Source organism: Pseudorca crassidens, chromosome 5 (genome assembly GCF_039906515.1).
Source record: "Pseudorca crassidens isolate mPseCra1 chromosome 5, mPseCra1.hap1, whole genome shotgun sequence".
NCBI classification, from domain to species: domain Eukaryota; kingdom Metazoa; phylum Chordata; class Mammalia; order Artiodactyla; family Delphinidae; genus Pseudorca; species Pseudorca crassidens.
Genome location: NC_090300.1, coordinates 75,103,760 through 75,165,007, shown reverse-complemented (window position 1 = coordinate 75,165,007; position 61,248 = coordinate 75,103,760). Strand labels below are relative to the sequence as shown.

The 61,248-nt window shown below is 46.9% G+C and overlaps 2 long non-coding RNA genes across 3 annotated transcripts; one reads left to right on the top strand and one right to left on the bottom strand.

Moving 5' to 3' along the window:
• Nucleotides 1-17,680: 17,680 nt before the first annotated feature.
• LOC137224487 (uncharacterized) lies at nt 17,681-25,756 on the top strand. The gene is made up of 3 exons (XR_010943362.1): nt 17,681-18,088; nt 20,219-20,444; nt 25,619-25,756. It is a non-coding gene; the product is annotated as an uncharacterized lncRNA (long non-coding RNA).
• Nucleotides 21,492-31,826, bottom strand: LOC137224486 (uncharacterized). Of its 2 annotated transcripts, none has more exons than XR_010943361.1 (3): nt 31,745-31,826; nt 31,002-31,160; nt 21,492-22,190 (listed from the first exon to the last, which is right to left on the bottom strand). It is a non-coding gene; the product is annotated as an uncharacterized lncRNA (long non-coding RNA). The 2 variants fall into 2 exon arrangements; XR_010943360.1 differs by lacking the exon at nt 21,492-22,190 and adding an exon at nt 24,172-24,288.
• Between the last annotated feature and the right edge of the window lie 29,422 nt (nt 31,827-61,248).

Below are 61,248 nucleotides of genomic sequence, written 5' to 3'. Positions count from 1 at the left end.
CAGGGAGCTGGCGATGAGCAGGTCACTAAATACATAGTTGAATGAATGCTACTTTGCTCCTTTATAAAACAAAATGCACTCTATTCAAGGAGCTCCAAGATTTTAGCAACAATCTTGAGATGATAATATTGGATGCTTTGCTCCCACCTCTGCATAGTGACAGCTCCAGAGCCAGAAGGTCTGGTGCTGACATCTTCTAAATTCTCCTTTCCTCACCCTAGCCAGCAACAGCAGACTTCATGCTGATCCGCAAGTACACTCCTGCCTCAGAGCTTTGTACCTGCTGTCCCCACCACCCGGAACAGTCTGTCCTGGCTACTCCCATGACTCACAACCTCACTTTATTCAAATGTCACCTTCCGGACATAGCCCCTCTCCCTCTCTTTCTTCTCTCTCTTTTACCTTGTTTTATTGCCCTTTCATAGCAGCACTTATCACTACCTGATAGTATACGGTTATTTATTGTCTAATTCAGGGGTCCCCAGCCCCGCAGTCTGTGGCGTGTTAGGAACCGGGCCGCACAGCAGAAGGTGAGCAGAGGGTGAGTGAACGAAGCTTCATCTGCCGCTCCCCACCGCTCCCCATCGCCCCCACCGCCCCCCACCGCTCCCCATCTCTCCCCACCGCTCCCTATCTCTCCCCACCGCTCCCCATCGCCCCCACCGCCCCCCACCTCTCCCCATCTCTCTCCACCGCTCCCCATCTCTCCCCACCGCTCCCCATCGCCCCCACCGCCCCCCACCGCTCCCCATCTCTCCCCACCGCCCCCCACCGCTCCCCACCGCCCCCATCTCTCCCCATCGCCCCCCACCCCCCCCACCGCTCCCCATTGCTCACATTACCAACTGAGCCACCCAGCCCTGCCATCTGTGGAAAAATTGTCTTCCACGAAACCGGTCCCTGGTGCCAAAAATGTTGGGGACCGCTGGGCAAATTATCTACTAATATGTAAGTTCCATTAGGGCAGAGATTTCTGTCTGCTTTTTTTACCTGGGGACCTCAAACAGTACTGGGCACTCCAAACATTTTGCTGAAAGAATGAAAATGTGAGCGTGGCTCAGAGTTTTCTTTTGCCCCAAGGATTCTGTATCACCTCGAGGCTTTGCTCTATAGCCATGGGCATGTGTGACCCTAACGGAGCTGTGTGAGGCTGACCTAATAAAAACACCTCCTCCCTAAGACCAGCTGTGCCCTACCTGGCCTGCTGGCCCAGGGCTACCCCCAGGTCACACCGCAGCAGCTGCCCCTCCCAGGGCTGACACACAGTACTCTCTGCCATCTCCACCCCCTGGTCCTTGCTTAACTTCCTGGAGGATGGATGCCTCACGGCCTTGCTTTGAATTCCACTTCTTTGACTTAGAGGGGCCAAAGGAGCAGAAACGACAAAGGCTGTTTAGAATTTAGTCTTCCCGATTGTTTGACCTGGTAAATAGATAAACAAAAAAGGGAAGAAGAAAAGAGAGAAAAAGAGAGGCTGGCCTGGGCCCTCCAGCTGCGGGTCCCCATGGGCCTGCCCGACAGGAGCCCAATTACTGTGGGGCCAGTGCACCTGTGAGGAGTTAATGAGAGGCGCGCAGGGGGGTGGGAGGCCCTCGAGGGCTCCGATTAGGACCCCACGGAGGCTTCCCGCCTCCGCCCCCTACAGGGGTAATGACCGATTAATCTCAGCAGGTTGCATCTGGGGACACACCATCTCTATCGCAGAACGGAGAGGAGTTCTCGGTGGGTTTCTCGCTCAGCTCAGTTTCCTTAGGATTTTTATTGATAGATGCTGAAGCTGTTTGTGGATTTAACACGAAAGGGCATAAATTAAAATATGGGGGTGGGTGGGAGTATTTCCAGTGGGCTGTATACCAAAGGAACTCAGCAGGAACCTGCTGGAGCAGCAGAGCACGGAGTGTAACCCTCTCACTTCTCAGAAGGGGAGGCTGAGACCCACGGAGGGCTTCAAGGGACACTCACAGGAAAGTGGCTTCTTGCAGCAGAAAGAAATCACTCGTAGGGCTGCGGGTGGGGAGGGGTTAGCGTGGGGTGGCTGCACAGTTGTGTGACGGTGAGAGGGCCCTGGAATGGGATTCCGGCTCCACTGCTTACTGACGATGGCCTTTGGCAAACTGCTCAGCTTCCTGTCCTCCTCATTCCTTATCTGTGAAATGGGCATGGGGGTAGTGCCTGCTCCCAGAGATGCTGTAAGGTCTAAATGAATCAATACACCCAATGCACCTAGGGAAATGTCTGGGCCATGGCAGCTTGAAGCAAGTGTTAGATTTCATGATTATTATGGTCTGTTTTCCAGTGGGACCCCTTCCAAGGTCCCACTCCTAGGTTAGGATCAGACTCAGACTGCGGGTGTGGGTGGATGGTGGTCTGATGTCATTTGGTTTAGGCCCAAAGAGTCTTTTCAAAGATTTTGCTGAAAGAATGAAAATGTGAGCGTGGCTCGGAGTTTTCTTTTGCCCCAAGGATTCTGTATCACCTCGAGGCTTTGCTCTATAGCCATGGGCATGTGTGACCCTAACGGAGCTGTGTGAGGCTGACCTAATAAAAACACCTCCCTAAGACCAGCTGTGCCCTACCTGGCCTGCTGGCCCAGGGCTACCCCCAGGTCACACCGCAGCAGCTGCCTCTCCCAGGGCTGACACAGAGTGCTCTCTGCCATCTCCACCCCCTGGTCCTTGCTTAACTTCCCGGAGGATGGATGCCTCATGGCCTTGCTTTGAATTCCACTTCTTTGACTTAGAGGGGCCAAGCCTCTCTTTTTCTTTCTTTTCTTCTCCCCATTTTTGTTTATCCTGAGCACTTGCTACACGCCAGTCTGTCCCTGGCATTTATACATACATAAATGAGAAAAAGGCCCGGCTCTCCTGAAAAGCCATCAGAAAGGGCCCCCGGCTGAGAGCTAGAAGGCAGGACCTCTAGAGGCGGGTCTCTCTCGAGCTAGCTGTGCCGCCGCAGTAAACTGCTTCATCTCCCTCAGTCTCTGTGGTTTCCGCCGTCAGATGGAGAGAGTAATCCCTACCCTGCCTCCCTCAGGGTGCTAGCAAGGATCAAATGACCTAAGTGCACGCAGAGGGTCTTTGACTGCAGGAAAATGCCTGTGCTAATGTGAGGTGACCGTGGGGCTGGAGTGGCCGCTCCCCCCAGGGACCCAATATGGGCTGCATGTTCATGGTGCTGAGAGTGGCAGCAGAGAAGATTCCCAGGGAGGTTGGCTAGAGACCTAAACAGCAGAGCCAGGAGTCAGTGGAACCTAAGCTGGAGTCACAGCTTTTCCACTTCCTAGCGGTTGACCTTGGAGGGCTACTTAACATCCGCCGTATCTCAGAACCGTGAGAGCTACCTCATCACATTACAACCTCATAGGACAGATGTAAGGAGAAAAGGAAAGAAGGCATGTGCAGTGCTCACAACCTTGTCTGGTAGGCAGTGACACCTAGAAGGGTTGGCTGTGTTTTGGTGAAGTCACTGCATTCTGGGGTCCTGCCCTTGACAGGCCGCCAGGAGGATCCTGTTCACAGAGCCTGTTGTATCGGCAACTGATGTGTAGATGAGATTTCCAGTTCACCCATTGACTGAGTGGAAGTGACCTCTCCTGGGGACTGGAAACACTCGTCCAGCTCATCATTTTTCTTGTAGGCAAGCTCTCCAAGGAAGCTGAGCAGAACCAGCATCTTGCCTGGTAAGCAGAGCCTCACGGCAAGAGAGGCCAGGGAGGTGATTGTATGTTTGAGGCATTGTGTCCAGATGGCCCGATGCCTCCATCTCCATGTGATACTGCTCCTGAGTCTGGGCAGAGCTATCTATAGCCAGAGCTTTTCTCCTGCCATACAAACAATGCCAAATTCCAGTACTCTGTCCTTCCTTTTCTATGCTGCTTCCTCCTGAGTTATCACTCATTTCTTTATAAAAGTTGAGGCCCTTGATATCTCTTGTTCCTAGCCTGCTTCTGGTCTATGACATCTTCTGGCTTTTGGGTTACCCCTTATCTACCCGCTGTTACCCCTTGTGCACTGACCCTGCTGGTTTAGCTGTGTACAGCCTGCACATAGATGGCTTGTCTCCTAGAGGGAACGTATTTTCATGGGGACACGTCATGGTCTTGGTATTTCTAACCTATGCAATGCTTAGCAGCTCTAAGCTCCTAGAGAACACGGCTGCCCGTGGGGAAGCTCTTCTTTAGAAACTAGCCCTTCATCTCTGCTTTTATAAGGGGGACTCTGAGGGCCGTGGAAGTTAATTACTTCCTTCACGAGGCAGGGATCAGTGTCTTACATTCACTGATGTCCCACGCCAGGACAGAGCCCAGCACAAAGAAGGTGCTCAATCATATCTCTCAAAGGAATACAATCCCCTTCTCAATAAGGTGTCTTGTTTATCTCAGAATCCATTTTTTGGTTGGCTGTAGAAGACAGCATGCCTTGGTTTCCTACCCGAGACATTCCTTTTACCCATTCTAGGCTCATCTCATCTGAGTTTTGTCTTTGGGGCTGGGATTTCATTCTCACTTACACCCTCACTGCCTCTTCCCACACAGCCCACTGATCTCAGGGCCTCCCGGGTGAAAGCACTGTTCTTTTTTTTTTTTAAACACATTTATTGGAGTATAGTTGCTTTACAATGGTGTGTTAGTTTCTGCTTCATAACAAAGTGAATCAGCTATACATATACATATATCCCCATATCCCCTCCCTCTTGCGTCTCTCTCCCACCCTCCCTATCCCACCCCTCTAGGTGGTCACAAAGCACCAAGCTGATCTCCCTGTGCTATGCGGCTGCTTCCCACTAGCTATCTATTTTATATTTGGTAGTGTATATATGTCCATGCCACTCTCCCACTTCGTCCCAGCTTACCTTTCCCCCTCCCCATGTCCTCAAGTCCATTCTCTACATCTGCATCTTTTTTTTTTTTTTTTTTTACATCTGCATCTTTATTCCTGTCCTACCCCTAGGTTTTTCAGAACCTTTTTTTTTGTAGATTCCATATATATGTGTTAGCATACGGTATTTGTTTATCTCTTTCTGACTTACTTCACGCTGTATGACAGACTCTAGGTCCGTCCGCCTCACTACAGATAATGCAATTTCGTTTCTTTTTATGGAAAGCACTGTTCTGATCCCACCAGTTCTCAGCTCACATCCTTAGATGGCTCCCATTGCTTTTGAAATCAAGGACAAATTTCTCACCTTGGTAGTCAGGGCCTTGAATCTGCCCCTGACCTTGTCCTCCAAACCCAAGCTCCATTTGCTACCCACAAGGGCTCTTGGTTGCATTTCAATTGCATTGCCCAATGTTTTCCAGAACTTCCCCTCGAAATTTTCTGTCCTCACCCTTTTCTTTGTGCTGTTCTCTCTCTTTGGGACAACCTCCCCCAACAAAACAATGTTCAAGAGAAGCCTGGAAAGCTGTAAGTGATTCATTCCTCTGCCTGCTGGAATCACTTAGACCTTTTAAGAACAATCTTGAGCTTTCAAGAACCATCTTGAACATCATTTTGTTTATAAAATCTCTAATTAGATGAAATCCCTTCCTCCTTTTATCCTCTAGATGTGCATCCGTACACCTCCTCTGTTTTTCTCAACTTTACAAGTGTTTCTGTAACTCCCTCATTCTTGCCCACATCTGTGCCTGAACGTTTTTTGAGGATGAGGACTTGGTCTCAATTCCATTTCCTCTCCAGGACTGTGCACGTGGTGCTGCCTTGGGATATAACTGAACTGAACAACTTATTGCACTGAGCAGTGATTCTGTAAACACAGGCGCTGCCTCTATACATTACAATTCTTGTTTCTAATTTCTTTCTGGGTCGCATGGACCTTATAAAAGGAATGATTTTCGTTGTCATCAACAAAAACCCATTTCAGCATCATGGGCTTAAGCTGTTGGAATTAAAAGCCAACACATCTCAGATCACTTTATGCCTGAAAACTCAAACTGCTATTGCTTGCAAGTGAGTGTCGCCATGGCCATGCCTTGCATGTTGATCATTCAAAAGGAAGTCACATGTGGTTTTGTTCAGCTCTAGGGAGGGCAAGCATGAATTCCTCAAATTTGTCCAACCAATCTCTATGTAGGGACGAAAGATAGAGTTTCATCCATTTGTTCAAACAGTTTGATTCGCTACCACACGTTTTATAGGACCTGAAGAGTTGTTGAAAGGAGTCCCTGTCTCATCACTACAGGTTGCATTCTTGAACTTGTAAAATAAACTAGTTAATTAGCATGCCTTTATATTCTCCCATGCCTTTAGGTATACCTATTTCCAGACGTTTTCAGGATGCTTGTGGGGAGGCTGTGATTAAAGGGTATTTTTTTGGTGTCGTAAGGACAGAGGCTGAGTCTCTTGACAATGACTTGAAAAAAAAGAATAAAATCTATTTTACATCAGTTGAATGTCTCTAATTGGGTCTTGAAGACCAAACAATTCCCTTCAAGACAGCTGGGGCTTTGGGTAGCCCCAAACCAATTAACTCAAATTATATAATTTTCCTCCCACTCCTACCCCCAAAGCTTGACTTGCTTATTGAGTAAAGAGGAGGATTAGTGCAAGCACTAAGGAGTCCATTCTCTGACGGCCTAGCACAATATGCTGAACTGAGTTCTGGGCCAGCCCGGAGCACCCTGTCTGGGAAGAAAGGAGAAAGGGGAGCTAAAGTCAAGCCGTCCCCTTGGTATGAGCCTCTCTTTCTTGGGATACAATGCAATTCAGCATAAATGTATTACTGGATTACCAGGCAGCAGACAGCATCCTAGCCTTAAATGGAAACAAGCAATCTTTACCCCTCCTAAACCTCTGAAAATGTGCAGGAACTAATTAAGGCAACAAAACTCATGAGGTGCTCAGAGTACACCAGAGAAATGTGAATGGTTATGGGGGAATTTGAATAGGGGTGTGTGTGTGTGTGTGTGTGTGTGTGTGTGTGTGTTTCATGTGAGCACACACATGCGCGCTTGCTCAAGGGAGCAAGGAGCTGTACTATGAATAGATTTCACGTTTCTTCTCTTTCCAAATGGTTGGTTAAGACTGGGAGAAGCACTGAGCAAATGACAAGATTATGTAACAATTCCAAATGCATATTTTCCAAATTTTTAAACATCAATAACTTAGGAAAGTGAAATAAGACTCTACATTTACAATGGTATCACAAATATGCATTTTGTGATCCTTGTAACAAGATACGAAATTTCTGATTTGATCATTGTAAATGTAAATATAAATGAATTTAAAATAGTTTTGTTTGAATAAGAAAGGATAATTAATGGTACGTCGAGGCTGGCAGAATTCTTCAGGGAAGCCCTTTTGGGTATTTTTTGGACTAAGGAATCCCAACTTGTAAGTGCTGGCCTTTTTTTTATGTGCCAAAAAGGGACGACAAACACTATAACTCCCCACCACCCACACACACCCCCCAAAGTGTTCTGAGCATTTAAAATATGGCACTGAACTCACCCTAGTATTTTCTCACATCTTCCTTTCTGAGAGGACCCTGCCCTGGATACCGTTGGTTCCTTCAACTACTAGAGTTGAAGAGTTTCATGGAACAGGCTTTCCTGTTTTTGCAGGTCCTAGGAGTTACTGTTCATGTTTGACTTTCTGTTCATATGTCTGTTGGAAAGGACAATGGAGTGACATTAAAATTCTTCAGGAAGCTATACCTTTATCTCCTCAAGCTCTGGTGGATGACGTAGCATTTTGTCTTCTGTTGATGCCCCCAGCTATCTAGGATTTTCTAAGATCTATGAAAGAGACCCTAGAGATAATGTTTATTGCTTTCCTTTAGAAGCTACAGACCATCAGTATAAGACTCAGAGCCATAAAACCACATCCCTTGGTCGTTTGGTCCACAGTATCTCTGACCAGGGCTTAGGCCTTCCCTGTTGATGGTCTCTGTTTTGGAGAGATAGATTCTCAAATTCAGGGGCCAGAGTCCCAGGAAACGTATTCAGTTAAGACCCAGAATATGGATACCTGTTAAAATAAAGATAACTGAGTGTCAAGTTCAAATTCTGAAAAGAAGGTTCGAAATTCTTTAGTCCACTCCATCATTTGAAAGATGGAGCCATGGCGTCCCAAGAAGAAAGGCGATCCGTTCAAAGTCACATGGGACTTGGTGGTACAGCCTGACCAGAGCTCAGTTCTCCTGACTCAGCTAAAGAGTGGACCCTGGCTGTTAATGCTGGTCACATCTTAATCACAGAAGCACATCGTTTGTTCTGACTGTATAGATTGCTAATGGACCCTGTGATGTACAGGCTGAGGTTTCACCCTGCTCCCCTTGCTGGATGGATTTGGCATCTGTGGTCCAAGCTCTAAGGTGGAAAAGCAGACAAGGTCCTCTCAGTGCCCCTCCTCTTCCCTGGACGTAAAAGCAGAAGGTGTATTATTAACATATTGTGGCTGCCTCCATCTCTAAGCCTTCGTTGACCCTTCCCTTTGGGATTCTTCACCAAAATTGAAGCACCACTTTGGTTTATTTTGAAAATATCTTGAAAAGGAAAATGTTTGACCACTCCTCTCCTGGCTTTACCTCCATGTGCCGTGTGTAATGATCCAGAGAGAATCAATTGGACACTGCATTTTCAAGATAAGGATTGGGATTGTACTTCTGGGTAACCTGGTGACCCCACTCAATCTCTGTCTTACGAACCCTCTGAAGATTCGATGCTCCAGTCTGCAATTAAGTCCCAGCTTCCAAGAAAGGCAACAGATGTTGCAATCCAAACACCTTTATTAACTATTTATCTTCAGAGGTGTATCAACAATCTCTTGGCCAACAGAAACAGCAGACTGCTCCTTAAATGGAAAAGTCACACTCGTTCATCTTCAAGTTATTTTACTCTGTAATCCCTTTGAGAAGATAAAAAAAGAGATATATTAGAAAGGTAGCCAATGATATTTAATTGCTTTAAAGATTTTCCTTTTCTAAAAGTCACCAATCCAGTGGAAATATTACTATTAAGTTACATATCCCAATTACACAAAGAATCAGATGGTATTAAAGGTAAGCAGAAAACATACCAAAGTGAAGACTTCAATGTTCTGGTTTTTTGTATAACTTGCTGATTATATTTCATTTGCCGGACGTCAGCCCTGCTTGAGGCATGGCTTCAACACCATAACGAACAATCCTTGCCACCCACCTGCCTTACAAGAATGTCACAAGGATTGTAAATGATGGTGCAGTACTTCGAACACTGAGGATGAAATACAAGGCCAAGATAGCTCAAGCAGGACTCTGCGTAATCCTTTGCCTATGAACTCATTGAGGTTTTGTGCTAGAGCTGAGCTCTTGTCTGGAGTTTATGAGGTTATTCCATAAAGAGGAAAATACACTCTTGTGGGATCAAAGAGGCTGCTTCTCCCTGGATTTAACTCACTGGCTAAACGGGTAGGTGGAGTGGGCGGTCCTCTGCTTCGAGGGCAGGGCTGACTTCACAGGGAGGCTAAGGCAGTTTAAGTTTCTCATCGGCACAGGCCCTTCCAACGTGTTCTCGTTGCCATTTGTCTTCTTGAAATTTGCAAAAGTCAGATATTTTAACCACAGTTGGTTAAGAACGCTGTTTCCACTCTGACTTTCCTTCCATTGTACCCCCCAGGGCTGTCAAGGGATGTTAAAGTGGCTGCAGGGCAATCGTGCCCTCCAGCTAAGAGGACCTTGCGTTGGGGATACTTTAGATTGGGCTTCGCAGGATATACTTATACCGTCTGCTGTCTCTCCTATGTACAGCAAAGATATTCCCAGCCTTTCTGATGTAGGGATGGATTCCAGGAATGTTACCTCCACTGTGCCAACTCACCTGTTGTCATGACGCCCATCGAGGGTTAAACTAAACCCTGGAGGCTCTGGGTAATGGAGGAGAGGCAAGGTTTGCAGGTTTGGAGCTAAAAGCAAGCCTGTAGAATATGCCTTGAATCATCACATGAATACAATTGTCAATGGAGGATTCCAGTTCAATGATGCCTGGTAGAAGGAAAATTCTCTCCTGTTAAGACTATGCTTCGTAAGACATTATTTATAATTATAAGCGCATTATATGTTTTTTTCTTTTAAAATGAGAACTGTGTGAAATAGAATTCATCACAATTCTGTGTCTGTAGACACAGACCTGTAGCAGGGCTACAAAAAGCAGGTATATCTAGTGAGAAATTGTGAATTTATGCCTTGCAACTTTCAATAATAAAGAAACAAACTCCAGTCAACCATGTTAGAGGAAAGAGTGTATTATCTTCCTATTATCTCTATTGAACATCATGTTATAGCAAAATCATTGTCATATTAAAAAAGTAATCAAAAGGTAGTTTTAGAATGTAGGTTAAAAAATATAGATGTATAATTATATATATGATAGGTAGTTAATTACTCAAAATACAAAGTTGTCTTTAGGATTTTGAAAGTTTATGGTGTTTTCCAGCTTTATAAATAAATATTCATGTCTGTACTTAATTTTCTATTTGTAATCTTTTTCTCATAGAAAACCCTCAAAATTCTATTTGCTTTAGTCCCTACATAACTTGGATCTGCGTAGAAGTGGGTTTCAGGAAGCAAAACTTCATCCTTCAAAGATGATTTAATTCAGAGGCCAACTCGATTCATGCTCCTTGCTTCCCTCTGCCCCTCCCCACTATATTTAAGGAAATTAAGGCTTTCACGTGAAGCTGTCTGCCTGTGATCATACGGCCCATGTGTGGCAGAAATTGGACAAATCCATGCGATAAGCAGAATGGATGCTGGGACCTGCTGGTCATAGAGATCAGCGGCAAAGGGGCTGATAGAAGCTGAGAAGCCAGGTTGCAGTCTGGAGTGCCACTGCTTCATGTGTGACCTGGGATTAGAAATTTCCCTCTTTGGACCTTGGCAGCCCCGTTTGTGCAGTCCCAAAGGAGTTACCTTCTTGCACTGGGAAGTTAGAGAAGGCATCCGTGATGAAGCTACGTCTGAGTAGAGACATAAAGGAAGTAAGAGAGTGAGTCACGTGGGTCTCTGGGCTTTCTCTGAAGAAGGGACAGCAACTCCTGAGGCAGGAGGGTGCGCGGCATCTTGGAGGAGCAGCAGAAGGCCAATGAGCTCGGGCACATAGAGCAAAAGGGTGAGAAGTAGGCATGAAGTCAGCACCTGAGGGAAGGCCCCGGTCAGGGAGCTGAGTCTCAGGGAGATGGGGAGCTTTTAAACATGGACATGACGTGACCTGACAGATATTTAAATACTATCACTTTGTTGCAGTGTGGAGTGAGGGTGGAGACCAGATAGGAAGCTCCCGCAGTCACACAGATGTGGCCTGGGGCAGGGGCCAGCGGGGAAGATGCACACGACCACTTCTAATAGGAGACAGGAAGTCAGAGGAAACCGGAAAGAGGCATAGGAAGGTGGTGCTGGCTGGGAAGAAGGAGCTGGACATCACCAGGCAGAGACAGTGGGCGGAGGCGGCTTCAGTTTTGCAGAGGAAGTGGTGTCAACAAAGACACATGTGAGAAAAACGAGGGCTGTGCTCAAGGAGACCGTGCCATGAAATGACTGGCAGTGAGGGCTTTGGGCTCTGTGCCCTTAGTCCAGTTACTCACCTTCCCACCCCTCAGCATCCTCATTGTAAAATGGGGTCGGTATCGGCATCTAGCTTGGAGACGCTTTCCAACAAGATGGCGGTTGTGTGGCTCTCCAGAGGCACCGAGTAAACAGTAGCTCACATGACCACAAGTGAGATTTTATTAACTGCCCAGAAGTTCAGTGAGGCTGCAGCATAGGAATGTGATGGGCAGAAACCCAGGAAATCAGGCTGAAAAGGCTGGTTGAGGCCTGACAGTGAAGAGCCTTGAACTCTACCCAGTATGTCTGGGGAAAGCTTCCTAGACCAGCCTGGTTATAAGACTCGCCAGAAGTGCTTGTTGAAAATGAGGTTTCCCAATCCACTACCTGGGATGGGGCCCAGGCACCTGGAGTTTAGCAGGAGTCCCACAGTGATTCTTATACAGGTGCTGATTAAGAAACTTTTTTTAAAAACTTAGGGCTGGAATGGGAATGCCTTCAAAGGCCAGGACTTGATGGACTCCTCTGCAAAAGCAACAATGGGTTTTGTGCTTCCAGCTTCCCTCGTGCAGTCAGCAATGGCAAAGCCGGAAACGGGGCTGAGGGCTGGTGGAGGGAGGAAGCGTATGGGCTGGGACTAAGGGAGAGCTCTGGGGGCCATTCCAGAAGCCAGCCTTCCCAGGAGAAGCTATGCAAGGCAGCGGCCAGAGCTTGGTTCTCTTACACGTGGCCCCATAAGTCACTGTGTGTCCTTGAGTGATTCTTGCCTCCTCTCAGAGTTGCAACTTCCTCCTCGGTTTAAAAAAAAAAAGTCTAGAGGGCTGAGTTGGGCAAACTCTAAAGTCCCTTCCAGCTCCAAGTTTATCTATTTATCAAACAGTCTAATCTTTGCAAAAGCACTTGCAAGGGCTACAGCCTGGAGACAGTCTTTGCAAACTTTGCTGTCAGACTCAAGGCTTTTGGGGTTACACAAAGGGCACCAAATAACCCTGCCATCAAGATAAGAGAAGGAACGCTTCCCAAGGGCTTTCCTCCCCTCGGTTTGGCAGTTTGCATGCACCCCTCCACACGCAGATCTGAGCTCCGGGACCCGTCCGATTTAACCCTTATCACGCTGCAACATTTGGTGGGGTCAACGTGGAAGCAGCTAGACAGTTAGACACTGCTGACCTCACGTCTGCCATCCTGGCACCAGGATAGTGCTCAGCCCTTTTTCTGCCTGAAACAAACCAGTCGGGTTTTAGTGCCCCCTGATTGGACACCTTGTGATTCTGTGGTGTGAACAGCAAAGAAATGAAATGCCTTTGATTTTGGATAAATCACTTATGCACTCCAGGCCTCAGTTTCTTTAGCTCAAAGATATTTAGCTCAAAGTATCCCTGGAGGATACTTTTTTTCCTGATTGCTATCTTTAGATTTGATAATTCCGCATTCTGTTGGCATAACTTTTACAAAAGCCCTTTCTTTCCCCCATCATATTGCGGGATGACCTGACTTCTTAGGATTAGCTTAAAAAAATAATAGTTTCATCCTAAGTGCAAAGCTGCCTTTCTATTCACTTTATCTCTGTTAAACTCATCTTTACATTTGGAGGCAGATGGTGGTCACAGCGACTTCACTAAAGGCCCCCTTCCCCTCAGCACGCACGGATCTGAGAGTTCCTGGACTTCTCTGATATAATCCTTACCACCTCATTAAATTTTAAGCGGAGACTATTCATGTAAGAGTCACAATAATGTCTTGATATATTTTCTGAGGGAAGGTGGAGGTAGGTATGGGGGCTGTGCAGTGGAAAGGATGAGTCTGTAACCGCTTGCTAATCTATTTTCTCCATTCCGGGGTGCGGGGATAATCATTTGTGAGGGGGGAACGTGAAAATCTCAGGAAAACATACCAAGAGCTTTGGGGGAGGAGTTTTGTGTTTGTGATATCATGATTGACTAACCAAGAAAAGTTAAGGCAGAACATTTTTATAAAAAAGGCTGGAGGGGGGCTTTCCTGGTGGTGCAGTGGTTGAGAGTCCGCCTGCCGATGCAGGGGACACAGATTCGTGCCCCGGTCCCGGAAGATCCCACATGCCGCGGAGCGGCTGGGCCCGTGAGCCATGGCCGCTGAGCCTGCGCGTCCGGAGCCTGTGCTCCGCAGCGGGAGAGGCCACAACAGTGAGAGGCCCCTCAGATCGCTCCTGTCTGCTGGTTGTCGCCTGATTTCTGCACAACCAGCTCCGGCACCATTATTCCTCATACGGTTATGTTTCCCCTGAGGTCTCCTTAGGGAGCCCCCCATGTCCTGAGGAAGGCACTGGTCTCCCCACAGAACAACAGGACTGACCTTCCTTCTCCATAGCTCCCTGCTCTCGGGGATTCTGAACCTGTGGTCTGGCCTGGGGGCTTCTGGAGGATCCCATCTCCCAGATCCTTGCCATGAAGTGGGGCCTCTGAGGGCAGGCGAGTCATGTCCTGAACACACCTTCCATGCCCTCCACCTACAACACGCTGTATCCCCAACAGAGCCACTGTCCATGTGCCAGACCAAGGGGGGCTTCTCTGAGTCTCCCTCACCTGCTGAGGCGCACAGAGGTGGGGTGGGAAGCTGACGGCCAGAGGGCCTGCAGCAGCGGAGGAGTAGCTTGGAGTAATCTCATCCAGGAGTGTCGACGTGCAGTTTCTGTTTTGACTGCAGCGAAGTGCTCATGACAAATATTTAGTGAGGCCTCCAAAAAGCCCTGTGCTCGTGCGCTCCACCCCATAAAGAGAAGGAAGAAATGTGCTTCTGTCCTAAGGGAACCGAGGGCTGCTGGGGTAGACGCGCAGACTTACCCAGCACTCTGAGAGCTTAGAGCCCCCAGCGTTCCTTCTCTGCTGGGAGACTGGAGGCTTACTGCCAGTGGCCCAGGACGCCCGGAGAAGGCAGTGGGGAGGTGGGAGGGGTGGCGGAGGCCAGCCTGAGGATACTGTAAAGCAGGTGACCTCCCCTGCCCTGTCTGCCCACCAGCTCCTCCAGGGCACAGAATCCTCAGTGGTGTCTGTTTGCTGGGCCCAAGCCTTTACCTCCAGCTAACCTGCCATGGACCTTCATGCAACAGCCTATGAATACCAGCTCTGGGCTTCTCGCTGGCCTCGGTTCTCTTAAACCAAGACCAAAATCTGGGTCCTCCTGACTGTCTATTTCTTCTGCTTTTTACACCACCTGCTGATCTGATTTTTGGCCCAGTCTCTTCTATTCTCTCCCCACCAAACCCTCCTTTCCACCACAACCCACACAGAACCAGCCCCTAGCCCCACAGCCCTCCCCACAGATACCCTGCCTCCTTCTCCTTCAGGCATTTGGCTCCCAGTAACCCAGCGAACTGGGAGGTGGGGTCCCAGAAGCCCACCTTTACACTGACTGGGTTGGCTGGCGCTTCTGCAGGTCTGGCCGGCCCCTCAGGGGATGCTCTGGCCATGGCCCCAGGGGTTCAGGATACCATCATGGCATCATTTAGTCATTGCAACTGTCTCCTACTGGTCTGGCCCTCTAGGTTCCATCAGCAATAAAAAAGGGTTGATGACTAGGACTGTTTAGCCTGGAGAAGGATGATGGCAGTGATCAGATAGCTGAAGGGCTTCTGTGTTAGTTGAGCGGTTGAACTCGTTCTCCAGGATCCCAGTGAGTAGGGGGAACTAGGGCTGAGGCTGGAGGCATCAGAAGGCCGAGTCGGCCTCACAGTAGGAAAACCTCCTAGTAGAGCTTCCAGAAATGGAACAGGCTGCCTCATACCTCAGCCTGACAGGCTCTGTGGATAATCAGCTGCTGGAGAGATTGGAGGGGGTTTTTTGTTTTTGTTTTTTTTGCAGTACGCGGGCCTCTCACTGTTGTGGCCTCTCCCGTTGCGGAGCACAGGGTCCGGACGCGCAGGGTCAGCGGCCATGGCTTACGGGCCCAGCCGCTCCGCGGCATGTGGGATCCTCCCGGACCGGGGCACAAACACGTGTCCCCTGCATCGGCAAGCGGACTCTCAATCACTGCGCCACCAGGGAAGCCCAAGTTTGGAGGAGTTTTTTTTTTTTTTTTTGCCTGCGCCGTGTGGCATGCGGCATGTGGGATGTGGGATCTTAGTTCCCTGACTGGGGATCAAACCCGTGTCTCCTGCATTGGGAGCGCGGAGTCTTATCCGCTGGACCACCCGGGACGTCCCTGGAGGAGTTTTAAGGGCCCTTCCTGCCTTGTTGCTATACAATAAAGTGCCCAAAACATAGGGGCTTAAACAACGATTTATTATTTCTTGTGATTCTCTTGGTTGGCTGAACTCAGCTGGGCAGTTCTTCTTGCCCCGAGTCACTCAGCCATCTGACAGCTGGACTGGAACTGAAGGATCTAAGGTGGCTCACTTGCGTGTCCGGAGCCTTGGTGCTGGCTGTCCTCGGGGCCTCGCCGCTCTGCGGTCTCCTATCATTTAATCATCTAGCCCGGGTTTCCTTATAGGGTGTAGGCAGTTTTGCGTGAGAATGGAAGAAGATGCAAACCTGGGCGGTGGAGTATAAACAGTGTTGCTTCTGCCACATGCTACTGACCCACACAAGGCCAGGTTCAAGGCATGGGGAAATAGACTCCACCATTTGATAGGAGGAGCTACAAAGTATTTGTGATCACATTTAATATACCGTACTTCCTGAATTGCCTCTGCTTCTGGGTCTTCTGTGTGATCCCTTAAGATTCCATTAGCCCCTGGTAAGGACCATGTGGTATATTTCTATACCTGTGAAGAAGGCCTTTATGTGGACACTGGCTGCCTACTAAATATCTATCCCCCCTCTTTTTTGCGGGGGTGCCTATTCCATCTCCATACAGTCTCATGCTGTAGGGGAAACTGACCTCTTTGTTAGTAGGGCTGGTAAGTCTAATGGATCACTGACTGGCCGCCAATAATCTCATGGCATTATCCTGCTCAGGGATTGGTCTGGAAAAGGCATGTACAGGCATACCTCAGAGATGTTGCAGCTTTGGTTCCAGATCACTGCAATAAAGTAAGTATTGCAATAAAGCAAGTTACACACATTGTTTGGTTTCCCAGTACATACAAAAGTTATGTTTATACTATACTGTGGTCTATTAAGTGTCCAAAAAAACACTGTAGTTCACACCTTAATTTAAAAATACCTTATTGCCGGCTTCCCTGGTGGCCCAGTGGTTGAGAGTCCGCCTGTCGGTGCAGGGGACACGGGTTCGTGCCCCGGTCCGGGAGGATCCCACGTGCCGCGGAGCGGCTGGGCCCGTGAGCCATGGCCGCTGTGCCTGCGCGTCCGGAGCCTGTGCTCCGCAACGGGAGAGGCCACAACAGTGAGAGGCCCGCGTACCTCAAAAAAACAGAAAAAAAAAAAAAAAAACCACCTTATTGCTAAAAAATGCTAATCATCATCTGACAACACAGGGTTGCTACAAACCTTCAATTCGTAAAAAACAAAAAAACAAAACAGTACCTGTTAAGCTCAATAAAGTGAAATATAATAAACAAGCCTTGCCTGTAATCGAGTACAGGCCAATGATACATATGAGAGGAAGTTTTCTAGGAACTTCTGAAAAAGAAGTTTCCTCATTTTTAAGGAAGAGCTACCGGAAAGGATAATTCCTTCTGTGTTGTATGTGGAGGTGAGGCCCGGGACTGCTTTCATCTTGTTATTAAACTAAGGATGAAGCCACAGTAGAAAGGAGGGCAAAGCCCAGGGAACCACCGACAAAAGGAACAGGAACCCTGGTCGCTCCAGCCTGATCCTGGGCTTGTTTCAGGTCCATGAGCCAATAACTCCTCTTTATTATTTAAGCCAGTTTCAACGAGCTTTTCTGATACTTGCAGTTAGTAGCATCATAAATGACCCAGGGCCTGAAACTGTTAGATGACCAACCTAGTCACACTGTTGGTGGGTTACAAATCAGATATTAGCGATGACCAACCTAGTCACTCTATTGGTGGGTTACAAATCAGATATTAGCTTGGTTTTTTTGCCTGCACCTTACAGCTTGTAGGATCTCAGTTCCCCGACCAGGGTTTGAACCTGGACCACAGCAGTGAAAGCCCAGAATCCTAACCACTAGGCCACCAGGGAACTCCCCAGATATTGGCTTTTAAAGAGAATAATAACTAACGTATTTTTTTGTTTTGCTTTTCTAGAGAGTGGCGAAATAGAAGATTCATTATGTCAGAATGGAATAAGAAATACCCTTGGACACATCATCTGTTCAACCACCCCATTCAACAGATAAGGAAACTGAGTCCTGGACACTTCAGTACAAACATGCCTCAGATGTCCCGATGCCCAGGTTCTCTGCTGCGTCCACAACCGTGCAGTCATTCGCACACTCTGGAGCACGGGGACCACCGTGATAGGCATACTTTAAATGTGAACTTCGGAACAGCCACCTTGGAAATTTACTTGGCAGTTTTTTTAAAGACTAAAGACCATCTACCCTATGGCTCACCAATTCCACTCCTAGATATTTACTCTGGAGGGATGAATTTACCTGACTTCTAGAGGAATGTTCATGGCAGCTTTGATTCATAATACCTACAATCCCAGAAGTCCAACAACAGGTAAATGGATAAATAACAAATTACGGTATTTGTGGTGTATCTGTTCAATAAAATACTACTCAGAGAGAAAGAAAAAAAAGAATGAACGACTGATGCATGCAACAACGTGCATGAATTTCAAAAACATACTGAGTGAAGGCAGCTAGACACAAAAGAGGATTCCATTTGTATGAAGTTCTAGAATAGCACCTTCCATCTGTGGTGACGGAAGTCAGATCAGTGGTTGATTGCTTCGTGCTATGTGTATGTGTGTGCAGGGGCATTGCCGAGGAAGGGGCATGAGGAACATTTCTGGGGGGATAGAAATGTTCTGTGTCTTTTTAAATAAAATATGTATTTATTTGGTTGTACCGGGTCTTAGTTGTGGCAGGCAGGCTCCTTAGTTGCGGTTCACCCGCTCCTTATTGCAGCACTCAGCCTTCCCAGTTGTGGCATGCGAACTCCCAGCCTCGGCATGCATGTGGGATCTAGTTCCCTGACCAGGGATCGAACCCGGGCCCCCTGCACTGGGAGCCTGGAGTCCTATTCACTGCGCCACCAGGGAAGTCCCGATGTTCTGTGTCTTGATCGGGGTCTGGGACACGTGAGCGTATGCGTTTGTCAAATCTGATCAAGCACTTAAGATCTGAGTATTTTACTAAGTGTAAATTATACCGCACAGCATTTTTTCAAAAATGAATTTCTAGCCACAGACAGGAAGGTACAACATTAACACTTGATCTGGTTGAGAAGAGGGTGTGTGAGCCGGGGACTATCAGGCTACTGGAACGAGTCTGTAGCGGTGTGCCCTGGAATCCGGAGCTTGGGAAAGTGCTGTGTGTTCCCGCTGCGCTGATGGCTGGACAACCAGCTTCCTGTGTAGCCTGCCAGCACCGAGCTGTCAGGATGGGCCCAACCACAGCTGCTGTAATAGCAGGTTGGGAGGGCCATTTCCTCCCGGCCCTGTGGCCACATCACAGGGACCAGCCATACCCCGGCCTGCTTCCACTACCACTGACTGCACTCACCAAAGAACCTTCCCTTTCCTCGCTCTCACCTACCCTTCTGGAGCCTTCCTGGACCCAGGCTGGACTTGCCATCATTCGAGCTTCACGGGTGATAAACTCGGGCTATCTGGCATTCCAGCACTGCTGCACTGGGCCACTACAGCCATGCTTTTCTTTAACTTTTTTTTTAAAACTGCCATTTGTGTTTTCCTCATATTTCCTGCCAGATTGTCAAATCAGGGTCTCTCCAGATGTCAACATCTCATATTAAATTGCAAGTCTGCATAATCTTCCAAAATAATGTTTTCTAAGAGCCAGGGAACTCCTTTTGTTCACGTTATTCATCTGTTCAAATTGTATCATGTTCTAGCACTGATTTCTCCACTGAAATATATCTTTCAAGAGGTCAAGGCTGGCTGTGACAGGCCTGATGCTGGCATCAGGCTACAGGTTGCTTGGAGAATAAGTGATCTGTTGGGATTTTTTCTTTTTGGTTCTCTTTTACTTCTCTGTTTTAAAAAAATTAATAAATCACAAGTAAACCCTTCATGGAATAAACATGGAATAAATTCAGCTTTTCCCTTATTGCGATGTTTATATTTTTAATGTAAAATGAAATCTCTAAGATGCCAGACATATGGTACCCAGACGAAGTCTACTTGTCTGAATCTCGGGCTAGAGGTGGTTTTAGAATGTTTCAGACACATGCAGTATATGTTCCCCAGCTGGGAATGCGTGCCCGGGGTGGGGAGGACCCACAGCCCCAAGCTGGCTTCCTTGTGCTTCTCCTATCATTGAAGAGACCTGCCCTGTTCCTCTGTAGGATCAGAAAATAGGGAAGCCCAGGCACACGCCTAGCCCAGTGCATAAGGGTAAGCACCTGCCTGAGAGACAGAGATGCACTTCAGGTCCCAGGGCTGCCGCTCGCTCACAGGGAGGTCGATTCCTCCTCTTATGGCTTCCACCAGTTTGGGCCTTGGAATGGATCCATTAGTTTCAACCTCAATGTCTTTTGTGGGCCAGCTGAGGAGGATAGGGTGTTGGTGGGGGAAATGGAAGAAACGTCCTACGGAGTGAGCTCCTGACCACTTCCTGCTTCTGCTGTGATCAGAGCCAGGTCGCTTTGCTCTGTTTTATATCTTAGGCTTCCATGTAAACCCAGGCAAAACAACAATAACAACAACAAGACAACCTCCTTTGGGGCCATGTCTAGCCCTAAGGCTGATATGGGAAGATTCATTGTTCCTTCTTGGAGCTGAGCCATGGGCCATAACCTGCCTGATGGTCGGAGCCCACCACCTCCATGCAGGAGACCAGGCAGGCACGGAGGAATCGTGTGAGCTGTGCTAATTTGGCATGTACACCCTCTGGTAAGTGCCCCTTCCTTCCTCCCTCCCTCCCTTCCCTCTCTCCCTCCCTTTCTTTCTTCCTTCCCTTCCTTCCTTCCTTCCCTCTCTCCCTCCCTCCCTCCCTCCCCACCTCCTTCCCTCCTTCCTCCCTCCCTCCCTCCCTTCCGTCTCTCCCTCCCTTTCTTTCTTCCTTCCCTTCCTTCCTTCCCTTACTCCCTCTCTATCTCTCTCTTTCTTCCTTTCTCTCTCTTTCCCTCTCTCTTTCCTTCCTTCCTCCCTCCCTCCCTTCCTTCCTTCCCTTCCTTTCTTCTTTCCCTCCCTTCCCTTCTCTCTCCCAGAGCATGTCCTGGTGTTTGGCCTACACGCTCCTGACCTTTCAGTGGCATTAAATTCATTTCACACTTTGGGCTGTTTCAAAGGGAATTTGGAGGTGAAGGCACCTAGCCTCCTGCCTAGACACAATTTCAGTGTGCAGATGGAGTTGGGCCTGCCTGGGATTCTCCCACGAGTCCACCTAGGCCCATCTGTGGCTTCATCAATCTACAAGGAGCCAAGTTCAACTGCCCACTGGAGGGCTTTCAAGCCTCCATGGCTGCTGTTCCAAACTGCCTTCTGCCAGGCATGTGAAGTGCTGAATCAGCAAAAAGTTGGGTGCCTTGAGAAGAGACTGGGAGAAACGTGAACTTAAAAACACAGCACAGCCAGGCCACAAAACAAACGCTGAACAAAAGGTTAATTCCACGGATAAACAGCTCTCGGTGGCGCTTGACCTAGCAGCTGGTTCCCATTTCGTGATGCCATTCCGCCAGATGTTCCCCTCTATTAATACATTCTGCTAAAGCCAAGATGAAACGCAAAACTTGAAGGCTGTGAGCATTGCTGGCAACACGATGTGGCAACATGCAGGAACAGAGAAATCTCTGAGAGTGTCCTTTGTGGGACCACTCGTTTCCAGAAAGAGCCACCATGACTGGGGCCCCGTGTAAGCTGTTTGTGTCTCGTGAGATGGTGACTGGCCTGGGATGTCTTTTAATAGAAATGTGAGAAGAGGGAGGGTCACCTGATTTTTCATCCCTTATGTGTATTGACATAATTTAAGAGACGGATTTGAAGATCATTCTCTGAGTTTCCTCGATCTGGGGATTCCAGACTCCGTCTCCCATAGTGCTTTCCTTTGGGCACAAAGCACCCCCATCCGTCACTCAGTCATTCATCCTGTGAACACGCATCCGAATGTCCCTTAGGTTAGGCATTGATTGTATCCTGTTTTAGTTAGTGACATGGCCCCCTGTGCTGCCTTAGGGCAAGACCAAGAAGGATTCATCTCTGTAGATTCTGTAAGTTATTAAATATATGTTTCTGTGATGAGTCATAGCCAGAGCTCTCCGTTTTCGTTTCCTGGCTCTCCATCCCAGAGACACAAGCTCCTGTCTGGTCCTATTTCAACACGGGACGGTAAGGATGTGGGCCTGGGCGCTCTGCACTCTGCATGCAGAAAGAACAAAGCCGCTGCTCTAGAGGTGTTCTCCATCATACTGAAGACTGTGTCCAATCTCATTGTCAGAAGCAGCAGGTAGCTGTGAAAGGCGGCCCAGGCCCCCATTGTGACCGCCTTGGCTGCAGGTGAAAGGTCACTTCGCAGGCAAGACTCTGACCCTTAACTTTTTTGTTGCGAGTGTCACAAGGTAAATTAATCAGATTTATGGCGTTAAGCTTTGCCAATATCTTTATCCTCTCAGCTCTTTTTCTCCAGCAAAACGCTCTCTCCTGGGGGAAAAAAAAATCGTTTTCTTTTTTTTTTCCTGAGGAAGGGGGAAAAGTGCTTTTTGTTTCTCTCTCACAGTTTTCCCTAAAAAGTGAAAATGGTTGGACACATTATGGATAAAGCCCAGAAGCCAAAGCAACCCTTCCTCCCTGGAATAGCTGAATGAGGCTTCTTGGAAGTTAAAGTGAACTTTCTTGGCACTTAATCAAATGCCCCAGAACACGGGACAACGAGGAGGGCAGGTGCTGCTGGTGGCGATAGATTTCTTGATTCTGGATAGAGCCCTCGTCTTTGACCAGAGCAACTTAGGAAAAGCCCATTATGGAGACGTCACCAGGTGGACGTGGGTGTATGTTTCATCTGGACCTGGCCCAGGGCAGTCCCGGTACCAGAGCAGTATTTCCAAGGGGCAGGTAGGTCGGAAGCAAAGGAGCAGAGAGCCTCACCCGGTCCCCAAGCTGGAGGCTGGAAGCGCCTCTCAGCAGGAACAGGAGGGAGGCTGCTGATGCGGCAGGTGTTTTTTAGGCAGCCTCGCAGGAAAGCTCCAATATCCTGCTGCTAGAAATTTGTCTGCAAATTTTTTCTCATTCAGAAGTGACGGGATCCAGGAGACACTGGCTAGATATGATAACTTGATTAAGGCTTGTGCGGGTGATCCAGATGCCTGGGAACTGGCTGGAAGAGCATGTGCTCCCCTCTAATCTTTCACCAGGAGGGAACTGATGGGTGCAGCTGGTAGATTTCATCCCCCTGAGCTTGACGGGGGTCAATGTTTTAGACTCAAGAGCCCCTGAAACGCTGCAGTTGTGTTTCTGATAGAGCGCCTTTGCAGAAAAAGAAAAGTCAAGTGACAAAGGATCATTTTCCCACATGAATTAGCAACATAAAATAAGGATTGGGTCCTATTGACTCAACCAGTGTTTCCTGAGCACCTACTATGTGCTAAGCCCTGTTTTAGACCCTGGATATAGCAGTGAATGCTTCAAGGAAAGTTCCTGCTTTCATGGAACTTACAGCCTAGTTGGGAGACTGACAGTAAATAATAATGAGTTCCCCAGATGTCAGGGGGTTAAAATGCTATAAAGAACAAACAGGATCAGAGGATAAAGCAGTATGATGGGGTAGGAGGTGGCAATTTGGAAAGATAGAGTGGATAGGAACATCCTCTCTGATAAGATGACACGAGGCTAGCAGCCTGAATGAAGGGAGAGCACAGCACTTTGATAACTGGGACAAGGCCTTCCTGAAAGAGGATTTAACATGTGCAAGGCCCTGGGTGGGAGTGGGGCCTCAATGCGTTCAAGTAATATTCTTTTACAGTTATGTTTCACTTATGAATGCAAAAACAAACCCATTTAACAATGATGATAACAGTGGTAGGACTTTTGTGACGGTGTTGTTATGAGGATTAAATGAAATAATGCTTATTACACATTGCACAGTGTCTGTGCATAGTAAGAATTTAATAGGGACTTCCCTGGTGGCATAGTGGTTAAGAATCCACCTGCCAATGCAGGGGACACGGGTTCGATCCCTGGTCCAGGAAGATCCCACATGCTGCGGAGCAACTAAACCCGTGTGCCACAACTACTGAGTCTGCACTCTAGAGCCCTCGAGCCACAACTACTGAGCCATGTGCTGCAACTGCTGAAGACCATGAACCTAGGGCCCGTGCTCTGCAACAAGAGAAGCCACCGCAACGGGAAGCCTGCACATCGCAATGAAGAGTAGCCCCCCGCTCTCCACAACTAGAGAAAGCCTGAGAGCAGCAACGAAGACCCAATGCAGCCCAAAATAAATAAAATTAAAAAAAAAAAGAATAAGAAAAATAAAAGTTAAAAAAAAGAATTTAATAAATGTTAACTGCTTTGATAATTATAATTATTTTTTACTAAGTATTTGACAGTCCTAATAATCCTATAAGGTAGGTGGGCAAGGACTATTAGCACCATCTTGTAAATGAAGGATCTGAAGTCCATAGAAGGGAAATGATTGGCCCAAGGTCCTATTGTAGGTTAGTGGCAGATGGAAGCAGCCTTGGTCCCTAAGGCTGATGCAGAGACTCATCCAGGAGAGCTGTTGACCTGCATTGGACTTTACCTGAACAGGAAATAAAATTTTGTTGTATTAAGCCACTGAGATTTGGGTGTTATTTGTTACAGCAGCTAACATTACTTAACCTGACTAATGCAGTGGACTGTGAGGCGGGCAGGGAGACCAGGACTGTGCCCCTCAAATAACAGAGCTCTTGACTTTTGGAGGAGAAACTGTATTACCGCCGGAGAAGATAATAAGAAACTATGAAGTCTTGCTTCTTGAGGTTCATTTAGACTTGGTTCTTCACAGGTTATTTTGATTTTTCATCATTGGACATGAATCTTCTTAAGCTACATCATTTATAATAGAGGACCTTACATGCTGCTGAATGTTATTGTTTTGAAAACAGAAGGATACTATTTGAGGGTGGGTGGGGACAGGGAGTAACTGGAAAGATGAAGTGAAGAATGAGTAAATACAATATCATCATATATGGTGTCCTTGACCCTCCATCTTGCCTCCAGAACTTTCACTTGTCCTTGGGGTCTCTCCCCAATCCCAGCCCCTGCACCTCAGTTACACTGGACCCCAAACATGCCTGTAGTTTTCCAGTACCAGTTTGCTCCTACCAATGCCTCTGCCCAAGGCATGCCCATCTACTTCTCTAGCAAAACCCTCTGTATCCTTCAAAGCCCTGTCTGAACATCACCTCCTCCAGGAAGCCTTCTCTGTTCCCTAGTCATAATCCAGCATGTCTTGCCCTGCACTGTCACAGAAGATCCCTGTTGACTAGTGGCCACGTTTTGCCTTTTGCTCTGCTTGTGTATGTACATCCAGCTCCTGCGTGTGACGGCATGCTTTCCAAGCCCAGGCCTTGGACCTCATTGCTCCCCAAAGAGGCCAGAGGCAGGATTCCATTTGGAAAGAGGTGAAATAAAACAATATTTCCTATTTTTTATAAAAAAGGTAATTTTAAGTGGCAGGGCAAGCAGTCTGAGAAAACTCTCTTTGGGACTTGTTAGTATTACCTCTTACAAACATTTGCCCCCTCGTATACACACATTTCCCACCGGGCCCCTCAATTCTATTGGCAGATGGAGCGCGATGGTGTATTTTGCTGTTGCCGTTATGTTGATGTTCAAACTCCTCTTCTCCCCTCACCCCCATCAATTATTGAATGCTTTTAAAAAAAAAACTACCCCAGCAGATGTGTGTGAGCTGTTTGATCTTGAGACTGAATAGGAATGAAAGTATCTGAGACTCAGATTATGGTGCAGAAGAGAAAAAAAAATCTTAACAGGAGCTCTGTGAAGGAGAAAGTCTAGCTTTGATCTTACTATTGAATTTTGCTAGTGGGGTATGTGTTTATATCTATTTCTATTTATCTTTTTAGCTCCAAAGTTCTGTGCTGCTGTGTCCATCTTCTGTAACACTACAGAAGGGAGTTTTGTCTGGTTCTGTGCAAGGTGATTTAAGTCATTTAAGGTAAGAATTTAATTTCTCCGAGAAATAAGGGGAGGACTATAGCTTAATTTATGGATATCTTTTCCTTTAAAGGATTCTAAAATAATTGGGGCCACTTTATCTCAAACCAAATGGAAAAGAGGCCTATTAAAAAGTAAAGAGGCCGTGCTTCCAGACGACGAGGTCTGACTTTTTCGTTTAATTCCTAATTTGCACATCTTCCTCACTAAAGAAAGCCCAGACCTTAGAAAGTAGTCTGACCTTTGTAATGTACAAGGAGGGAATTGAAGTACATTTGTTTATAATTAAATTCTATTTTGAAGAAGTTTCCCATGAACGGGGCCTCTTCTTTTTAAAAATTTGATAATTTTAAAAGTTAAGAAACGAAATAATGCTATTTGCAGCAACATGGATGGACATAGAGACTGTCATACTGAATGAAGTAAGTCAGACAGAGAAAGAAATACCATATGATATCACTTATACGTGGAATCTGAAAAAGGGATACAAATGAACTTACTAACAAAACAGAAATAGAGTTACAGAAGTAGAAAACAAACTTATGGTTACCAGGGGGTAAGGGGGAGAGCCATAATTGGGAGATTGGGATTGACATATACGCACTACTATATATAAAATAGATAACTAATAAGGACCTACTGTACGGCACAGGGAACTCTACTCAGTACTCTGTAAAGGCCTATATGGGAAAAGAATCTAAAAAAGAGTGGATATATGTACATGTATAACTGAGTCACTGCTGTACACCTGAAACTAACACAACATTGTAAATCAGCTATACTCCAATAAAAATTTTAAACATTTAAACAAAATAAATTTCTTAACTTGAGAAATCTTTAACTTGAAAAATTAAAAATAATTTTTTATTGAAGTATACTTGATTTACAATATTTCAGGTGTGCAGCAAAGTGATTCAGTTTTTTATATATATAAAACTGAATATATATATATATATATATATTGTTTTTCAGATTCTTTTCCATTATAGGTTATTATAAGACATTGAACATAGTTCCCTGTCCTCTACTGTAGGTTCTTGTAACTTGAGAAATTTTAAAAGGTACCTTCCCCTGATATGCTGATAATATAGTAAAATGACGCTCGAGTGGTACATCTAAGAATTTTAATTGTTCATGCAACTTGTGGAATTGTGGATTTTTAATGCATTGCAGTGTGAAATGGAGGCCGTCCAATCTCACTATTGATTTTTCCTCTCGATTTGAGGACTGCTGAAATGTTTATTATAACCTTCCTTTCCTTGCATGCATTCTTCAGTTAGTGTATTCATTCATTTAATCAATATTTATTGAACCTACTACATGCCAGACACTTTGCTTTCACACATCTAATCTGTGGCAGGCAGATTTTTTTTTTAAAAAAACAGATGTTCATCTGCATCTCAAGGCATAAACCAGCAAGAGTCCCTAAATTAGGTACGCAGTATCCTCCCAGACAGCTATTCTCAGCATTTGTTTTATTTAGCATTTTCCTATGTATTTATTCAGCACTAGCCAAGTATAAAGCACCGTGCTCAGCACCGGCGTGAACAGGAAGATGAATCATGCAGACTGTGTTTTCTAAGTGGCTTGGGGGCTGGGGAGGGACAGGCAGAAGTAGCACCAGGAAGCAAGTAGGTGTGGGAGGATGGAGTCGGGGGAACACTCAGGGAAAGGAGATCCCCGAGGCCTGCGCTGAGGCTGGAGCGCGCCAGCTTCTAAATAAGAAGTTGGAATGCCAGTGTTCTGGGAGGTGCTATTAAAATGCTGTCCATGGGGAATCCTTCGCTGGGCTGAGAGGGGAGCTCACGCCCCGAGAGAACGTTTTGCCTAGAACTAGGCTGCAAGACTGTGGGATGTGGTTCACAATGTTCTCGAAGATTCCAGAGACCATCAATTCCCTGTCAAATGAAGGTCCCCGCAGAGGAAAAATTGATAACGCCCCACCCCACCCCCAAAAGACTTTCCAGAGCCTTGCGTCCGTTGTTACTCTCTGTTGCACCCCATCTGGGCCCCACATCCCCTGGAATGACTTCAGAACTGCAGGGTTGGGTTCCGTTGACTTTGTGACAGGACACGGCCTCACCGAATATATAGCTGCTGTAGGTGAACTGCAGGGCCCGGGGGTCTCGTTAGTTAAATCAGCCTGGTGCAGTCATGGAGTTGGTTGGCCCTCACAGACCCCCTCCTCACTTTACTCCATGGGGTTGGTATGTAATCGACACTAAGCCATGGGCCCTGCCTTATTTTGGTTTGGAAACAGTTCACGATTTTTCGTAGAGAAGTTTTAGATTTTCCTGGTGTCTTATGCCGCTTTTGGTCAAGTATATTTTAGGCATATAATTTTTGATGGTTTCTCTTTAGACTTGGCCAGCTAAAAAATATATTAGGATGTAAAATGACCGTATATGTTTTGTATTTCTAACCATACATGTCTGTATGAAAGCTTAGGCATTAAACAAGGACGTCTAAAATGCTAACTCTGTGCCTTATGTAGCTACTGTGTAAAAAGAAAAATAACTACGGAGAAATGCGGAAGTTTTTCCTCCTATATTTATTTGTACAATACTATATATGCATTCAGTGCTATGAAAGCTTTATTTCTTTTTTTTTTTTTTTTGGTGGTATGCGGGCCTCTCACTGCTGCGGCCTCTCCCGTTGCGGAGCACAGGCTCCAGACGCGCAGGCCCAGCGACCGTGGCTCACGGGCCCAGCCGCTCGGCGGCATGTGGGATATTCCCGGACCGCGGCACAAACCCGTGTCCCCTGCATCGGCAGGCGGACTCTCAACCACTGCGCCACCAGGGAAGCCCTGAAAGCTTTATTTCTGATGGCACCTTGTAGAAACTTTTACATCTCAATTTACTAGTAAATTGAATACTAACGAAGGCTTTGCTACTGTAATATTTGGTAGAGGCTTTACAGTTAAACGCGCCTGGCTCACACGCTGGCCCTGCCACACATGATCGGCCTGACCAGGAGTGTGTCACTTGAACTCTTATTTGTGAAACAGAGGTCTCGGGGTTGTTTTGTGGATTAAATAAGATGACATTAAGTGTTTGGCATTATGCCTGTCACCTAGCTAGCAATTTTAAGTGCTAGCAATTTTTCCACTTTTTACATATATTTCTAGTGCCTTTCATTGGGTTTCAACAGCTGTGAATAACTTTTATCCTATGATAGAAGTTGATGTTTTCAACATTTCTCTTTGTTTTTTAAAATATTTTTGAAATTATTTATATTTTTATTAATATATAAATAATTAATAAAATATATAAATAAAAATGTTTATTTTTATTAATATATTTATTAATAAATATTTATATTTCATTTATTTATCTATTTATTTATTTTAATTGAGGTATAGTTGGTCAATGTTTCTTTTGAAAAGCATCAAGGTCCGTAAGTCCGTACATACTGGCAGCATTAGGGGTGGCCTCCCTCGTAAGGGTGCCTCTTTGGGGTCCTCGCTGTCACATTGCACACACCCACAGCCCAAATGCAGCTAACAGGGCCCCTCCCGTGCCCCCAGCCCCCCACCCCACCACCGTACCGTGGCCCTGAGGGAGTGATGCCCTCTCTTACTGGTTGCAGATTACAGGGGTGTGTTGGAGAGACCTGCACGCCCTGCAGAGCCCGCATCAGGAACGCCTGCTTTCGCCCTGCCGGTCTCTCACAGGCTCACAGACACCTCTGAACCTCTGCCTCCCTCCCTTTCAGAGCTCGCAGTGCATCTGCCGCTGCCAGCCTCCCAGAGCTGGGCTTCTTGAAGTCATTACCTAAGGTCATTCTCTTTGGCCTTCACAACTACACCTAAATCAAACGGCGATCTCCGCTCTGTTTTTCCGAGATTTTGAACTCCCCTAGCCTTTCTAAGAAAACTTTCACACTTCCTTTCATCTCTCTTAAGGTTTACGCATCTGGATTCCTCTTGCTCATGTCCGGTCAAAGACAGCCAGCCTGGGGAGGCAGGGCGAATCCCCTGCTTTGCCTATCAGCTCCATCCACTCATGTCTGGGGAACCATCCAGCACCCATTGCATGCAGTGTTGGAGGGGCTCTGGGACCATCAGTCAAGGAGTCCTCCTTCCATTGGCCAGGTCTTGGCATGTGTCTGTGCCTTGACCAATCAGATTCTCTTGCAAATTTGCATCTTGGATGGACAGTGCAGCTCTGGAAAGCCACTGAAGGCCTAATCCCATCAGCAGCTCCCTCCCAGACCACCCATTAGTTCCTGCTCCCTACGGCCTGCCTTGCTTCCTGGCCATTCTGAGACTGATTCTTCTGATTCTGATTCTGTAAGTGGTCCTGTATCTTCTACTAAATTCATTTTGTGTTTAAGATAGTGAGATTCCATTTCTCTTCCTCGCAACCAAAGAATTCTGATAGAAGAGTTCAGTCCGAATAGCTACACTTCTAAAGTTCAGTTTATATTATGATTATTCTTGACTGACCCACAGTGGAATCTTCTAAAATTCTTTTCTATGTTGAAACAAAGGCTTTGGCAACTGTGTTTCAGAGTGAACTTCCTGTTATCTTGAATAAAAATTGACCGTTTCTTAATCACATGGTAAAAAACATGGCTACAAGTGACGCAAGCAAGCACAAGAGAGGCTGACACATCTAAACTGTGCCTTAAAACAGTGCTTCGCAGACATTACTGTGCATAAGAATGAAAAAAAAGTCAGTGGAACAGGATGTTCCATTATCAGCACACTAAACCACAGGATTAATGAACTTTCTGGCAAAAGCAATCACATTTATTAGTATCCCCGTGGGACTGTGGCCTAGAGCAATAAACAACCATTTTAAAAAAAGAGGGATTTCCCTGGTGGTCCAGTGGTTAAGACTGCACGTTCACAATGCAGGGGGCCCAGGTTCCACCTCTGGTCAGGGAACTAGATCCCGCATGGCGCAACTTAAAAATCCTGCAGGCCACAACAAAGATCATGCGTGCCACAACTAAAAGCCAGCACAGCCAAAGAAAGAAAGAAAGAATCACCTAGATAACTTCTTAAAAACGTCAATTCTTGGGAACTACCTCCAGGGATTCTTATTCAGCAGGTCAGAGTGGGACCCTGGAATCAGAATTTCAGAAAAGCTCCTAGGTGACACTGATGCTGCTGGCCTAAGAACCACATCTGGAACAGCAAGTCCTTAAATATTATCTTTTCCCCAAGCAAGAGAGACTTTGGAACACAGGAAGCTCTCCTCTGGCTTGTTGAAATTAAAAGACAAGAGATGAGATGAGAACGGCTTTTCCATGGGAACTTTAGAGATGACTGTGCTCACTGACCTCATTAACAAGCTTTGTCCATCGAGCCCTGAGCAGGATGGGATGATGGCTGGGTTGGAGGGTGTGTCCAAAGGCAGGATGTCTTCACGAGTCCGCCTGGCACCCCCCAGAGCCTCACAGGCTGCTGGGCAGAATGTCCAAGGCTACTTCAGCGAAAAGCTGAAAAAAAAAAAAAAAGGCAAGTAATTGCATAAGATCAGAGGAGATGCAAGACTGCCCCTTGGGACTGTTCAGCAGTGACCACAACTAGAAGCTGTGACCCGGAGCTGAGCCCACTCCTCATGGGCCCTTTTTCCCACCTTCAGCACCCACCTTGCTTCTCTCTCCCATACCTAGCTCTGAACTTACCTCTCCCCAGATGCCGTCCCTGCATCATTCCAACATCTACATACTGAGCTTTGAAAAGTTTAAAATCCAGTTCTGATACCACTAACAGCCCCTCCTGCTTTGCCCCTTATTGCATTCCTGGAGATTTGCTTCTGTATCTCATTTAATTCTTGCAACAACCTTATGGGGTAAGTATTATTACCCCAGTGTATAGATGAAGAAACACAGTCTGAGGAGTCATTTACCTTAAATAAACTACTTAGGAAAAATTAGAGGCAGAATTTGAACCCTATTCTGTGAGACTCCAAAACCTATGTCCCAAACCACCCTGCCATTCAACATCAATTCTGTGTGTATGAGTGTCTTCCTGTATGTGTCTTATAGTATTTGCTCTCCCTGTCCAGTGGAAAGCTCACCTAGGCAGGACCTGGGTGCTCTTGGAGAATATTCTAGTGGTTCTCTTCCAGGCTCACATCCTATGGTGTGCTTAGAGCCACATTTCTTTCCAGAGTAATCATTCAAGAGATATTGTTTACCACTGATGTGTTCTCTGACATTTCTGAACATCGGCAGGGGGAGGCACATTACTGGAAGTGGGAAGCATTTTTTCCTACTTACCAATAAGCTGTGTTTTCCATTCATATCTGTGAGACAGATTAAAAATACAACTTCCAAGAGGAATAAAGAGCTCATTATTCATCGTCATCTATTAAAAGTCTGTTTTGTGCAGACCATGAGGCTGGATTCTAGAAGGAGCCACAGAAGACCCTGATTTGGAAGGCCGTGAACTCAGGGTGTGCTGGGATGCAGAGCCGGAGGAGGCGAGGCCTGCAAGGGAAAGCAAGCAGAACCTGGGCTGGAGGAAGGGCCCTGACGGTGGCACTGGTCCCCTGGCTGGGCTTCATGCTGGACCTAAAAGTGCGTGGCAAACACAGCTGCCCATCTGGGAGGGGTTTACTGCGGCTGGGCCTGGGTAGTAGAGGGGCTGGAAGTGGGTGGCTGCCAGTTTTGCTAATACAGGTGCTTGGTTCACTCAGCACAGGAGCCCAGGCAGTGGTTGAGAAGGCACAGGAAATAGTCCCTCATTTATTCATTCATGCATGCATGCACTCAACAAATATTTATCGAGTACAGAACTTGCACAGAGAATACAGGTATGAATGAGACAGATGGGGCCCCTGCACTCAGGGAGCCTGGAGGGGAGACAGGTGTTAAATAGTAATGGCACAGGGGTGATTTGCTTCCTGTTGTGCTCAATGCTATGACAAGGATGAACACAGTATTACAAGAGGGCTCAGGCTCTGTGGCTAGGAAGAGTGTAAGTGCCCTGAGCGAAAGGGCAGGAGTTCAAGACCAGGCTCCACGTACAATGTCCTCTGTGCCAGCAGTTCCCTCGGATCAGAGGAGACAAGTGCTTTTTGGAGGTTCAAACCCTGCCTTGCCCTTGAGAAACAGGCCATCTAATTGCAGAGACAGACCCTGTGCCCATGCTAGGAAAGAGCGTGGTGCGTTGAGTGAGTACTAGACTTAGAACCAGAAGAACTGCTGTCTTGTCCCAGCCATTCTTTGTTCCTGCAGCATGGCTTTGAGCAAACTGCCTAAGTTTTAAAAGAGTTGAACTCTTCAAGCCTCAGTTTCCTCATTTGTAAGTGGGAGAAACATTTACTGCTCTATTTGCTTTACAGGATTCATGAGTGAGAATGAGAAAGGGTTTGATAAAAGCAGGAGATCTTGATGAGCACGCACACACACACACACACACACACACACACACACACCCCTTGAGCTTAATCAGCCCAGGATGTTTAAGGCCAAGTGCAGACTTCAGTGCTCAGAAAACATTGAAAGGGTTGGATCTGGAGAGATTCCCATGAGCCGTCTTCAAAGGGATGAGTGTGGCACAGAGAAGAAGGAAGTGGCCTGATATGGACATTCCACGGGGGTGGCATGTGTGAAGGCAGGTCAACCGGAGGGAGGAGCCCTGAGGGGACGGCTAGAGGATGTTTGGCAAGAGTCAAGAGCCTCAGTGTTGGGTAGTGAGGGGTGAGGGGGGCTGTGTAGGATGGAAGGAACTAGCTGATGAGGAGTCTTGCAGCACGTGATCATCTCCTTATCTTATTTATGGTCCCAGTTTAGTTAAATCTCATTTAAAACATTTAAATAAATCATTTTTGATAATTTAAACAATCATAGTTTTTTCTCACAGAGGTTTATTTCTTTTTTTCTTTTTCTTTTTTTTTTTTTTTTGCCGTACGCGGGCCTCTCCCTGTTGTGGCCTCTCCCACTGCAGAGCACAGGCTCCGGACGCGCAGGCTCAGTGGCCATGGCTCACGGGCCCAGCCGCTCCGCGGCATGTGGGATCTTCCCGGACCGGGGCACAAACCCGTGTCCCCTGCATCGGCAGGCGGACTCTCAACCACTGCGCCACCAGGGAAGCCCACAGAGGTTTATTTCTATTGCAAAGAGGAGGGGCTGGCTTTTCTACATATAAGTTATAAAGAGATCATATGGGGTTGGGAATATGGGCCACTCCTCGAAGAAAAATAAAGTTGGAATCCCTATCTTATACTGTGTAAAAGATGAGTTTTAGATGGATTAAAGACCTACATGGGGGGCTTCCCTGGTGGCGCAGTGGTTGAGAGTCCGCCTGCCGATGCAGGGGACACGGGTTCGTGCCCCGGTCTGGGAAGATCCCACATGCCGCGGAGCAGCTAGGCCCGTGAGCCATGGTCACTTAGTCTGCGCGTCCGGAGCCTGTGCTCTGCAACGGGAGAGGCCACAACAGTGAGAGGCCCGCGTATCGCAAAAAAAAAAAAAAAAAAAAAAAAGACCTACATGGGAAAGGTAAAATGATAAAGCTATAAAAGATCTATAGACGAAAATGTAAGAGAATATATTAGTGACCTTGGGGTGGAAAAAGATTCTTAAAGAAGGATCTAAAAGCACAAACCTCAGGGCAAAATACTGATGGATTTGGCTACAACAATATTAAATTTTTGTGTTCAGCAAAGGACACATTAGATAAGGATTTAAGAAGGGCAACATGTGAAGAGAAGATGTTTGCAATGTCTTAAGCTGATAAGCAAGGAACTCCCATAGACCGAAGAGAAAAAGATGGGAAATCCAGTGGAAAAATGGTCAAAGGCTATGTGTGAGCAAGTCACACAGGGGAAAATGTAAGATGAGCAAGTTTACAAAAAGCTGCCCAACCTCACTAATAATCAAAGAAATGCAAAGTAAAATTACAAAATTGTGTTTATACTCACAAAATTTGCAAACACTAGAATATCAGATCATAAATACTGGTGAAGATGTGAAGAAATAGGCACCCACAAGCATTGCAAATACACATTTCAGATAGCAAACTTCAGGGACAGTATGACCTTAACTGAAGAAAGCACGTGATGTCTGGCCAGCCCTCCCTCCAGGGGTAAATGTCATAGAAATGCCCACACAGGTCAGAGCTGTGTTGTTTGCAGTAGTAGAGAGTTGGTGATGATCTCAGAGACCACCTCTAGGTAATGGGTAAGTGAAATGAGATGGATGCCTGCCATGGAATATTATGCAGTAATGAGAAACAGTGAACTAGAAGTAGAACACCAGCATGAGTAGCAAAATGGTTTTGAGTGAAAAAGAAGAAACAGAATGAGATATTTAGCACAACAGCATTTAAATAAATTAAAACTATAGCAGAAAAAAACTATATTTTACAAGGATCTATTCATATCCAAGGATATATACCAAACACACTAGATTAAGTGCCCATACAGCAGCAAGAAATGGGGATATATCAATCAATGTCCAATTGGAAAAACAGAAACCACTCTAGATATTTCAGACAGAGAGGATTTAATGTAGGGAATTGATTACAAGGGTATTGGAGGCCAGGAGATGAGAAAGGGGACACTGAGATAGTGAAAATCAATCACATCTACGGCTGGTGGAACAAAAGGGAAGAAATGGTGTCAGCAGACCTAGGAGTTCAAAGGAAGGAACCCCATGGCTGGTGTGCAGGTATAATTTGCAGTCCTTTGGTGGAGGGGCTCAACTGGGGCTGATGGCTGGCGCTGGGAGAGCTGAAGGAAGCTTGCGGCTGGAGCTGTGGCTCTTTTCTGCTGCTGCATAGGGATGCTGACAGGAGCCAGAAAACTGAAAGACAGCTTTTCTGTTCCTCCTGCCTTCCTATCTCTAACCCGTGTGTCCCATGGCAGAAAGTGCCAGGAAGCCAGTTGGCAAAGAAGTCTGGGAAATGAATTTAGAGTTTAAGCCCCAGTATTACAGAGCAAAATATACAATTATAGGCTTGGGCTCAGAGATATAAGAAATAATCAATGTTGTAAAAATAACAAAATATAATTAAAAATAGGAGGCTTGCCTTAGACTACTGGTGATGGTGTACTTATGAATGAAGGAATGCGATTAACTCATTCTGCAACTAAATCCAAAAATAAATAAAAAGTAAGTGTTCAGGACAATGAGCTATGTGACATGGAGCCCATTTGGGGTCTGAGTCACCGTGTCACCTTGGCCAACTCACTCAAACACATGCGTCTCAATTTTTCACCTATGCTAATCATAGGCCTAAATTTGTAAGAGCCAAAATTATAGAACTTCTAGAAAAAAACACAGAAGGAAATCTTAATGACCTTGGATTTAGCAAAGATTTCTTAAATCTGATACAAAAAGCCTGAAATGTAAAATTTTTAAAAAGTAAACCTGACTTCATCAAAATAGACTTTTACTGTTCAAAAAAATAGTTACAAAATTGAAAATGCAAGTCACAGATTGGAAGAATATTTTTTCAGAATATGAATCTGATAAAGAACTTACGTCTAGAGCATAATAAAGAATTCTTACAACTGACTGAGAAGAAGACAAATAACCTAATTCTTTAAATGGGCAAAAGATTTGAATACACATTTTGCCAAAGAAGATATATGCATGGCAAGTAAGCACATGAAAGAAAAAAAAAAGCTCCGGAGTTCCCTGGTGGCCTAGTGGTTAAGATTCTGGGCTTTCACTGCTGTGGCCTGGGTTCAACCCCTGGTCTGGGAAATGAGATCACACAAGCCGCCAGGCACGGCCAAAGGGGGGAAGAAAAGGCTCAACATCACTGTTGTTAGGAAAATGCAAAATAAAACCACATCCCCATTAGAATGGCTGGAATTTAAAAGACTGGCCAAACCAAGTGGTTGGTGAGGATTTGGAGCAACCAGGACACTCAAATATTACTGGTGGGAATGCAAAGTGTACAATTACTTTGGAAAACAGTTTGACAACTTATTTAAAAAAAATAAACACATACCTCTCATGTGATCTAGTCATTCCTTTCCTAGGTATACATTAGAGAAGTCAAAGCGTACGTTCAGACAAACACTTGTGCAAGAATGTTCATAGCAGCCTTTTTTATAATAGCCAAGAACTGGAAAGAACTCAAATGTCCATCAATGGATGAATGGATAAAAATTGTAGTATAGCTATACAACAGAATACCATATAGAAGTAAAAGGGAATGAACTACTGATACACGTAACAGTATAAATGAATCTCAAAATAATTATGCTAAGGGAAAGAGGCCAGACCAAAAAAGAGCACATACTGTATGATTACATTTATATAAAATTGTAGAACATGCAAACTAATCTATGGTAACAGAAAACAGATCAGTAAATGTCTAGAGACTCTGGGGTGGGGTAGAAGGGATGTGGGCAGAGAAGAGGAGGCAGGGGTTACAAAGGGGCACAGGGACACTTTTGAGAGTGATGGACATGTTCATAGTCTTTATTTTAGTGAATGTTTCACAGGTGTATACATATGTCACAACTCATCAAATTGTATACTTTAAATTTGTTCAATTTATCATACATCAATTTTACATCAATAAGGCTGAAAATAAACAAACAAAAAATAAGGCTGAAAACAAAAAGTCATGTGACATGGGTCCTAGTTCTGGACCCCAGGTACCATGTCATCTTGGCTGAGTTACTCAACCACACGGCTCTTGGGGTTTTCAGCTATGCTCTGGGAGTTTGGGATTAGATCACAGGTAATAAATGCAAATACTCTCAGAGGCCAAGGAAATACAAATGAATGGATTGGCTCGGTTCACAGTGGAGAGGGGTGGGGACTGTGGCTGCACGGAGGGTGTGTGCCCCTGTCTACAGGGGCAGCCGCTTATCACCTCCAGCCATTTGCTGCTCCGATGGAATGTGGGCAGTGTTGCAAATGCTTCAGATCTTTAAGAGAAACATGAAATCTGGATTTTTTTTTTTTTTTTTTTTTTTTTTTTTTTGCGGTACGCGAGCCTCTCGCTGTTGTGGCCTCTCCCGTTGCGGAGCACAGGCTCCGGACGCGCAGGCTCAGCGGCCATGGCTCACGGGCCCAGCTGCTCCGCGGCACGTGGGATCTTCCCGGACCGCGGCACGAACCCGTGTTCCCTGCATCGGCAGGCGGACTCTCAACCACTGCGCCACCAGGGAAGCCTGAAATCTGGATTTTTAAAATGAGATTTTCCTGCTATTAAATGCAGGTAACTAATTTTTAAAAGTTCAAAAATTGTGCAGCCCAAACTTACACATGCGCAGACAAGACCCAGCCCAAGCCCCACCGGTTTGGCAGTTTGAGACCTCTGACACCTGGGATGCTCTGACAGTCCTTGGCCAAGGGTCTCATCTCAATTTTCAGCCAAAGTCAATTTCCTAATTCTTTTTCCCCCTACTTTACCAAGAAAACATTTCTACCAATGCCCTTGCATCCTGCCTACTCCCCATCTACCATTTTACCTAAATAATATCTTACTCCTTGGTAGACCTTGAACTCTCATTTCTTCAGTTCACGGGAGAGAAGTCCCGGGTAATTTTACAGAGTTAATAGAGGCTGACATATACCCCCCAAAATTGAAAGCAGGGACTTAGATATATTTGTGTACATCGACATGCATAACAACATTATTCACAACAGCCCAAACATAGAGACAACCCAAATATCCATCGACAGATGAACGGATAAACAAAATGTGATACGATACAATGGAATATTAGTCAGACTTAAAAAGGGAGGAATGAAATTCCGACACGTTACACTATGGATGAACTCGAAGACATTATGCTAAGTAAAATAAGACAGACACAAAAGGACAAAGACTGTATAATTCCAGTTGTATGAGATACCTAGAATAGTCAAATTCATACAGACAGAACATAGAATGTGTGGTTGCCAGGGGCTGGGGGCGGGGGAAATGGGGAGTTAGTGTTTAACGGGTACAGAGTTTCAGTGGGGGAAGATGAAAAAGTTCTGGAGACGGATGGTGGTGATGATTGCACAACAGTGTGAATGTACTTAATGTCACTGAACTGTACACTTAAAAATGGTTAAAATGGTAAATTTTATGTTATGTATATTTTACCACAATAAACCATTTTTTAAAAAATGCTAGACACTTGTCTGGAATTTTCAGATCGTATGAGGTAAAGTGAGAGGCTCTTTCTAACATGCTGTGCTTAGGAACTATTGCCTCAATGCCCAGATGGCATGTTGTCTCTGTGACTCCCTACAGGGCTCCTCACACACCAAAGGAGACCACTCGCAGGTCACTAAGGCTCACTTAGGCTGCATCCATTTGGAGGAGTGAGTCTCAGTTCCAGCTGTACTTTGGGAGCTTTGAAAAATGCTGATGCCTGGGCCCCGCCCTTCCAAAATCTGGTTCAATTATTGGTGTGGTCATGGAGCCTGGTCTCTGCAGTCAGTAAGAGCCTCCCAGGTTATTGGAGTGTGCAGGCAGAGTTGGGAACCACACATAAAGAACTCTATTTTGAGAAAACAGTAGGATGCTTTTTGGGTATTATGGGTGAGTAACTCAAAGACCATGTCAGGCAGGACTGAGAAGATGCATGGGGCAGAGTAGCTTTGAGGAGGTGGGTTTGTCTTGGGAAGGGTCCTGCACAAGTGGATGGATCTGGAAGTGTGTCTATCTGCACCCTATAAAGAGGCAAGAAATGAGCAAGTCGCATTTCTTGATTTGGAGAAAGGAAAAAAAAAAAAGGTTGGGATTAAGTAATGAAGCATGAGGCAAGGGGACCTAGAATTCCAAGGTGAAGGGTCAGGTTTCTTCTTATTCCTGAGCAAAATCTTATCAGCGGAGAACATCCATGTTCGCAGAGAACTTCTTGGATTTCCATCTCAGGCAATTCAGTGCTAAGAAAAGTAAGCCAAGATTCTCTAAGCAGGAATCTATCTCTACCCCCTGCAGTTCTCTGTCAGAATAGCCCATGCCCCAATCTAAAGGCAGGATTTCATTCAGAACAGTATCTAGACCCACAAAACCACTCGACCAAAGTTTATTTAATTTAGTGACTTGACCTAGTCAAACAGGTTTTTGAGGGATTAGAGATAATAATCTAAAAAGAAAATAGAGGATCAGCATACAATTACACTCTTTGGCTTTGTCATCCTAAATCTTTTATGAACCAAAGTGGGAGAATTGATCAATTGATCAATCTGGTTCCCTTTCCCTAAACACTATTTTCTCCAAATTGTCTCATGGAATCGACAGGGAAATGGCGGTCATGTGATATAGATCCATTGAACCATCAAATTCCATCAGAACATAATTTTTAAAAATCAAGGAATGAGGGACTTCCCTGGTGGCACAGTGGTTGAGAATCCGCCTGCAGGGGACACGGGTTCAAGCCCTGGTCCGGGAAGATTCCACGTGCCGTGGAGCAACTAAGCCCATGCACCACAACTACTGAGCCTGCACTCTAGAGCCCGCGTGCCACAACTACTGAAGCCCGCATGCCTAGAGCCTGAGCTCTGCAACAAGAGAAGCCACCGCAATGAGAAGCCCGCGCACCGCAACGAAGAGGAGCCCCCGCTCACCGCAACTAGAGAAAGCCCACGTGCGGCAGCGAAGACCCAACAACAAAGACCCAATGCAGCCATAAATAAATAAATAATTTTTTTAAAAAAAAATCAAAGAATGAGCAAGAGGTTCTGGAGGGAACATGTGTGTTTATTTCATGGAAATAGTTTCGTGGTGCTAAGAAGCCGATCAAGGCTCTGGAAGTCTTCGTGCATGTGCGCATCTGCCTTATCTGCAGGTCACCGCTCTGGCAATCTCACTGTTCACAAGAGTTGAGAACTGAGAATAATAATAACATCTGCAGCACTAGCTAACCTACACTGCGTGCTTGCTATGGTCTCTCTCTAAGCACTCTTTCATGATCTTGGCAGGTATCGAGATTTCTAATCCTCAGGATGACCCTATGAGATAGGTATTATTTTTCCCCACCCCCATTCTAAAGATAAGGAACCTAGGACAAGGAGCCATTCAATAATTCACCTAAGGTCACAGTGCATTGCTGTACTGGACTCAGATGAGTCTGGTTCAGAGCCTGAGCTCTTCACATTTTCCACTTTTATTCTGGAAGAAGGAAAGGAAGGTAAAAACAAACTGTTTATTAAGTGTCAGCTATTTCACACGTGATTATTTCATTTAACCCCCAGAACACATCCTTAGCCCCATGTTATAGGCATGGAAAAGAGGAAGCACAGACTTAGAGTTTAATGACTAGTTAGTAACAGATGGAGCTAGGCTTCAACCTGAATTTGACCATAAACCTGTGCTTTTTTCACTAAACCATGAAATTTCCGAGTAGCAATGCACGAAAGCACACTTAAGGGAGAAAGTCTCTTGCTTAGATCTTCATCCTTACCTTTGCATGGTTTTAACAAGTTGGTTACCTGGTTTCCTTGCTCAATGCCAGGAAGCATGTGGGGGGTTGGAGGGAGAAGCGTGGGTAGGTGGATTGTAGGGGAAATGTAGTTGATGGAAAAATAAATGTCCAAGAGAAGAGAATAATTAAATAAGCAGAGTCTTAGCTATACATCTTTGATTTCTTTGAATAGATATTTTGCATTAGAAGCTATATGTTTTTGTTAAAGGAGTCAGAGGAAAAAGGTTGGGTGAGTTCATCAGGTAAATTTTGTAAACTTTCAACCATTAGCATAAAGAGAATCCTTACTTAAATTTAGAACACAAAATCAAGTGCAACAAGAACTCTTTTAAAAAGCAATTTTAACTCTAAAGAATACTTTGCCATTTACTCTAAACAATGTAACATCCACAAAATGATGATTCCAAGATTATTAAACATGTATCAGAAAGAAAAAAAACTACAATGAGGTATCACTTCACACTGGTCAGAATGGTCATCATCAAAAAAAATCTACAAACAATAAATGCTGGAGAGGGTGTGGAGAAAAGGGAACCCTCTTGCCCTGTTGGTGGGAATGTAAATTGATACAGCCACTATGGAGAACAGTATGGAGGTTCCTTAAAAAACTAAAAATAGAACTACCATACGACCCAACAATCCTACTACTAGGCATATATGCTGAGAAAACCATAATTCAAAAAGAGTCATGTACCACAATGTTCACTGCAGCTCTATTTACAATAGCCAGGATATGGAAGCAACCTAAGTGTCCATCAACAGATGAATGGATAAAGATGTGGCACATATATACAATGGAATATTAGCCATAAAAAGAAACAAAATTGAATTATTTTTAGTGAGGTGGATGGACTTAGATAGAGTCAGTCATACAGAGCGAAGTAAGTCAGAAAGAGAAAAACAAATACTGTACGCTAACACATATATACGGAATCTAAAAAAAGAAAATGGTTCTGAAGAACCTAGGGGCAGGACAGGAATAAAGACGCAGATGTAGAGAATGGACTTGAGGACACGGGGAGGGGGAAGGGGAAGCTGGGATGAAGTGAGAGAGTGGCATGGACATATATATACTACCAAATGTGAAATAGATAGCTAGTGGGAAGCAGCCGCATAGCACAGGGAGATCAGCTCGGTGCTCTGTGACCACCTAGAGGGGTGGGATAGGGAGGGTGGGAGGGAGGTGCAAGAGGGAGGGGATATGAGGGTATATGTATATGTATAGTTGATTCACTTTGTTATAAAGCAGAAACTAACACACCATTGTAAAGCAATTATGCTCCAATAAAGATGTTAAAAAAAAAAAAAAAGAAGAAGAAGGTATGGGGAGTTTGGACACAGCTGTGGGATGTAGTGCAGGTCCTGTGCCTGGACATGCCCTCCGTCTCCACTCTCCTGTGCTCCTCTGCATGGCCTGGGCAAGCTCTTTCCGGCTTCTTCTGAGAAGTCAGCCCTATTCTCTCTGCCCCACCCATCCCTGCCCTGCAGTTCTCACACTTCGAGGGCCTCTGAATGCTCGTTAAAGCACAGATTGCTGGGCTACTCCCCTGGAATTTCTGATTCAACAGTCTGGGCCCTGAGCGGTTGTTTCCAACAAGTTTCCAGCTAACGCTGAAGCTGCTGGTTCAGTAAAAACACTTTGAGGACCACGGCTCCAGAGACAGTTGTTCTCTCCACAGTTGCCCTGTGGTATTCAATTGTTTTATGTCCTCTTTTGCCAAGCAATTTCCGTGTCTTCTCAGGAGTCTGAGAGCTTCTTGAAGGAGGCAGTTGGTTTTCTGGCCTGGGAGGAGAGCAATAGCAGGATGCTGAGGGGCTACTGGGAAAAGATGCCTGCGGAGCAGAGAGGACCCAGGGCTGAGGAGTCTCTGCAATAAATATGCTTTAGTCACAGGTCTCTGAAAACTGCATCCCAACCCCAGACCCTGCTGTGGTCTTGCATAACTGGAAAGTTAGAAGCTGTAGTTAAACAGAAAGAGCTAGTTTTTTGTTTGTTTGTTTTTTTCAAAAAGGCAGAAACAGCACTCTCTGGGACCCCTATAACAAAGTATGATACAGGGAGAGGTGTTTTTCTCTACTAACCCGCAAACCATTTTTTTGGTGACCCAAGGGATTCAGGCCATCACTAGCAATGCCTGAGTGAGATGAGAGTGCCCGGCAGAGCAGGGCATAGCCAGGGTCACACTGCCCAATATGGTAGCCATTAGCTACACGTGGCTATGTAAATGTAAATAAATGAGAATTAAGGAAAATGTAAAATTCAGTTCATTGCCACACTAGCCGCATTTCAAACACTCAAAAGGCACAGATGGCTAAATGGCCATCCTGTTGGACAGCACAGCTATAGAACGTGTCCACAACTACAGGAAGTCCTATTGGCTAGCCCTCCTGTAAGGGCGTGGGGAGTGATGGTATCTTGGGACAGGGCAATGCAATGTGTTTGTGCCCCTCCCTCGACGTGCTGCTGCTGCCCAAGATCTGCAAAGATGGGTGCCTGAGAACAGATGCTCCCCTATGCCTCCCGACTTTCCTACATTTCTTGGGCTGGTGGCACCCTTGGGCCAGCGAGGGACTGGTGGGACTGAGAGTAGCGTTGTCCCAGAGCAGGTAGAGTCACTCCCTGGGACTCCTAGCAGGACCTCCGTGGCACAGAGGCTGCCTGACATGCTATTGCTAAGTTGGGTCACCCTCTTTCCGTTGCCATCAAAGTCAGCCATTGCCTCACCCGGCTCCTTCTGCAGGAGGAGCTTTCCCTCCACTGGCTCATAAACTGGGTGTGCACCTTCTCTTTGTCATCACTCCTCTTTTAAAAACAGCCCAGGGACTTCCTTGGTGGCACAGTGGTTAAGAACCTGCCTGCCAATTCAGGGGTATGGGTTTGAGCCCTGGTCTGGAAAGATCCCACATACCATGGAGCAACTAAGCCCACAAGCCACAACTGCTGAGCCCTTATGCCACAACTACTGAAGCCCGCACACCTAGAGCCCATGCTCTGCAATAAGAGAAGCCACCGCAATGAGAAGCCCGCGCACTGCGATGAAGAGTAGCCCCCACTTGCTGCAACTAGAGAAAAACCGTGAGCAGCAACGAAGACGCAATGCAGCCAAAAATAAAAATTAATTAATTCATTAATTAATTAAAATTTTAAAAAAGAAATAAAAACAGCCCACTCTGAGTTAGAATTCAGGAATTGAAAGGATGGCAAATGGAGCAATGTAGTGGGGTGATCCAGGCCAATGAAAGCTTCTCTAAGACTTAGTGTATTTTAGCAATCAGGTTTCTAAGCCCTCCCTGGAGACCTAGCCATAGTCTGATAAATCTCTCTCCATAGACGAGTTGCCTGATTGTAGGTAGTTTTATCTGATTCCTCCTTAACTCATCATAAATTAAAAAAACAGAAGCTAATTTCTTCCAGGCTGGCTAAAGGCTGAGGTAGGTGGGAAGGCCAGCACTCCAGGTGGTCTTCCGGGTTGCACCAGGACTTGAATTGTAGCAGATGGGCCCTGATCTGTCTGTCTCGAGCCTCTTCAGCTCCTCACTCCTCAGTGCCACACGGGTCTTAGCCAATGGCAGGGTAACAGAACAAGGACCCGCTGTATATGGAGCACATCGAGGGGAGGGGGAAACAGCCTAAGGACAATTATCTCAGCCAGATAATTGGAGCGGGTCCGGTTTCAGCCCAATATGTGCCCACAGCTGGGGTTTAGAAATATCTAGAATGTGTGGCAATGGGCAGCATCCTCCTGGGAGATTTATCATAAGAGAATAGGAGTCGGGACGTTGTAGGTTTGATCCAGTAGGTACAACTTCTAAGCTGAAAGAGGGCAGGGAATCGCACATGCAGCGTGGTGTTTGTCGCCCAGATTTGTCTCCAACCCAGAGGGCGGAAGATGGCCCAAGCCGGCTGCGCTAGGTATACCCTGGAAAAGCCGTCTGACTCCAAACAAAAACACAGCACCACTCTGAGAAGCAAAGGTGCTGTACGTGTTTGGAGGATCCGATCTTGTTCTGCCTACCAGGAAAAAGGGCCACGACACTCTCTGATGGGCAGGCCTTCCTCATCCTCCCCCGTTCCCCTTAGCAGGCCCCCCAGCAGTCTGCTTGTGTGGGTCAGGCCTCCGATGCCTCCTCTGCAGTGACAAGTGCGAGCTCCCCAAGGCCAGCCGGGGCCAGACCACAGTGGAGGCAGAGCAACACGCCTTTGAAGAGGGGGCAAGCCTGTGGCCCTGGTGAGCAGACCTCTGTGTCTGTGAGCCCCTCCTCGAGCCCCCTCAGCTTATTCGCCCTTGCTCGTCCCTGCAGATCTGTGGAGCGAGCATCGTCCTGCCCTCTCACAACAAACACGGCACTTTCACAGTAAAACAGGGCCTCGGTGTGTCCCAGCACCACGACACCTCCCAGTTCTAACAGACTGTGGCTCTACCAGGAGCACGTGTCCCAGGAAGGGTACTGGGTGCGGGGCAGGAGACCTGTGGCAAGCAGCGTCCCTGGCCTGGGCAGCCGAGGACGGCGTGCTGGCTGTGTTCTGAGGTCTCGGTCCTCAGAATCTCTGTCCTGACACTGTGTCCAGTGAGGATAACCTTACTGACAAACAGCATGTGATCTGAAGGGTATCTAGAAGAGTCTTATCAAACACTGACCTCTCTTTCCATATGCACACGTGTTCTGGCAGAGTTACATGAGCCTGTTAAAACATATACTCAAACAGGACAATTTCACTAAACATTTTTAAGTTATTCTAAACTGAATTATTTTGAACTTTTGTAAAAGTGCTTTTTCATTTTGTTTTTAATTAATGTCATTATCTCACAGCCTTGAGTCAGGCTTTCCTCTCCATCCTTGGGTGTTCTTACGCACTCCAGCTGGTATTTTGTTTATTTAGTTTTTATTTCTGTTTTTTTGGCTGTGCCGCACAGCATGTGGGATCTTAGTTACCTGACCAGGGATCGAACCCGTGCCCCCTGCAAAGGAAGCATGAAGTCCTAACCACTGGACCACCAGGGAATTCCCCCAGGTGGCATTTTTAAAGGTGAGCTTGCCCCCAGTTTTATGTCTCTTCTGATCTTCTCTCCCAAACTGCAGATCCAGATATTAAACTGCGTCTTGCACGTGACCACGGGGGGATGTCTCTCAGGCCCCTGGCCTCCACAGACTGAATTCTGACCCATCCGTTCCCTCCTCCAGACACCACATCAGGCTGCTCCTCTGACAGCCCCTTCCCGTCTCAGAGAAGAGCAGCGCCACCCAATGCCTGCCCCCTTTCCCTCATTCCCACAGCAGTCAGTCCCTGATCCCACTGCTGCTTCTACTTCCTAAGTTGTTCTCAAATCTGCCCTCGGCTCTTGTCTCCATTGCCGACATCCCGGTTCCGGGCACCGTCACCTCTCACCTGTAACACTGCAAACTCCCTCCCTGGCTCCAGCCTGGCCACACCACCCCCTCTGCTCCCTCCAAACAACACCGAACCTCAAAAAATGTGACCCTAACATATCACTTCCCTGTTGAAAAGTCGAATTGTTCACTATTACCCTTAAGATAAAGACCCAAATCCTTAGCACAGTCAATAAGCAGCCCCCTAACACGGCCTCAGCCCCCTAGGGTGACCCACTTGTCCAGACGAGCCCGGGACTCCCTTGAATATCACACTGGAGGTCCTGGGCTCTCCTTAGTTTCTGGCAAACTGGGCTGGTTCATAGCTCTACTCTCCTCCTCTTTCCCCACCTCCCCTCCCCGCCCCCCCATTTTCACCCCTTCTGAATTTCTGTCATTTAATGCTGTCTGTCACCTCGGGGACTTCACACTTGCAGTTCTACCGCCTCCCACTGAGAACACTCTGCCCCATGCCCTTTGTCTTCTGTTAAACCCCCTTCGCTGGGGTGGAAACGTGTGGCAGGTCTGAGGGCTGGCCTCCACCGCGCAGGGCACTTTCTAGGTCTTTCTGTGACACCAAAGCAATCTTATCGCAGTCGCTGGGTCCTCCTTCCGTGACCTAAGTGCTGCAGGCAGGGGCTGTATCACCTTTGCCCCCTGTTGTCTCCCCACATCTGGCAAAACAGGTTTTTAGATCAATCGTGATTCATTCAGGCAAAGCCTAGACACAAAACGTGTGTATATCTGTTATTTTAGCTCTTCAACAGGCAGTGTCAGAGAAAACAGCTGGTTTATAAAAACATGAAAAAATGTCGAGTATCACCCACAATTAAACAGATGCAAATTAAAATAACAAGGAGATGCACTTTTTACCTACTAGATTCATACAGGTCACCAAGCGTTGAGAACTGAGGGCGCCAGCAGGCACTCTTTTCGTTGGGGTAGGAGCATAAATCTTCCAGAATCCTTCAAGAGCAACTCGGCAATCTCTGATAAAAGATTATCTACACATTTTTATGTGTGACTATTTCACTCCTAGAAATGTGAAATTTCTTACACATGTGGACAGAGGACACACGAGAATATTCAACAGGTCACTGTAACCAATGATAAAACAAAAGAAAAACACCACTACCTGTCCATCAAAAGCAGACTAGTTCAACAAATTACGGAAGCCCTTCTCATGGAGGATTATGAAGGAATTTTTTAAAAAATGAGTTAGATTTACATATGTTCATGTGAAGCAATTCTTGAAACAGAAAAAAATGAAAACAACGTGTTTTAAGTTGTGATTTTAAAAGGAAATATACATGTGTGTTCGTATGTGTAAAATATTTTGGGAAGAATACGCAAGAAATTCTTAACAGTAATTACCTCTGGGCAGAGAGACTGAGATCTGGGACAGAAGAGAAACGTGTTCACTGTATATTCTATTTTAAGCGTTTGAATATTTTAGACATGAATTAGCTTTGCAATTATACAAAAAGAAAACTCTACATTTGTTTTGCTTTTTAAAAAGAAGCTAGTGGATTTGCATCTGCCTCAGATTCTAGCAATTTTCCTTCCTCCCTTCCTCCCTTCTTTTCTTCCATTCTCTCCTCCTTTCTAAGAAAATTGTCTCTCCAGAATCTTCTAGAACTGTTAAACACAAAACCACCCTGTTCCCCATCCCTGGGTTGGGAGTCCAGGTTTGACCAGGTTAATCCATCATCACTTGCTGCTAAGTGTTGGCTTTTCTAACTTGATGAATGGGGCACCTCCTGTCCTGCGTTCATCCTCTTGGCCCATCTTGTTACTTCAGCCAGGACTTGGCCCCCAGCTACAACCGCTCCCAGCACCTCACTTCTCTCCCTTCCTGCCCCCAGGAATAGAAATCTATTTTTCCATTCTGACGTTGGTGGAAACCTGGAAGTAGGAGGGGGTTTACAACCCATGGGGTGACCTGTGCTCAGTGAGAGCCAGTGGTGGGTAAATACTCCCCTCACAGCTCCGTGGGGTTCCCCAGGTTTAAGTTCTGGTTTCCTGCTGGACTGACCCTCGGGTTGGCTCTCCCTCGTTCCCCTTTGCTTTCCCCGCCTCTCTCCTGTTTCTTGGGATCACGTCCCCAAATAAACTACTGGCTTGTGCTGTGGGGCTGCTTGCTGGGGGAACCCAGGCTGGGCACCATCCCTCACCATCTCTGTGGAGCTCTGGCATCCCTGTCCTTCTGGGAGGCACCCAGAAAAGACGATTGTCCCTGGGGACCTTCTCTCTTTTAGTCTTCCTCGGGTGAAACCTCCATCCTCTACGTCCTTATGCTGTCTTTTCTCTCCCAGTCACGTGAGGATGGCATTCGTCAACCTGGCTATTCTTTTCCAAAACCGCCCCCAAGTCAGACAGAAAAGCACAGCATAGATTTTCCAGGTAGAAGCATCTGCTCTGTAAATTAACTACACCCTTCACATTGGGGTGATCTTGCATCCATTTTAGATCCCTGAACTCCGATTTGGCGATTCAAGAAGGAAGAGAACCTCTGAGTCCAACCCCTCCTCTCCCGATTCCCCGGAAGGTGGGAGCACACACGGTCTGCTCCATGCACGTGTTGCACCAACCGGGCGGAACCCTGGCTTCAGGTCACCACTGTTTCTTCATCCTTTGGTCAGAGTTCCCTCAGAGGGCTGCTGATGCCTTTCAAACAGTCCTGGAAAAGCTGTCTGATGGCTGCCTTTTCCCTCGACCTGCCCCTTTTCTGGGTAGCACTCTCTCTTTCCTCGGTGTTACACTTTCAAAACAAACCATCTCCACTGGTTGTGGTAAATTTCAGTGAAGAAAATTTCAAGCTAGGAACAGTTGCAGACCTCCAGGAGGGACACTATATATAGACTGTCTTTAACGCCAGACATCATAATTGCCTTTTCATTACTGTCTGCCTTTAAGCAATAAATAACATTTTATTTGAAAATCAAACCAGAATAGATTGCACAGTCTGCAGAGATTTGGTAAAGTAAGTGTAAATATGCAACATGGCTCTATTATTTATAGACCTGAGTATGATTTTTTTTAGGAGAATAGCTTCATTTGGGTGTTCTGTAGACCTGAGTCAACTTAATCTAACAAAATCCTAATCTGTCATAGAAACCTAGAAGTTTAGAGCCAGAGGGGCCTTAAGGAGTCACAGGGTTCAGCCCAAGGTTATGTGATGACTTAAGATGGGAACATGCAAGGAGAAAGAAGGGATTCATTCTAACTGACCACCTGGAGAAAGGTCTTGGATTCTCAGATTCAATAAAAAATGCCTTCGCACATCTTTTTATCTATTACAATTCAAGACTGGGAAGTTGTAATCCCCATTGTTCGGTTGAGGAAAGTGGTTCAGAGAATAAAGTGACTTATTCCAAGTTACACAGTTGATCAGTGACAGAGGTTGGATTGGAACCTGACTCCAACTCCAGGCCAGTGTTTTTCCATTCACCATGACATGGTTGTCCTGGGTTTCTGGGTAAACTTTGATTGACAGCGCCACAGCAAAAGTCCCTACCGGCCACCCCCAACCCCTGCCCCAGGCTACTCCTCAACACTGATCCCTCTCTGATCCCTCCAGCTCTCCCAGCCTCAGGGCTTGCTCACACTGTGGGTGAAGTGAGCTTCTCCAAGCCCCTACCATCAGAGGTGGCTTCTTCTTGACACATTTTTCATTTATTATTCCAAGGCCTTTGTCAGTTGTTTTCTTCACTTTCTCCCAGAATGGCCCTCTCAAAACAGAGCTGTTTAGAATGTCCTATTTTCAAAAACAGAGGCACTTACAGTCTAATGAGGGTTGGGTGGAGGGGGGTAGAATGGACAGGGAAACAACCTCGCAGAGGAGTACCAACAATACAGCAAGACAAGAGCACGTAGAAGGACATTGTGTAGTGGGTAGAAGTGGCAGGAGTGTGAGGATTAAGTGAGAGAGTTTATGGAAAGTGCCTACACAGTCCTGGCACATAGTAAATGCTCAATAAACTATAACCAGTCTTATGCTCACTACCACACATCCTGTTGGGGGCACAGAGGAGCAAGGCCTCTGCCTGTGTCTGATTGCCACGTCTCCTCCCACCCCTTCCATCTGCTCCAGCCAGATTTTCTGTCAATGAGAAACACACCGGATTCTTTCCCTCCTGGGGAGGGAAAAGCTGTTCCTTATGCCAGGAACCCTCTGTCCCCAGTTCTTGGCAAAGCTGGCTCCATCTCACCCTTCCGGCCTCAGGGTAAATGCCACCTCCCCAGAAAGGCCTTTCCTGACTACCCCATCACTCCCAGAGTTATTGTGTATTACATTATACTGGCTATTTCCTTCTTGGCAATTGCCAGAAACTGTAATGATTTGGTTTATTTCTTTCCTTTGTTTATTGTCCCACTAGACTTCAAGCTCCAGAAAGAGAAGAGCCATTTCTGTGTGCCTCCACTGTCATGCCCTAGACACTGGAATAGCTGTTTGCATGACCAGCATGTGGTTGGTCTACCTCTGCCTGGGGGAGCTGGGAAGGCCTCACAAATAAAGGTGCATTTGATCAGGGTCTTGGAGGGGGAACAAGAGGTTACCCTCCAGGGGCTGCAAAGATGAAGTGGCACCAGGCCTGCTTTTCAGTGGGAAGGAAGTACTGAGAAAGGAGATTTTTGCCGTGATGAGCAGCCCTTCCAGGAGAAGACAGGGTGCTGAGTCCAAACCAACACTGGGTATTCAAACAGAAGTACCCTGGGGGTAGGAGGGACCAGTGGTGGGTGCTTCATCCCGCTATCAGGGGCTAAGGGCTCAGGCCCCACCCTCTCACCTGGGCTCTCCTAGCAAGCAGCCCTCTGGCCTAGAATTTGTGATCTGCCCACCGGGCAGGGGACCTTATCAGATGGTCAAGTACAGCTTTCAAACAATAATAATGAAAATTAGAGGGATTACCATTTATTGAGCTCCTACTAGCATCAACCACTGGACTGGGCATTTTACACACAAATACCTGTTTAAACCACACACACCACACAAGGTTGGCTTTATTTCCCCCAGTTTCAACTGGGACTCAAAGAGGGTGAGTAACGTGTCCAAAGTCTCTGGCTTAGAAAGCTACGGACGGAATTTCAGACCCAGCCAGTGTGCTCTGAACGACCACCTCCTCTGGCTGGAGTACCTCACAGGTGAATCAATGAATTAGTCATCGTAAGTCAGGCAGCCTGAACCTGTTCTCTGGGAAGCTGATACGACCTAATCCCTAAACCGACAATGCCAAGGGCGAGACTCTGGACTTTGGTAACCCTGTGATAGGGCTGTTACTCCCTCTCTGGCTCAGAGCGGCAGACTACTCCTCCCCAAGGCAGGAAGAGAGGCACGTGGCGGGGCGTGGAGATGGGGGAGACCTACTGCAGAAATCCTGCATGGCTCTGCCACGGAGGGGGTGGCTAGGAGCGTGGGCAGACAGACTGGTTTGAAGTCCAGCACTTGAACTGTGACCCTGACTGGGGCAAGTCTCTTTACCACTCCGCATGTCAACCCTCACCTGTGAAATGAAGCCGAGAACAGTCTCCTGGTGTTGCTGTGAGAACTATGTGAAAAAAAACCTGTGTAAGTTGCCAGGCGCATACACTTGGCACCCAGCAAGCCCTCAGCCCTCGGTGGCCTTTATTATCATTATAGTTGTTAACAGTCTTGAGGGGAGCTGTCCACGATAAAGTGGGTCTGAATCTTGGTGCCACTGTTTTTTAGTGACTTTGGGCAAGTTACTGAACTTCTAAACTCCTCATCTTTAAACTGGATAATTTAGGAAGTTTGGGGAGGTGGGAGTCCAGTGCCCTCATCCTTAAATTCGAATCAGCTTCTGTTAAGGAACTGGGAAATGCCAGAGGTAGGGAATGACACTCGCCACATAGGGACAGCATCTCTCCTAAGCCATGGTCTGCCAACCGGAGGCCAAGGACTTCTGGACTGTCTGAATCTCATCAGGGCTTCCAGGGTGTGGTCTCCAGAGTGTAGCTGCATCAGCTGGTCTGAAGCTTTTGACTAGTCTGCTGTGTTGGTTTGAGCTGGAAGAAGACTGTTTTGAGGAGCGTGGTGAGTACGGTCGGCACTGGAATCAGGAAAGAAAAGGCCACAGAGAAAGGCCGCATCTACGCACGCTGCCCTGGGTGTGCCCGGCCTCGCGAGTTCAGATGTGTAGCCCGGGGCAGGCCCCCTCCCCCACTGTGGAAACGAGGGCCCTAGGTGATCCGAGCTCCCTGGCTTGGGTTCTAAACCTCTCATTCTGCTTCCGTGCCCCCTGCCTGTCTTGCGGGCTCACCTTCTCTCCAGGACAAAAGCTCAGATCATCTGCACCTCAGTCTCTTGGTAACATGTCCGACGCTGAGTGTGAGTTGACGTGAATTAGTCCTGAGATGTGGACACCCCTCCAAGGACACGGACTGAGTTTCTGGGCCTGCCAGGCTGAGAACCCAATCTTGTCACGCGGTGACTCCACCACGTTACTGCCACTCTGACGCCCTGACGGAGCTGGCAACTGTCCCGGAGGGCACTGGTCTCCCGTCACCTTCTTTATCTCTAGTGATATCACCCTCAGGGTTGTGCAAAGGATTAAATAGCCATACGGGCATACACTAGGTACTCAACCAATGCTGATTCTTTCCTCATCTTGTTAAACCCTATGACAAGCCTAGACCAAGAGATTGCACGCAATCACCTTGAGGCCTGGAACCCTGCCTCCGATCGCTCTGGTTTCTCTCCCTCACTCTCCAACAAGTCCCTAGGACCTGACCTTGCCCTTGGTGGTTGTCTTAACCCCACTGGGGGTTCTCATCACCCTGACTTCTGCTCACACATCAGTCATGCCCTCCAGGTGTTCCCTGAGCCACACTACAGCTGTTACACGGCCTGGCAGCACGGCACCCACATTCTAGAGCTGCACCTACTCGCTGTTGGAACTGGCTCTCACCATTCCCGTGTCTGGGCCTCCATTTCCCCTTTTGTGAAATAAGGGTGTGGGGCTAGCTGCTCACATGCTGTGCTTGTGTGAATGAATTATTCCATCTACCTGTTTATCCATCCATCCACCCGTCCACCCACCCATCCATCTCCAGCATCTCCTCAGTGCTGCATTAGGGACTGTGGTAGGAAGAGAGGGTTGAATGGCTATGCCCCAGGCCTCCAGTCTCTCACACCACTGTGAAGGAGACAGACCTCCGCACAATAGAGTGTACTCTCGGAGGGGACAAGCAGTTGGGCCAGACGGTACACGGGTCACACAGGGATAAGCGGCATCTGAGTGCCCCCGGCCGTGGTTCGGCAGAGTGGCAGCGCCCGGAAGTCTGTCCCGTCCCGGTGGAGATTCCTTCCTTTTCCCGGGGCGTTAGTCAGCGCCCTGAAAGGCCCGTCTCCCCGCGGCCGTCCCCCTGGTCCTCCTGCAGCGCAGCACAAAGGTCCTGTTGTGGGCCGTAGCCCAGGCAGCAGCGAGCCTCGGGGTGACTCACCCTCTTGCCATTTCCTTTGTGCGGCTCGCAGGCTTCTTGCTGGAAGCCGGCGCGAGGCTGCGGGGCGGGCGGGGAGCCGGGCAGGGGGCGCGAGAGGCCACACCCACCCTCCACCCCTGCCAGGAGGGGCGGCAGGAGGCAAAGCGCAGCCTGCGGAGGGAGGGGGTCCCGATCGGCGTTCCTTGGCTGCCGGCCCCCTGAGCCAACACATCTTTGTGAAAACTGACCAGGGAAGGGAAGGCATGGGTGTTTTGGGGAGCCGCGTGGACTGCCGGCCTCCTGGCGGCTCCTTGGTCCCAGCCCAGAGGCTCTGACGGCAGCATGTGGACCTGCCGGCGCTGGAGGCATCCTCCCCGCCCTGGCTCAGGGCTCGGGCTGGCGTGTGGCCGGAGACAGCGGCCACCTAAGGAAGAGTAAAGGAAGCCAAAGAACTCGGCCCAGGAGCCTGAGACGTGTTCCTCTGCAGGCTAACTGCGTGACCTCCGGCCCGTGTTAGAGGTGGAATTTCAGGCATCTCTCCCAACAGGTCCTAAGTCGTGGCTCCTCGGACCCTTCCCGGTCTGGTTCCTGCCTCCTGCGCTGGCTTTATCTCTGCCCACGCACCCCTTAGCTTTACACTCCAGTCGCTCTGAACGACCTGTTCTGTCCTGAGCACACCACGTTCTCACTTACCTCCAGGTTTTGCACAGGCTGTTTCTGCCACAAGGAAAGCCTTCTCCATCCTCCTAAAAGGCATCTGGTTAGTCTTGTCTTTCAAGAGTCAGCTCAGGTGTCACCCTCCGCTGGAAGTTTCTCCCTGGGGTCCCCTATAGCCCTGTCAAAGCGCTTACCCACCCCACCCCCTTCTCAGCATCCCCTGCCTGTTTATATGAGGGAGGGCACTGAAGTAGTGAGTGAATGAGTGAGTGAATGAAGGGAGAGCTTGAGAAAAGAAATTGCTTCCCCCACCAGTGCCCTGTGGATGGGGCCTAAGACAAACCCTACAGGAAGCCTAAGAAAATGGCTCTAATTCTGTCCTTCCTTTTACAGTTTTTAGGCATCTCATGAAAAACTGCAGGTGCTAGTGTGAGGTTGTTGCCCTGGACTAAGGAGAGATCCACACAGGCAAGGGAGGTGCATCTGGCATCAGTATTCAGGGTTAAGGGCAACTCACGATTTGTAATCCAGCCATTGAAACAAAAACATGCATGGCTGTAATGACGTTCTATCTTGGGCCAGGTCAGCAGGCGTCCCTGAGAACAGTGCAATAGGCACCTAGAAGAATCCCCACACACTTCAGCAGTTCTTTAGGATTTGTGACGCTTTCACTATTGCTGGTCTCAACAGGGTTTGAGTAGGTGGGGTGAAGCTAACTTCTGACCCTGTTTTAGAGATGAACATACTAAGCTTTAGGGAAATTGAGTCTTCCTGGATATCCCACAAAGAGTAAGTGGGGAAAAAAGAACCCGGGTCTTCTTTCAATCAATCCTCAGAGGCTATAGGTGTCAAGCACCATAAAAATGAGGGGGATGTGTTTCTTGCCACCAGGGAGCACGCAGGCTTGTCAGAGAGACCCAAGTAGAGCATGGCAAATGCTACCTTCATGATAAGTGCAAGGAGATAATGGAGTCTAGAAGAGGGAGAGGTTTGTTCTGGCTGTGAAGTCAGGGAGGACTTCTCAGAAGAGACTTTTAAATGGGGCATTGAAGGGTGAGTAAGAGTCTCCTGAAGATAGAAGAAGATGGGGGGAGAACTCAGTGAGAGGGGACTGTGGTGGAGGAAGCATGCTACCACATGTCTCCCCGCTTTGGCACTAAGGTATTTCAATGTTTAAGCCAATGAGGATAATAAGAGCAGGTGCAGTGGTTTGTAAATTTGAAGGGCTTAGAAGTTCCTGCAAAGCACCATCCTCTGGGCCTCACCAAATCTCTGTGGCGAAGAACTGATCCTCCTGGTCTGTGGGCAACTCTCCAGAGGGAGTGTGAATTTGGGAACCATCATCAGTTAAATACAAAACTGGGGTAGTCGGTGGAGAGGGATGAAAGGGGTCAATGGAGAATTATTTTAAATGGGAGATACTACAGCATGTCTTATGCTGAAGGGTACGATCCAGAAGGATGGCAAAAACAGTGCCCAAGCATCAACCTGTGGCCTCAGCCCGAACCTGCTTTAACTGACATTCAGGGTCCTCTTCCAGCATGTTCTGCATGACTTAGTGGGTATGCACTTGACTCCTAGGATCCTCTCCCTCCATCCCCACTCTCTTCCTTTCTCCCAAGTCCTCATCCTGTCAACTCCAGCATCACCGCTGCTGATTACTAGGAGAGCAGACCAGAAATATCCCTCAAGTTGGGCCTCCCCACTCCAGTCATGTGTCTCCTGGGAAGGAAACCCAAATACAAGTGGAAGGTTCTGAGGGAGATCGAGCCAGCCTTCAAGTGGCCTCAGCTCCCACAGTTTCCAGAGACCCATGTTTGGCAGCGTCCAAGGGCCTCCTGTGAAACCACTGGGAAACAACCAACACTTTGACTTTTAGGTCCACATTGAAGACCCATATTGTAATCTCTCTGTATCCTTCACTGCTTTCTGTAGACGTTGTTGTCTTAGATTCATTTACGGATGACAATCCAACCAATGACCAGTCATTGAAAAGCAATGCAACCCTCCCGCAATACAATTTACAACGTTGTGTTAGTTTCTGCTTTATAACAAAGTGAATCAGCTATACGTATACATATATCCCCATATCTCCTCCCTCTTGCACCTCCCTCCCACCCTCCCTATCCCACCCCTCTAGGTGGTCACAAAGCACCAAGCTGATCTCCCTGTGCTATGCGGCTGCTTCCCACTAGCTATCTATTTTACATTGGGTAGTGTATATATGTCCATGCTACTCTCTCACTTCATCCCAGCTTACCCTTCCCCCTCCCCGTGTCCTCAAGTCCATTCTCTACCTCTGTGTCTTTATTCCTGTCCTGCCCATAGGTTCTTCAGAACCATTTTCTTTTTTTAGATTCCATATATATGTGTTACATACAGTATTTGTTTTCCTCTTCCTGACTTACTTCACTCTGTATGACAGACTCTAGGTCCATCCACCTCACTACAATTAACTTAATTTCGTCAAACTTTTTTCTTGATGAAAGGGTGGGACCCAGGAAGTCATACTGGTATCATGTATCATGGCTCCTCATCAGCTGATTGGCTCAAGAATGGACACGTGACATTGGGCTACTGTCCAGGCAAGCCCATCAGCTTCTTTTTTGAAATAATTTGAGCTGAGAGACATAGAGACTCAAGTTAGGAGTATGCTTGAATTGAAAGGTCCTGAGATATCAGGATAGTAGCTAGTACTGTGTATGACAAAGTAGGAGTCACAGCAAGCCTAAATTATGCAAGAGAGAAAAATAAGAGTCTTGCAGAGTGGTCCATCTAGTCTGCCAAGAGGAGAATGGAGTTGATATGCAGAAAGAGTTAGAGATGAGAGATCCTGTAGCTCTTACAGGACAGAGAGACTTTTCTGTTCCCCTGTGACCCAGCATTACTCCCTTGCTGTCCTTGGAGGTCAGTGATAGTCCCCTGTATCCTTTCAGTGACAACTCTTGTCATTTGAAATTGTTTGAGAGGGTATCTGATCCTTGTTACCAACATGTCCTAAGTAAGAAAAATAATAAAGCCTAAGATTTACCGTATGTGAATTAATCTTGGGATTCCTTGGCTCAATTCAGCAAACATTCCATGGACGACTTCCAGGTACGAGGTTCTAGGGGCGCTTTGAATAAACTTGAGACCCACTATATATCCTCAAAGAATCCGCAGACTGGAAAAATGTGTTCCCTCATACCCAGAACACAAGGTGGTTTAACATCAGCACCCTAAGAGAAATGCAGGTGGGAGGCTGGAGGGGTGGACCACAGCTGGGGAAGCAGGAGGAGTTGATGGAACAGGGTCTCCAAGGACGGGTGGAATTTAATATTGGAATGAAGAAGGAGGGAGGGAAAATATGAGAATCAGAAGTCTGGTGGCAGAAAGGGGTGTGATATTCATGGAACATGGTACACTGAATGGCTTGGAAGGATTATGGGGTTTAGGGGAATAATATTAGATGAATCTGTAAGACAGATTTGATTGTGATTATGAGGGCCTCGAATGCCATGTCAAATTGGTTGTCACAGAATCATAAAAATGGGAAGAACCTTTGTGGTCGTCAAGTCTGACTCAGGTAATTTGTCCCTATATCTCTTAAGGAGGCCACCAAGACCAAATGCATCCCAAGTGCTTACTTGAGATATTGTCATTTCCATGGTAATGACTCAAACTTCTCTTCTCTCTTCAACAACTTTTAGTTCTTTCCAGAAGGACCTTCTCACTACCAGGAAGGATCTTAGAGCTTAGGGAACCAGGCCAAAGGATTTTGAAGTACATGGTCTAAAACAGCAGTCTGTGAAGTTAAGAAACAGGAGAGGGGTATTCACTGTGTGTCAGCCAGCATCAGGCACTGTGTTTTATTTTATTTTTTAATTTTTTTCAGCTTTAATCAACTCTTTCATGAAAGGTGATTTAACTTAATTTTAATATACAATCATTAGAAGGAAAGGAATAAGAATATTAGAGGAAAATAACAGGGTATACCTCACCAAATTGGGCCGACACCTACTTTCAGATCCAAACAGCAGCTGGGAAGTCCCGAGTGACAGCAGTCCGGAGCCCCAGTTGGGAAGGGGCCTGGGCGGTGCACCCACCCCATGGGTGAGACTTCAGATTGGAGCTCTGGGGGCTTCCGTTTATAATTCCAGGCTGCAAAGGGCACTGTGTTTTAGATTTTATTACACTAATCTGCAAGATAGGTGTGACAATCCCTTTTCAGATGAAAAAAATTGAAGCTCTAGGCAGGAGTAGGAAAGTTCTCCATGTCTGACAGCTGCAAGAGGTGAAGCAGGAATGTGGCCCAGGTTTACCAGAGACATGAGTTTCCATCCCTCTTCTGTGCTTCCTTTAAGGCTAGACAGGCCTGCCTTCAAGTAAATATCACTCGTGAAGGAATTTCAGAATGACCTTCACTTAAATGAATGGCTGATGGCTGCCAGTGGGTGGGTGGAGGAAACAGAGTATAACAGCCAAAGCTTCATTGCAGGAATTTAGCAAAGCTCTAAACCATATCTACCAGAAGTCTACAGAGACATTTGGCAAAATGGTTATTTCTTTTTAAATAATCCCAGGAGGCAATTTATAAGATGCCTTGAGCAGGTCCCCAAATTCAAAATCCCTTATCATCTTACAAACCGCTCTTGAGACCACACAGTGCGTCTGGAAACAGCAGGTGCTTCCATGACTAACGTCATCACTTTATACACAAGGGGAAACAGAGGAAGGAATGTGTCTGGATGGGGGACAGGAGGAGGAGGCCTTAGATCCTCTGTGGGGCTCTGTCCAGCTGGAACACTCCTGGAGTTAGATCGGGGTTGGGGGATGTTAGCAGTTAGGAATGCCAGGACCTTAGATGGGGGGCTGGGGAGGGAGGATGGGAGAGCATTGTCAGGGGAGAGAAATGATCTAGAGGAGAGGAAGCCCAGGATGGTGGGCTGATGGTAGATGGAGGGACAGGCAGACAGAGCCAGATGAGGCCTACGAGAAGGTTGGACCCAGCCGTGCCTAAGCTGAAAGACCAGAGAGCTTAGCACAGGTTCCCAAACTTGGGGGCACAGCAGAATCACATGGAAGCTGGTTAATACCCTGGTTCCTGGGGGAATTCCCAGAGGCTGAGTCTGGGATGGGACAGAAGTGGCATTTGTGACCAGCTCCCCCAGGTGATCTTAAGAGGCAGTCCTTAGAAAACACCGGCAACAAGATTTTCCTCTGCGGATGTCTGTGATCTGCTCTGTAAACTGAGGGGTTTGTCAAGGACAGTTCCTACTGTCCCTGCCAACTCTGACACTGGGCTTCTCCAAGGCTTCCACGGCATCTCTTTGCTCGTGTTTGCCGTCCTCAGTATCTCTCTCCACGCAGTCGTTTCCTGCGCCTTTTAATTTACAAGGCAGGCAGGTCATCAGGTATCTGCTCAGCTCTTAAAAAGGCCTACGGGTAAAAAAGGCTCTAACAACTCCATCTGCTCTGCCCATTTGTGTAAGAACAAGGCAGCATCGTGTGTGTTCATGTGGGTGTCCAAATGGGACAGAGTCCCTCTCTCTGGAGGCCACAGCTCGAGGGCTGGGACAAAACCACTTCCAGGACTCAGGTCACACAATCACACGGGATGATTTATTGAAGGAAGAAAGCTTCAAGGGCTCAAGGGAAATTAACCATGTATATTCCTCCAGCAATTATGCTTCCGCTGTCTTTTGAAGAATGGTCCCCATGCCCCGCCTAGAAGAAAAGCCAGATTCTCAATGAATCTGTGTTCTGAAGGCATCCAGAGGGCGATGGTGTTTTTCTAACAGCGAAAGCCACACGAAAGTCTTCACGGCAACTTTGTGCTATTCCCGCTACAGCTCCTTTCAGGGCTGACTGGAGAATCGGGGAGTCCCGTCTGAGAAAGCAGGACAGGCTGGGCCTGAAACATTGATTTCTCGTTCAGGTTTCTCAGGGAAATGTGAATGAGGAATTTTCCACTTCTTCTTGTCCTGATTCACCTTGGCGGAATCTTTGCAGTCCCAGACTGGAGCAGAAAAAGTCTATTTCAGGTGGGCATCCAGCCAGATTTGCACCCCAAATGAATAGTCTTCTGTGCCGTTCCAGTGTCAGGTGTCTCCTTTTGGCCGGGAAAAGACTCCGTCCACCTGACTTCTGATTTAGCTGTTTGCACTGGGAGGAACCAGGCCAGCATGTCAGGACAAGAGAATACCATAGTGCCGTGTGAGTCCTCTCCACTGGATACAGACTCAAGTGGGTGATACAGATCCGTTTATACTACCCGAATTGCTAGTATATGTCAGGCTCTATGCCAGACTTTGGAGATCAGAAGGTAAATAGACACAGTCCTTGTTCTCAAGAGTTTACAGTCTAGAGGCAGTCACAGCTGTGCAAATATCAGCTAGGGCAGGCTCTGATAAAGATGACAAGAGAGACGCAGAGAAATCGGGGAGATAGGTTCTGGCTGGAAGGCATCAGGGAATGCTTCCCAGACGGGCTGGCATTTGCACTGGGTCTGGAAGGATGAATGGGACTAGAGAGATGGTGGAGGGAGCAGAGGGAGGGGCTGTCAGAAAAAAGTACTGTGGTTAGAACATCCCTGGTGCATGGGGGTACAGTAAATAGTCTGGGGTCACTAGTGGGTAGATATGCAAAGAGAGGAGTAGGAGGTGAGCCTTGAAGAAAAGTCAGGGGCCAGGCCCTGAAGGGCACCCTAAGTTATGGTGGGGGTCCAGACTTGACAA